Source organism: Photinus pyralis, unplaced genomic scaffold (genome assembly GCF_008802855.1).
Source record: "Photinus pyralis isolate 1611_PpyrPB1 unplaced genomic scaffold, Ppyr1.3 Ppyr1.4_LG1, whole genome shotgun sequence".
Taxonomy (NCBI): Eukaryota; Metazoa; Arthropoda; class Insecta; order Coleoptera; family Lampyridae; genus Photinus; species Photinus pyralis.
The window spans coordinates 34,762,799-34,829,691 of NW_022170249.1; the positions used below are offsets into that span (position 1 = coordinate 34,762,799).

At 37.9% G+C, this 66,893-nt stretch overlaps 5 protein-coding genes and 1 long non-coding RNA gene across 6 annotated transcripts; 4 read left to right on the plus strand and 2 right to left on the minus strand.

The window, feature by feature from the left end:
- The first annotated feature begins 6,423 nt into the window (after positions 1-6,423).
- Positions 6,424-8,392, plus strand: LOC116166695. The gene is made up of 2 exons (XM_031481768.1): positions 6,424-6,789; positions 7,753-8,392. Exons 1-2 carry the CDS (start codon positions 6,589-6,591, stop codon positions 8,311-8,313), a joined length of 762 nt encoding a protein of 253 aa, XP_031337628.1. The 5' UTR covers positions 6,424-6,588; the 3' UTR covers positions 8,314-8,392.
- On the minus strand, positions 6,800-8,799 carry LOC116166701. Its single transcript, XM_031481781.1, has 2 exons — positions 8,386-8,799; positions 6,800-7,718 (listed from the first exon to the last, which is right to left on the minus strand). Exons 1-2 carry the CDS (start codon positions 8,776-8,778, stop codon positions 7,416-7,418), a joined length of 696 nt encoding a protein of 231 aa, XP_031337641.1. The 5' UTR covers positions 8,779-8,799; the 3' UTR covers positions 6,800-7,415.
- Positions 8,800-12,469: 3,670 nt separating this feature from the next.
- LOC116174429 lies at positions 12,470-13,702 on the plus strand. Its single transcript, XM_031492347.1, has 2 exons — positions 12,470-13,010; positions 13,254-13,702. Exons 1-2 carry the CDS (start codon positions 12,470-12,472, stop codon positions 13,700-13,702), a joined length of 990 nt encoding a protein of 329 aa, XP_031348207.1.
- A 917-nt stretch (positions 13,703-14,619) lies between these two features.
- Positions 14,620-15,158, plus strand: LOC116160931. The gene is made up of 2 exons (XR_004143359.1): positions 14,620-14,977; positions 15,029-15,158. It is a non-coding gene; the product is annotated as an uncharacterized LOC116160931 (long non-coding RNA).
- A 35,541-nt stretch (positions 15,159-50,699) lies between these two features.
- Positions 50,700-51,131, minus strand: LOC116160025. The gene has a single exon (XM_031473142.1). It carries the CDS (start codon positions 51,129-51,131, stop codon positions 50,700-50,702), a length of 432 nt encoding a protein of 143 aa, XP_031329002.1.
- Positions 51,132-63,024: 11,893 nt separating this feature from the next.
- On the plus strand, positions 63,025-63,759 carry LOC116168438. The gene is made up of 2 exons (XM_031484273.1): positions 63,025-63,411; positions 63,457-63,759. Exons 1-2 carry the CDS (start codon positions 63,186-63,188, stop codon positions 63,678-63,680), a joined length of 450 nt encoding a protein of 149 aa, XP_031340133.1. The 5' UTR covers positions 63,025-63,185; the 3' UTR covers positions 63,681-63,759.
- Positions 63,760-66,893: the final 3,134 nt, after the last annotated feature.

A 66,893-nucleotide genomic window follows, 5' to 3' on the forward strand; every position in this document is an offset into this window, starting at 1 on the left:
GAAAAAAATAAGGATATGTTAACAGAAGATGATATACAAAGTTTTAAACATAAATGCTTGGCATTTTATACAGAGCTGTGCACTCAAATTAAAAATCTTTTTCCTTTTGAGAACACATTAGAAAATTTAATACCTTGACATTCTCAATGAAACTGACTAGTATGATCGTATGCTGTATATTTGTTTTAACCATACTGTCGGTACCTACGTTATATTTACGTAAATATATTATATATTTATAAAACCAGTTATGTTTTTGTTTACTTTTTAGAATTTTAATTTTTATTTCATGTACGTTATTTTTTATTTTTATTTTGTTACTATTAAAATATTCGTATTATTTTAGAATTATATTTTAGTTTTTGAGTTACAATAAAAAGAAAATATTGCCAACGCCTTTTTTTAAACAACAAACATTTTTTAAAAATCTGCTACATTTTTGTCTGATCTACTACAATTTCAAGAGTCAATTACTACATTAGTTTTACAAAAACTGGCAACGCTGGTCCCACCGCTGATTGCGAACAATAAAATGCAACTGAAATTAATCGAGTTGTGTAGTATTTATGCCGACCACATTATGTCAAGACAAATGAGAACAACGAGGCGAGCACCCTCTCACTTCCCGCGTCCAGACTGTTGTCGAACATGTTTGAAGGGTCATTAACACCGATCGGGGGCTAACGCCTAATGAAATGATAAACCATGGTTCTTCATGATATTCCATGTAAATGTTCCTTAACCTATGTCAATTATATTAGTATGCAGGAAATGCTGATACGTCAACCTTGCCAACGATGTACTCAATATAGTTTTACTACCGTTGCAGCTACTTCCTGCTAGTAATGTAGTATACGCATTTCCTTATTATTCTGCATTTCCTTGTTATTCTTGGAGATTATATTTCCTTAATTCTGGCGGTCACTTTAAATCTGTTCTACATGAACATGTTGGCCCGCCAGCAGTAAAGAAAGTTCTGCCACAACCATATAAAATTTACAAGCAGTGCTGATAGTTATGGCAACACTGCGGCGAGGGCCGATTTCCTAATTCAACTTGGCAGATTTCAAGTGTATTTTACATGTGTTCTGGGTGTAATATTCCTATTTACCTGTTTTAACAGAGTGAGATTGCGACCATTTGCGTTACTCCGTATTGAATCAACAGAAATTATTATTCAGGTAAGTTGCTGAACGAAATTATATCGATTTGTTGTCATAACCGCTAAATAAAGCAGGTACTTGTATTTGTTCAAGTTTCGCCGAAAAAAAAATCCAAGTACAAGTTAGTTCCCATGGAAATTGATAGCAAAACTGGAGCGACAGCAGCATTTGTAGTGCCGAGCAGTGGCAACCTTCTAATGAAAACAAAAAAAATGTAGAGGGCGAAAGTGCTGGGTATCTCCTCATTAAACGAACGGTAAGTATTATCTTGAAAGAATACAATTATTATTTTATTAGTTTGTATTTCAGGTATTCTAGCACGGACATGTCAAGTCGATTTTCTGAAGGAACCTTCTGGCTTATTCCCACGAGCACACGGTATGGGAATTTAAAGTCTGGGGCTTCGCTCTGCAAAAGCTTCGTACCTAGACCCACTGGAGTAGCAACCGGCTTACAGTTTGCCATTCCTCGCACCAGCAAGTCGTAGATAAAACCTCGCTGATGCATAGCTACTTTACCGTCCATTTACCGAAATTCAGCAGTGTTGACATCCCCCAGGTGCTTCACATCGAACTCTTTCGACAGAAGTTCATCGACTTCGGAGATCTATATGAAAAACACATTACGATGCAATTATCAATAAACAGCGGTTCCGAATTTTAAAGTCAAGTACAATTTTATTGTCCAGTTTTGTAAATGAATAAAATATATGTATATTTGTAAGCTACCGAGAATACTTTTTTACGATGCCACAAAAATATTGCGTACCAGGTTGTAAAAGGAACTACCTCTCTTCGAAAGAAACCTAGGTCAGTACGCTTTCTTTCCCAAAAGATGAAATCAGGCGTATTCAGTGGCTTCGTGCTATACCTTGTAAAGACTGGACACCTTCATCTGGGGCTTGTGTGTGTATAAAAATCGACTTTGAACAATTCAATTTGCCTGATGGTGCAATTAATAATATGCAACTGCGATGTCCAAGATTATAAGAAAATCCTGTGGCCCATTTTTTTAACGAAGGTAAGCTGCCTAAGTATCTGTCTTCGGTATTAAAACACCAAGGGGAAACACAGAAGAGGAAAAATGCCATTTTTCAAGAAGCAACAAGACGCCATTAAAACTTTGATCGGCCCTCCGATTGACTTTGGACAACGTTGCCAAACTTCTCAGCATGGCTTGTAATCATAGACGGCTGTGGTTCTCCGTAGTCCAGTCCCGCTGTATTCGACTGCAGTCATTAGATGGCTTGTTGAATCGTTTCAAAATTGGCGAATCTTGTGAGTATTGTTTTTTTTAAAATTCATACTATATTAATATCTAGTTCAAGCTCTTTGTATGCAAACAGGCGAAAAAGAAAAGCGGGACAGGATAAACGTTTAATGGGGCACATTAGCCATCTCCAAAACAAATCTCTCTTTTCTTAGTGTTTAGCTTAAGTTGTCCTTCTCGGTAGCAGACAATTGTCGCCAAGGAGCTGATGTTTGCTTCTGATCAAGGCGTCACATGCTCGGTACTCGGTAGATCACCTGCCTCGCGACAGCCACAGACAACACATTATACATTTTAATTTTATAGAAGTATATCAGTTATACCATTTTATTTTAAAATAGCAATTGTTAGTGATGTACATCCAATTTTTATGTCCGAATTTAATTTATAATTACGTATATTACATGCAGAAATAACGGGCGATCAAAAATGAGTCGCTTTTTAAGTACGATTTCTCATTGTAAAAAAAAATTCCAAAGATGATTCGACAGCAACTCATTTTTGATCGCATGGTATATGACAACTATGGGTTATAATAATTTTTATGTTTAGAGGGCAACTTTACAATAAATTCATTTATAACACAAAAGTATTCAGCATGCTTTTTTCACACACTTTTGATATTGATTTGTTATATCATTGTTGTTATTGTTTTGGTCCTTAGCATTTGTCATAGGTAAAAAATACAAAAAGGTTCGAGTTTGGTATATCAAGTAGTTACCGTCGATTTCTGTAATGTAAGTTTAAATAATCATTGTAATTAAATACTGTGTCACTTTTGTCAGATTTGGTATAAATTTAGTTATTTTTATAAAATTAATACTATTATTAATAAAGAATATTTACCGTTTAAGTAAATTGTTAAATTACGTACTAACAGGTCGCTGTTAACTTTGCTTTTTAGTTTATCTATTTCACTTATAACACTTCTCGTTTATTTAAACATTTCAACTTACCATTTAGTACTGATCCCGTGGATGAATATTATAAAACCTTGTAAAACATATCAAAGTCAAAGTTTTATTTAGCCACTAATCACTACAGATAATATAGGTGACCTAAAATAATTCATACGCACAGTTTCTATATCTATAACCTGTAGTTTCTTATACGTTTCCACAATTTATTTATAACGAAAATTGGCTCGAATTATATCCATCATATCCAAAAGCACAAAAGATATCAACTGTAATACAGAATTTACGATATTCCAAGACCCCGGCAAGCTATTAAAATAGTTGTTTTTTTTACGTTTATTTATTAGACAATGTAATGTAGAATTTCTACGGAATTTATTTGAATGCTTTTTTCTTTAATATATTTTCTCTATAGTTAAGACCATGCGATTTTTAATAACCATAGAAAAAGGGAAAAAGGGCCTTTATAGCTGTTACCAGCTATACAGGGAACATTGCAAAAAATGGCAAACAACAGTGGAGACCTGCTGGACCACTATTAAGTTCGTGGTGGCTGTGGGTCACCAAAACAAACATAGATAAATTACAGTCACATACAACAACCCGGTGGAGACCTAATAGTATAGGGTGGACACTTCTCATTAGCAGGTTTACCTTGGGATTTCGGGAATATTACTATTATTATTAAATGAATAATCGCCTCCAAATCAAATATGGAAGAAAAGAACCATACTATTCAGTCATCGCTATTTAAACATTATTCGAGTGTCCTATCCAAATAAAGAACGTTCGTATTAAAATTTACTTAAAAAAAGTTGTGACTACTTAACCATGCAATCTAAATTAGTATTTACGAAGAGAAAAAAGGCCGAAATTTTGAGTTTCGGTTGCACCTAATGGATTTAGCACTTTATTCGCGAAATGTAGGTATGCATTATTTCATATGCTTTTGAGGACGCGCTTTTATAATATTACATATTTAGTAGTAAGACTTGATTGGCTTACTGATGCTCTCGCCAGTACTATATGACTTTATCAAAGAGCTTTGTACAGAACCACATAATAGCGATTACTCGTGCAATCTACAAGATAATATCTAGATAATATAATGGTAGTACAAGGGTTTTAGCGAACTAAACGGATTCAATGAGCGAAATGAAAAATATATTAACAAACATATATTCGTAAAATTGATATTTCCTTTTACTTATTTATTATGTATTTAACCCAGGATTTAAATTTATATCTTGTTGAAATGAGCAATTGTATTTATTGCTCGATGTATTTACCTTAAACCTTTAAGTAATTTCTAAAGCAGATTAAAGCACCTTTATTTTATAGCATATATTAAATTGACAATTGAATTACGATATAAAATGACGTTCAGGACATATGGCAATGCTGTTTCCATCTGTTGCGTATCCGCGTATCGTATCATGTCACCATATCGTTTCATATCTGCAACGGCTTAACTTAGCGCAAGATTATAGATATCCGTATCAAAAGCCCGAACGGGGTGCTTACTGTGATACGAAGTAATGCAATAGTCCACATCATGCAACGATCGCAATTTATCCCGTCCAAATATGAAAAAATCCGTATCGTATCATCTCTTTGATTTTTCGGCAAAAAACGACATGTTGCGTATCTTTGTATCATATTTTGGAATTCAACGCTGCAACATTTCTACGTATCCACTGATACGCAACGAAGATACGATACGCGGATACGCAACAAATGGATACCCACCTTAAGATTGCTATTTTTTACGTCTACATTAAATTCAAAATAGTTTTGTATTATACACGACGATTAATCCTTAATATCGAACTCTACGTTGATATTCACCTGTTTTGCGATTATAATGAGCGATGTTTCTAGCGATAATTCAATTCATGAACTTTAAGTGATTTCCAAGAGTATACCAGATCTTTCTACGTCCTCGAAGGCCATTACACCAATCTTTGGCTATATGATAGGCCATTCACACCCTCTCTCCTATATCCATGCTATAGTAAAGCAATAAGAATAACGAGCCAGGCTTTCAGGCTTCATTTGAAGTTTAGTCCATACCGTGGGTGAGATCGTCTATGTGACATTCAGCAGTTCCGGTACAGGCTGGAATTATCTTGGAAAGAAGGGAGATAGATGTCGGGAATCATGACCATGACCAAGATCATGGAAAGAGGCCCAGCCGAATTGCAGATATACTCTAGATATGGCGTGGACCTGTACTCAATTGGGGACTTTTGAGTCACCCAAAATACGAAATGTGTGGGGCAAAGCATTCCATAATATTATATTGGAAGGCACGATCATTGCCGCACCGTTAATAGCAAAATACCAAGATTGGAGCAAATCTGCTATGATTGTGGAAATTCATCTTTACAAACAACTATTATATACCTGTCGTGATACATTTTTAATGAATGAGACTCCCCACAAACTGGCGTTGGAATCGATTTTAAAAGTTTCGATTCATGTCCGCAACCGTGCTTAATCCACGTGTAGTATGACATAACAAAAGATAATGTCGATGATCTAGGGAGAGATGCCCTTGAATACTCTTTGTAAATACCACGGTAATAATACCAGATGCTCAAATGTGGTTGAAGAGTCTCGGAATCCCATTCAGCAGCTACTTTACACAACTTGTTGGTAGCATGATCAACCACATCTTAATCACAACACGCTACGATTCAGCTTGTGGAATCCCAGTAGAATTTGGCGCTCCTGATCTTAGTAGTGTGACCTCGCCAAAGATTTGGTTTTACAATCTACTCGAATAGGTACCTTTACACCAGCCCGCTTTCATGCGAGTTTGGCATGTGCCGTCCCAATCGCAAAGGAAAGAACGTCAGTGTAGATGCGATGTAAGCGCGCAAGTTTGGAGCGTGTTTGTTACTGTAGGTTTATCGCGCGGTAAAAGAGTGTCAGTTTCGTTTACACTAAAAGTTCTCTCGCGTACGATTCTCATTCAGAGTTGTTCAAACTGTGCACTGTGCAATATGACGCAAGACTCAAGATACTGGTCGAAAGAGTTGGTAACCAGTTTCATTGAGATGTACCAATCTTATCCATTCTTATGGAAAATAAAGTCTAAAGATTACACCAATAAAAACCTAAAAAATGCTGGATATGACCAATTACTTGAACTTTGCAAAGGGGTGAATCCCCAAGCTAATCGGGATTATGTGATTAAAAAAATTCAAAGCTTCCGCGGGTCTTTTCGAAAGGAAATGAAAAAAGTTTTGGATTCTAAAAGGAGTGGAGCAGGAGAGGATGATGTTTATGTACCCACGCTGTGGTACTACGATTTATTATTGTTCACTGTGGATCAAGAAATGCCAACCCAGAGTATCAGCAATACTGATGAGGAAGAAGCGCTTACTGAGGAAATGACAGTGGGTGATACAGATAAAGAAAACGATCCATCTCAGGTAATTATAATGCAAATCATATACATATATTTTTCAGTATTTATTAAGCTTTTCCCTTTGCTAACATAGCATCTTGCCAATGAACTTTGCCTTCTGAATTGAAGTATTTCGTATACTTGTCACGGTTAGTTTTAGCGGCCACTGTGGAATTTTTTTGTCCAGCACTTTGTAAATTGGGAAGTTTTTCACCATCATTCCTCCAGTCACCCATGTGTACTTCATGATTTACCAAATCTTCTTGATCAAATGATGTGGGCGTTACATAAGAAGTTCCGCTTTTACTCAAGTAATTGTGTAGGGCACAAATAGCCAGAACAACGTAGTTTATGCGTTGTGGATCCGTGATATGTATAGCCGTATGCAAAATGCGGAAACGTGCAGCTAACAAGCCGAAAGCGTTCTCAGACACATTTCGCGCCCGGGATAATCTATAATTGTAAATTCACTTTTCATATGAAAGATCTCTTTGTGGGAACGGTTTCAAAAAATTTTCATGTAACGAACACGGTTCATCGCCTAGAAAAACAAAATTAAGCTTTCCCTTTGTTTCATCTTGATCCGGCAAATTTAGTTGTCCTGCATTAAATAACATGTATGTAATACATAAGTAATGTTTTAATATTGCTTTATAACAAATCTTTTTTACCTTCTATTAGTTTCCTATGAAATTCAGTATATTCCAGAACACCACCATCTGAAATTCTCCCATTTTTTCCAACATCTACGTAAATGAATTGGTAATCTGAGTTTACTAGAGCCATTAAAACAATACTATAAAAATTCTTATAATTATAATATTTGGCCCCTGTGTGAGGAGGAGGTACAATCCGTATATGCTTTCCATCGAAAGCTCCCCCGCAGTTTATAAATTGCCATTTACTTTCAAATCCTTGCGCAATGTTACACCATTCTTGTTTTGTTGTGGGAAACTGTAAAAAATAATACGGTTACCTTACCTTACAGGAATCAGCGGAATCAGCCCGATCTTCCACCACTAATGCAACATTACAAGCAAACTTAAGACAGTCAAAACCATGCGCACCCAAGCAAACCGGGAAGGCAAGTGCTAAGAAAAGGCATACTGACTTCATGGATTATTGCATGAAACAGTTAGAATCCAGTAATGATGTAGATGAATACGATGCAGTAGGGATTGCGTGGGGAAAGAAATTAAAGAGAATGGATCCAAGACAAGCAATTTACGCAGAAAGTTTAATAAATAAAATAATAATGGATGGAATGTTGAAAAAGTTGACGGAAACAACAAACATTTACGATGAAAGCAGATCATCTACATCGACACCATTTCCCGAATTTTCACCTTACACTGTATCATCAGACAACTCCTCTCCACAGTTAACAGTATCGAATATCGAATCTACATCTACACGATTTCCGCAATTTTCATCCTTCACTACTGTGTCATCAGAGAACTCTGCTCAACACTGTACATTATCTAATGTCGAAGAGACGGACCCATGCACAAGAACCTATTATCAGAACGTTGCAAACTTTTTGAAGTAATTCATAGATACTATGTACGAGTATTTAAGCATTTTATTAAGTTCAGAAATATTATATCTTTCATATACTTACCTTAAGATGTGTTTTTTTGAGAACTTGCCATATAGCTTTGCAAGTTTCGGGAATGATTTGACATAATGATGATGGCGAAATTCCAGTTGTAAATTTTAAGTCTTCAAACGAACGACCTGTAGCTAAATAGCGCAAAGTTGCTGTGAGCCTTTCTTCAGCACTTATACTTTCGCGCATAATTGTGTTCTCTTTCGATATTATAGGTGAAACTAACTCTAACAAGGCACTAAAGGTTGCCGAATCCATACGCAAGTAATTTTTGAAATCGTCAGGATAATTTTCGCGCAATTCTTTAATTAGCGGCATATGACCATGTATATTCCGATCTACCATCCATTTTTTGACCCAAATTTTTTTTTTATTTCCTGGATGCGACAAATACGCCACTGCCATGCAGAGCGCCACTTTCAATTTACGTTCTCTGTTATGTCTATACATCTTCTGTAGATCAAAATAACACTAAAACGACTAAAACCGTTTAGAAAGATTTTAGAAATTCTGAAACTCCACCCGACATGTTAATCCCGCGTGAAAGTTGACGTTTTTCGATTTACACTAACAGGTTTATCCCTTCACGTTCCGGAATGCGGGAAAGCATGTCGAACTGGAACGTTTAAATTTTAAGCTATAAACTCTTGGAACGCTACACTCTTGGAGCGCCACTGGCGTGCGAGATGTAAAGGTACCTAATAAGGTGGTCGTTGGACCAAACAAAATGGAATTCCTTGGACACATTGCATGAGGATTACGCCTACACTGTGACGAAGCGAAGATGCTTAGATTAGCACTATTCCCAGTATATCCCGTTAACAGCACGAAATTGTTCATTTCTAGAATGAAAGGCGGCCAATGAGTTGTTTCAGCTTTGAACTGGCCCATCTCATAAATTTCACTGACTACATGATTGTCAAGTACAAGTCCCAAGGTGGACGATACTTCATGCATGATGATAGAAATTAGTTACGCCATAAAACTTCAGATGAAGTTTATACAGTTAAAGTGTGTACTTGAACTTAGCTTTGTTTATTTAATTCGTTCAATATTCAATTGTTATTTAGGCATTATAGTATAGATTTTGGTCATTGTCACATGATTTGAAAATGACACGTGTGGAAATTATGTGCTAGTGAAAAATTGGGTTTCATTGAAGCATCCGTTTGGTTTGGTTTGCGGAAAATAATTGGAAGACTTCCTTGATGGCGCTTGGCGGGATGTAATCGATTGCTATTTCATCAATATCTGTGGATTGGAACCACGCGGCACGGTTGGTCGGAGAGATTACACATTATTCGTTTTCATCTACTTTCATTTGACTAATCCGCTTGTCCGCGAGTCCCTTTTAGATATGGCTGTTGTTTGTATCTTGGGGTGTATTTTACCGGAAGAACCGGTGGGACGAAAAAACCGTTGGGAGCTAGTTCAAGTTCCCGGAGGCGCATGAACTCCTCTTGGGGGTCGCCTGTGTCTGTGTAAGTTGCATTTGGGGGCCGTAACTTCAAGTTCAAGGATTACAGCCATTTCATTTTGCTCGCCAAACGTAGGGCATTGCAGTTATTTTTTGTGTATGCTCCTTTTTTGCCGGGATCATTACACACAGCATTTTATTTTGGCGCCCAGCGAGGGGGGGGGGGGGCTGCTGTTATTTTTTTTCTGTATGGTCCTTTTTGTCCAGGTTCATTACACATAGCAACATATTTATTGTTCGTGCAACCACATTTTCTTTTGGTATTTTTCGTTTACTTAGGTATAGTAGGTTCCGCCCAACGTGGAACCAGACTCGTGCCCACTGAGCGAAAAGGCGAGAAGAACGGGTGCGCTGTTGAAACATTCTAGGCGAAGGCCACACGGAGAAAAAGTGAGGTAGCATGGTAGCGCCAGGTATCTTCGTATTTGCTTATTATTATTCTGCATCGGCTATTAGACAAGTTAGCGTTGCACCGTGTCAACTCAAAAATTTTCGGATGATTGTAGTTGTAGCCCACTAATGCAATAGTAAGGTCACAATCAACGACTAAAGTGCAATTGGTCTCACTACTCACCTTCGGTTTTATATAGCAATCCAAACGGCCGAATCCATTAAAATTAAAATACGGAAATGCAATTGCCAACATTAAACAACTGATAAATGACTATTGATAAAAGTGAAAATATTGTAAATTGGATTGACACAACAGACCTAAAACGCCTGTTTTCATTACTTTATTGGAATTACATTAACAGTACACCATCACTTAAAACTTGCGGAACCAGAATCTAACTATGGTCTTTCAATGAAAAATATTAACTCTTCGTCAGGAACAGGACTAAAGGTTTAAGAAACATAATTCATGTAGGATATATAAGTAAAGAAACCCTCTATCCATGAATGTCTGAACCAGTGTTGCCAGGTCTACCGATTTTTCGGTAGATCTACCGACTTCAGCAGTAATCTACCGATCTACCGATTCTGCATACATTTCTACCGAATTTTAAGACTTCACGGTGAAAAACAAAAATAACATTAATTTTCATATCCATATCGTATCTTAGTGGCGGCTTGTCCTAAAGGGCACAAGGGCACGTGCCCACTTAATCACCTAGATAAACGGCGGAAATAAATTAGCACGTCAGTCAACGATTTAATTTTATTTTTACGTACATTTTCATTTATAACTGATAGTATCAAACTTTCCTTCCGCAGGCAAGTTAGACGTGTCATTCCTCCTTTCTGGCATTCCGCTCTTATCATCAAGTTCGTAATTGTATTACCTTACCGTCACATCCTTTGCTAAATTGCTATTAATACCCTGATATACGTTTGCATTTGCACTTTTGCAGTTTTACACTTGCATTCATACATATAACATAGGTACAAAAAATTGCCTTCAAAAATCAAAATTGAAACGAAAGCGAAACGGAAGCAAGAACTTCATCTCATCTTCCAAATCTTGCCGATTTTACAACTGCTTGTACCTACTTGAGTTTATTTATACGTTATAACTATTTAAACTTTAAAGTTTTCCTTGGGTACTTCACATAAAATAGTGACCGAATGTGAATACGGATCGGGTCTTCGGGTGCTGCAAATAAACTCGCTAATAACCCTATCGTTAATTACTTTACTAATTAGTGTCATCCGTGTCTGATCCGGTATCGTATTCGTATACACAGACATTTCGTCAAGCTGCATTTCTATTTGGTTTTACTTCTAATTCTGATTTTAAAAAAATGAGCAGTTCCGGAAGCGATTACGATTCCAGTGAAGATCGTGGTCATACCAGTGCCAGTGTTGGTAAAAAGCGGAAATACCAGCAAACATACAAAGAAGAATGGGAAAAAATTCCCGGCTTACAAGGATGGCTCAGTGTGAGCACAAAGGGAAATCTTTTTGGTTTCTGCAAATGTTGCTTCAAAGATATTAATATAAAAAGTGGGAAAGAGGCTCTACATAAACACAGCGTATCTAAATCTCATCAACAGAGCGCCAAAGGTTTAAAAAAGCAGCCTACGATCAATACATTTTTGGTTGCTGGCAAAAGTAGGAAGAAATTTGAAGATAGTGTTAAAGAAGGTAAATATATTGTCATTAAAATTATATACCAAATACAAATTAAATAAATTGTTGTCGTTTTTGTGCATAATTACTTATTTTTGATCTTGGGTTGTAGGCGAAATTCGACTGGCTGCTTTTGCAGCGGAACACAACATACCATTCAATTCAATGGATCACCTGATTAAGACAATTTCATCGGTTTGTCCCGATTCAGAGATCGCTAAGCAGATTTCCTGCGGCAGAACAAAATCAACTGCCATAGTCAAGAACGTTTTGGGCCGTGAAAGTTTCGACAGATTGTGTGCGTGTCTAAGGGTAACTAAATTTTCCCTCATCATTGATGAGTCAACAGACCACAGTTGTACAAAACATCTTGCGATGATAGCAAGGTTTTTTGACAACAATAAAATTGTTGATAAATTTTTGGCTCTAATCGAAGTTTCGGCAGCGGATGCAACTTCCCTATATAACCATATTACGAACTTTTTTGAATTAAATAATATTAGTTATAAAGACAATATGATAGGATTTGCTGCAGATGGCGCAAACGTTATGATGGGGGGAAATCACTCCGTAATGAAATTACTAAAAAATGACATCCCCAATTTATTTGTGATGAAGTGTATTTGTCATTCATTTCATTTGTGTGCTTCAAAGGCCTGTGAAAAAATACCTAGATTTGTAGAGGATCTCACTCGAGATGTATATAATTACTTTGGTTCAAGTCCAAAACGCTCTGCCGAATTAAAACAATTTCAAATGTTTTGTAACGTCAAAATGCACAAAATTCTACATCCTTCTCAGACGCGATGGCTGTCAGTTCATTTTGTGATAGTTCGAATTTTAGAACAATATGGCGCTTTGCAATTGTTTTTCACAGATGCGGTAAATCAAAATGATGTTATAGCTGCAGAAAACATTTTACAAAAATTAAGAGATCCGACAACAAAATTATTTTTGCAATTTTTAGAATTTGTCTTACCTTATTTTAATAATTTGAACAGAGAAATGCAATCAGAAAATCCCAAACTGCATCTTTTATACAAAAATATCACAACTATACTGAGAACCCTTTTTGATTGCTTTATAAAAAGAAACTATTTATTAGTTACTCCCCTGGAAGATGTAGATTTCAGAAATCCTAGAAACTATTTACCGATTGAGGAAGTTTATTTTGGTAGTAATGTGCATAAAACAATTCGCGAAATGGACTTTACTGATAACCAGTTGCAATTATTCCGTCTTCGTTGTTTAGAGTTTTATGTTGAAGGCTGTGGTCAAATTTGTCAAAGATTTAAATTAAAAGACAATCCGTTAAAAATGTTTAACTTTTTAGACCCTGTTGTAGTAAAATCTGGATCTCTTGCTTCCATTAATGACATACTTATGTTGTTTCCGAATATCGTAAATCCTGAGGACTTACAACGTATAGATAGTGAATGGAGGCTATTGAGAAACACAGAAGAAATTTCAAATTTTTCTAACGATGTCATGACCTTTTGGCTAGAAGTACAAACGCTAAAAAGAGGTGATGATACTTTAGTTTTTAAAAATCTGGTTAATTTTGTTTTTCAAATGTTGACCCTCCCACATTCGTCGGCTAATGTGGAACGTGTTTTTTCACTAATCCATATATTGAAAACTAAGCAACGAAATAAATTGTCCACGGAAACGATTTCTGGATTATTGCTTACAAAGGCGCTGATAGGTCGCGACGAATGTTATAGTTTTAATATAGACGGTAAGCTAATTTCTGGTATGACGAACTCAAACCTATACCAATAGGTACCTGTTTTCCATTTATCTATTATACTTACCTTATTACCTATTAAATACAGTTTTCTTGATTTTATAAAATGTGTGGATTTTTTACGTTTAGAAAGTTTGTTTTATTTCATTTTTTAGCAATTTTAAGTTATGTTTTGTTCTGTTTTTAAATAAAATTGATAAATTGGATATTTCCACCTTTTAATTAGTAATTGTGCATTATGTATTCCCGTTAAAACCAAATCTACTGAAATTCTTCGAAATCTACCGAAAAATGACGAAGCAGTCTACCGATATTAATTAGTCGGACCTGGCAACACTGGTCTGAACAAAGAAAAGCAACATATTTGTGAAACAGTATTAAAAAAGATTAGAAAAACAATTTCCCGTGTGACTTGTTGATCATATCCATTTGTGGCGTGCTTACTGCTGCAATCACGCAGGATATCAAAAATTGAATTGCAAATTAATATTTTACGTATGAATGCCATTAATGTAGGCGATGTAATCATTTTACAATAAAAACAGTTGGAATTAAATCGATTTTGTAAATGTACCGTAATTACTACTACATCCGGTTGAACGGAGAGGGAATACTTTCATTAGCGAGAACTACACAAAAATTTGTGTACAATGAATTGCAAGAAATGCTTGCAAGTATATTCTTTGCAATTGCTTTTTGCAAGTTCTGGTAGAAGTATCTCTGCACTTAGTAAAATGACACCACCAGTTTTTAATATCAAGTCACGATTGCTCGTCGTTACTGTTCAAGTTGGATACATCACCGTCTACGGCGCGACTGTAGCTGGAAATAATTCATTTTCCAAAAGTAATAGCGCACGACTTTATTTACAATAAAAGTTACTGTCTACACAAATATAACAATTCGAAATGACGATAAATACGTTTCGATTAATACGACTATAAAAATAACGCAATAATACTTGTAACTTTAATGTCTAAACAGAAATGTTCTCCTCATTCGAACTCGACTGACATATTTCACACACATAAAAGTTGGAAAAATTGTCAATTCAGGCAATAAAACCGAAAAGTTTTATAAGTTTCTTCTTTAACCGAAGATCGAGAATAACAACTACTGGCGCCGTGAAGCTGTAAACAAAGTGATCAATATCAGATACCTGCAATCCATAACTGGACGAAAACATAAAAGTTAGTTTGAAATTGTTCTCTTTCGTACTTACATTTCCATATTAGCTTGATAGATATGTTCAGATCGAATCAGAGGATTAAGTTGATTAATTTCTTACACTGGCAGACAGTTTTCGACACGTAATTTTACAAGAAGTATTGTTCGCACTTATTCATTATAATATATTTCAGATACCATAAACTATTCGTTCAAAAGAAGTTTATATCAATTAAGCACCACTTGATGACTGGAATATACGTAGCCGTATTATTATTATATGTTCACTGATGGATGTATGTACTATATAAATAATAAAATAAACCATACATTGTTTTGATGGATACTTTTAACGACGTGGATGTACATAATTTTTAAAACAAACATCTTAAATGCACACTTTCAATAATTTCTACAAAAATGAGATAAAAAATTACTGGAAACAAACATAGTGTAACCCACTACATTTAGCATACGCCCACTTTCCGCAAACAGTAGTTTTGGGGTACCTAATTTTTCCCTCACTGATGCCCCTTATTGACTAAGAGTAACGACCATCACCACTAATCAATCAACCAGCCAGCCGACATATGTACAAACAAATATTAAACCATATCATTTTAAAACAGGAGCCTCGCCCGTTCAGAACGACAAGGGAAAGAACAACGGGTTACCCGAATTATTTTAAGTAAAGGCTCAGTTCACATCCAAATCCTACGCAGTTCTCAGAACCACCATTGCCCACCCGAGGTGAAAGAACTACGTTATTAATTACGTAAGTATCTTTAGTGGTAAATAGGTATATTTTATCCAAAGGCCTATTCGGTATTCTCGAATATAACTTTTCCAAAATGTGGGGCCTCTGGAGCGTCCCCCTTTTAATTCTCTTGTAAGCGGTGTAGCTATGTATATCTGCTGAAGTCAAAATCTTCACCGAGCCAGTGGCGGCTCGTGACATTTGAAACTGCCGGTTCTGTTGTAACCAATATTGCGCATAATGATAATTGTAGGTATGTTTGCGTCCACTTCGTATCTCCCCCAAACAATACGCATGGAAAGCAAAAGAACGCATTTTTGACGGTACAACCGCAAATCCACTTAGTTCTTGAATAAATCTCCCGATTAAATTTTCGAACGTACTCTTTTCCTCTACTTTTTCCTTTGAATTCAATCGTCATATCCGGCAAAGGGTTTTATTCTCAGTTTTTCCTCCAGCGATAAACGCGAAAAATTTGCGAACTTCCTGGTAATGTCCTCCACATCCATTATTTATAAAAAGTAACGCTCACAGAAACAACAATAATCCCGAAAATAACCGCCAACGCAACATAGCAACCTGTTTCGGTACTGTCTTCGCTGCAGCTCCGTTATCCCCTTAAGCACGTGGTTAATTGACGTCATCTGCTAATCGTTGATTGGCCGAGAGGCCATAAAACTGAAAATTTCGGTACGCAGTCCCGTCTGGATGATTGGTTGCATAAAATAAGGCGCGTAGGGGAATAAATAGATAGGATAGCTACAGATATACTGTGGTGTGGGTACTGGGTTGTAAATTGAGTAAATTCACACGTATTTACTTCTTTCTTGTTCTTAAATTTTGCCGGTTCTGCAGCACTGCAGCTCTTTAATACAAACCGCCACTGCACTGAGCAGTAGTCGATTATAGACTAGTTCAAGGTCGCTGGCTACCTGGTGATGACCTTATAAAGTTTGACAGTGAAGCTCAAACGTTTCCCACCCCGCCTCGGGATCACTGGTCCCTCAGGGGGGACGTTGAGAAGTACGTCGCGTCGAGGTGAAGATCAAAGGTTGCTTACTAACGGCCCTCCTCTTGGTGGTGTGACCTTGGGAATTAGGTGAAAGTGAAGTTCAAAGGTTGTGCGCCAAGGTTACCTTTCTTCTGTAATGACGAACAAGTAGATCAATGTGAAGTTCAAAGGTCACATTACGTTTCCAAATTACACATTATGAATATATAAAGCGCATTTATTTATCAAAAAACAAAGACATTGGTCAAATACAACCAGTGAAAGTCCGCTGAATCCGAAAATGATAGTCTCCCTGGTCGGAAACTCCCGGAACTTATTGTTATAAAAAAAAGGGATAATATCGTTTTTTTCCTATTTGGCTTCAATTATTTCCTAACTATTGCTCTGTGGAAAAAATGAACGGATCATTTATTTTCAAATGCTATTGTTTTGTATGAAAAAAATATAAAAAATGTCATCCCGAAAATTAACAGAAACAAGTAAAATTCATCAAATCCTTTTGAAAATCCGTATCCCAAAGGGGTCTCGTACTTCAATATTTCCTCGTCAGTAATGTGTCCTTTTCCTTTTATTTAAATAATTATTCCAAGTTTACTGAAAATGCAGAAACCTTTGTCACTCCGAAATGTTTGATAAATTATCCCAAAAGTTGAAGCACAAAGCATCGCTACTGAGCGCAAGTTAAAAATTCAAAACATAAAGCCAGTCAATTTAAAATATAGGCGGCAGTTAGAAAGGGATAGCATATTGAACTTGATCTTGCACAAATCTGGCTGTGAAGGCGATGCTCACGATGCAATTTTTTTAGTCTAAAATGTCCGACTCAATCAGAGAAAAAAATTCTTTGGCATTTTATTATAGTCTCCATTGGCTAGTTTTTACGAAATCGATTTATTTTTCCTGCTTTTCTACCAAGACAATGGATTTTGGCGAGACGGAATTTTCCCTGGCATCGACGCTAAATTTACACGGCAACTTCAACTAAAAGTCAAAAGTATGGAAGCTATCGATAAACAGTGTGTTTTAGCTTTTGATGAAGTGGATATTAAGGAAAATCTTGGATGTTCGAAACCTGTCGATTTTATTGAAGGATTTGAAGACATGAAGACGAAGACTCGAGTAATTGCGAGAGGCGTTCGTATTTATAATATAAGATTTTTTCTCCTAATAGAAACTGCCATTATGATAATTAAAACAGATGTCATAATCTAAAAAGAAACGTTGTTAACCAAATAAGAAATCCTATGAAAATAACTTTACCTTGGAAAGATATCGACAATCCCCATCACGTAAATACGTTTAGATAAATAATATATAATTTTAGCTTGATGCCTCTGGAATTTTCCACTTCAGGTTTCAACATCTTTCGCAAAGTAGGTACCTTTCATTTTAACGGCAACGGCAAACATTATATCCCCAATCTCCATTTCTCCCAACTTACACTCCTCTAACACACTTAAAGCGCATTACTGAGGGTATATTCAACACAGTAACGGAATCTGAAGGAATCAAAAGTATAAGGAAAGTGATTTATTAACAAAACCGTTCTTATTCTTTGAACCGCCCCCTTGGAAGGGAAAGAGCAGTTAGTAAATGAGAATGAAATGGATAAATAAGACACATTCGTTCATCCTCAAAATAAATTCAGTAACTTGTCCGTTGAAAATCTAATAAAATATGAAAACTAAAACCACACCCACACACACACCGCCACCTGTCAGCAATCCAAAGACAAGCTCAGATGCGCCAAGTGCCGGAGAGCAATAGGCAAACACGCAGTGATTACGACGTGCGGCCACGTCCTTTGCAAAAAAATGCATTACAGAGGCACTGCGATCAACTAAAAGGTGCCCCGTTTATGGAAAAAACTTCTAAACTGCAACATTTACAACGCCAACTTTCTTTTTATCCTTTCGTCAACATGCAATGTCTTTTATAGGTGGCAGAGGGGTGAGGTTATGAAATCTTCCCTTTAGAAAGTATTCAGAGGGAACCCGTTTTTGAACGAGATGTAGATCTTGCACAGACATTTGCTTTATCCTGTTTGATATGTCAAAAATGCAAAGTGAATATTCCTTTTTTCTTCTGTGTTACGTTGAATCGACCACGACAATTTCAAATTCGAAGGAGCTGCTGAGGTACCTCTATTTTACGTCCATGCGTTGATCTGAAAACTAGTATGCGCCCAGTGGTATCTTGGTGAAATAGTAATAACGTGAATTGCGAAAGACAACAATCACTTTGTGTGAACCACTATTATATCAAAAAGTTTGAACATTTCTATAGAAAAGCGCCCTACATTAAACCCGGCCTAATTTTTCACGCATAATAAACCATTATCTATTTTCAAATTAATATTTCGTGAATGTAAATGACGGATACGCATAATTTGGGTTTTTTGTTGGATTATATATTACTTTAGAATGAAATTATTAAACGTTAACTAAATTTATATTTCCAAAGAATTACACGGATCGTTAGCAGCGATATAATTACAAATCCGCACAATTTCAATTCGCTGCGTTTTTATGTAGGTCGCACAAATTTTCAACCGGAGTTAATTACGTGGTTTAGCTTACACCATAATTGCTGCATTTCGTGTAATTATGTGATCGTTGCGAACTACCATATTGAATTCAACGTGCAGTTTGGTTTTGATTGTGTAGTTATACTGCAAGTTTGCGCCTTTGCTGTTGTCCTCGTATAATAGAAACAAACGATGCGTGACGCTAGTCCAGTATAAAGTTTTGGAATTGTACGAAATTGTGCATAAATCGATACAAAAATTCAACTGAATTTATTCCTTATTTAAATACAGTCTCATTAGCTTGGTCGAATGAATCTTGTTGAATCACCCAATAAAATTTTCACAACTTGCTTGTAAACGCCGCGGAAATTTGCTTAGAAAAATGTTAAACGCGTTTTCTCTTTTTCGGTTTAGATATAAATTTTTTTGTTTTATTTCGCGACAATGGTCCGTGAGAAGCGGTCGTTCACAGGAACACGACCTTGAACATCTACGAACGGAGTGGCTGGTCCTTAAAAAAATTGATTCAAACTAGCAAACGAAGAAGTTATTCGCGCCGATTTCCCCAGTTTGTATTGTGTGTTGCTTATCGGCGAGTTTGGCGATAGCGCGTATATTATTTGATTGGTGACACTTTTTCATTAAAATCATGACTTTTCTGGAATCACCACACTGCAACCAATCTTCCACGCAGCTTCCAATTCAATGTTTGCGTTGTTTTCACTTTCACTCATTATTTATGCGAAGGAATAATTAGTTTTCTTGAAGCAAATAAAGACAAAACCAGCAAAAATTTAATATGGCGATACTTGTTTAACAACAAAATTGTATATCCATAGCAACGAATGTATCAAAGGCAACTTTTTAAAAACTATAGTGCAATTATTTTATTTCACTAATTTTATTATTTAAAACAATGCAAATTAATGTCCTTGTGCAAAAAACGTCATACGCACTACGAGTGTTAGTTGCGTCCGATTTCAGACAAAATGAGAAGGTCGGGTTGCGCCCTCGGTTCGGTCACATTTGCCCTCCATCGGTAAAACGCAACCACCGCTCTTAATACTTAAATAATTATTATGCTTTAATAACCGTTAAAAAAATCAATAGTTTTTCTTCAAGTGATAAGACAATACATGCAGGACATGCAATGTTTGGAAGCGATAATTGTCAGTGGGCTCCAAAATGGCGGACGAATCAGCTGTGGTATATATAATAATAATAATAATAATGTTTGAAATGTTTATTTATCAATTTCAAATGTTAAGAGGTCAACCAAGTTTAGGATAAACTTATCGGTTGGTTCCTTATAGTAAAGGTAAGTATACATTTTTGCATTATTGAATGTTACACAAAAATGTTGATCACAAGATAAATACTCTCACGCTTTAACATTTCGTGCAATCAAAGCAATGAATAGGTGATATTTGATTTCAGCTCCCTTGTATGAGCCATTTTTTAACGCCTTTTTTGAAGGTTCCAATTTGTTGAACGTTAAGATATCCCTAGGTAAGGGATTATACAGTGTTTGTATGGTAAATTCTAATGTCCTTTTTCCATATTTGTTGTAGCAATAGGGCACTGCGTACATGGTTCTTCTGGTTCCATAGGAATGCGGTAAGGGTATTTTGAATTCGTTGACATCAAAGTGCTTCAGTAAATTAAGGTACTTGTAAAATGATGTTAACGTATTTGTACATTGCAGCAAATCAGGTGTTTGCAGGTGATTATTACCAGGAATCAGCTTAAGCAGTCGTAATTGGAGCGAGTTGAGTTTTTTACGTATGATAGATCTGCACATCCCCATACGCATATTGCGTATCTGAGAAGTGACTCAATTAGTGCTTTGTAAACTATTTCTATGGTTTTTTTATTGGCAAATCTGCTCAATAAATAAAAGCTTCCTGATATTTTCTTTATCTTTGAGTGTAGATATTGTATATGCTTATCGTATGTAAGTGATGAGTCGATTATTAGTCCCAAATATTTAATATCGTTCACGATTTCTATGGTACTGCAACAGCATACCTTGCTCTGACCGAAATTGCAATGACAAGTATGCATTATAATTCTTGGTTTGCTTACTTTTTGCATATGTGAAGTGTGGAATAACATCGCTTTAGTTTTTTCTGGATTGGTGAAGAGTTTATAATTATGCATCCATTTGCAGACTTTATTTAATTCTTCCTGAATCACACGTTGGCAGGTATTAACGTCGCGATGCGAGTACATTAATATGGCATCGTCAGCATACATAAACAGTTCAGTTAATTTAACGTTTTTGAAAATGCCATTGACGTAGATTAAAAATAATATAGGGCCAAGGTTGCTTCCTTGTGGTACTCCACACTTGACGGTATGTTCTTCACTAAAAGCGTTGCCAACTTTCACTAAACACTTTCGATTGTTTAAATAACTTTTAAACCAATCCAACTGCCTGTTTATAATGCCGATTTTTTCCAAGCATTCGATCAAGATTGTTTGATTTACAGTATCAAATGCCTTTGATAGATCTATAAATATCGCGAGGGTGTAGTGATTTTTATTCATCTGGTTATTTATATAATTGGTCACTTTAATTAAGGCTTGTTCAGTGCTTTTGTTTTTTTGGAACCCAAATTGTCTTTCTTGTATTAGATTATTTTGTTTTAAATAACTGTTTAAGTGTTTCACTACATAAGTTTCAAGGATTTTATCTATAACCGGTAATAGACTAATGGGTCGATAGTTTTTGAAATCTGAGGGGTCACCTTTTTTAAACACTGGTCGGATTATAGCAGTTTTTAGCGCATTAGGAAAAATTCCTTGCTTTAATGAGTAATTTATAAGTTTAGAAAGTATTCCTTTAAATATGTGAATATTGTTTTTAATGTCAATCACTCGAATGTTATCCAACCCTGGAGATTTTTCTATTTTCAGTTTTTGAACGATGCCCTCTATTAGTTTATCGTCGCACATTGGAACATAAAAGTTTTGCGCGGCACTGGGTTCTTCATCGTCGTGAGGAATCTTGACCGGATGTTGACATTTGTGCAGTAGAGTTTCTATTTGTTGATCGAAAGTGTCAACAAATTTTGTTGCTATTTAATAATAATAATAATAATAATAATAACTTTATTCCCTATAAAGACAAGTCTAACACGTCACAGGATCGTCAAAATAACATCAAAGCAAAAGAAAAACATGTTTGGAAAATTAAAATGTGTCTTCAAAAAATTCAAGTAAGCTGTAGTAAGGTTTTAACATTAGTATATTCATGACCTTCTTCTTAAAAAGATTGACGTGATGGATCTTCAATGTGGCGGGGAGGTGATTATATACTTTAATCGGCATGCAACGCGTGCTGTTCGCAGTGAGAGCAAGTCTATGTTGAGGGGGTCTTACATTGTTACATCTTGTATCATATTTATGTGCTGCGTTGTTTTCAAGAATCAAATTTCTTTTGCGTTTGTGTACATATGTGGCGGCTTCTAGGATATACAGAGAGATAACAGTCAGAACGCCTAGATCGACAAACAGATCCCTGCATGAGGTACGACTTGCCACTTTGAAGATCGCTCTGATCGCACGTTTTTGGTAAAGTAGTGCCCGATTAACATGAGGACTGGGATATTTCGCTTTTGCGTATAGTTGCCTGGCGGCGACTTCAGAATTTTTTCCTCCACGTTCTACTTTTTTTTAATAATAATAATAATTACATAAGAGTGCCTTTTTGCAGTAAAGAGTCTTTGTGATACAAAAAAATGATGTAGAGGCGAAGTTCAGCGAATGCTGCTCTTCCACTTACCCTCAGCTTTTAGGTAAATTTCATCTAATCACATAATGTCGTATATCTTCATACTAATGAGTAGGTTTTTATAGGTGATAAAACTTTCCGGCCCCCAGCGAATGTATTTCTTCCAAACCCAAGCCTCTTCGACCTCTTTAGTTTAATCAGTCATCCTTATATACTCAACACGAGGTTTGAGGTAGGATACTCCACCAATGTAAAAATGAATCGTTCTGAAAGATTCATTTCCTTTTGCCGATGGCAAAATTTTAAGAGCGATTTATCTCGAAAACGATAGGCGGAGGGAAGGTTCTGAAAGGAATGATTATTCTTGCATTATATTACGTAGATTTTGAATGTTGCAGTCGGCTTTTAAATGTTTATTTAAATATAGCGTGCTACATCTTATAACCCATTTTATTTTACTAAACTATTTTGGTTTAAAAACGTGCACTTTAATCTTCTGCACAATTAATACATGTTAAAATGATACTCCCCAACTTCATACTGTATAATTCTATTTCGATTTTGTGCAAATTGCGTGCTATTTTCCCCATATAATACAAATTTATGCTCTTGTGGTTTCGGTCGTGCAACTCCATTTTCCCACACTTTCTCAGGAAAAGGCACCTAGGTCTAGTCTATTGCATTTGGATATTCCGGCATAGTTCAACGCTATTGGAGACTCTCGAGGAGTTCTTCAGATTTTATTCAAGGATTAGAACATGTCAATACAATTGCTAACTTCTGCTAGCGAAATATTCTTAACCACTATCACGAGATGTGGCGGGGAGATTGTATAATTTAATTTAAACAGAAATTCTCGGCAGTTTTAATAATTAGATTTACTTTAATTATGTCGCAAAACGCTTTGATTTATCGTCTCCGTCATTTCATGCTTTTAGAGGTCTTGCGCATATGCGAACGCGATATATACCACTGTCATTCCCAGACAATAGGGTAGATGACAAATTTTTTAAAACCAGTTATAACTGTTCGTTTACCTCTACTATAACTTTAAAATATGATATTTCAGCAAAATAAATCGTATTATTGCAAATTTATGTAATTTAAATTGTAGATTTTTATTCTAGCGCCAAAACGCTGTTTTGTGTCATGGCGGTGTCTGTGACGTCACAGTCCTGACAATTATAAACACATAACCCCAGCGTAAATAGTTTAAAAGGTTTCGTGATGAATTATAACTACCGTAAGTGGTGCCCTACCATGGAGTACACTTGGTCGTGGTGTAGGGCTCAGTAGTCACATTTTCTGTGGCACAGCTAAGTATCCCAGGCGGGTAAATCTGGTTCTAAGGATGCTGTATCATTCAAATGCTTCATGGAGTAGAGAAATCCAAAAGGATTTTCGATGATTGCTCATTACACGTAACATAGAAAACTATATTGACATGAGTAGCACATTTTTCACGTACGTTAACTCCTGAGGCGTGCGGTAGACGACAATTTGGACAACTTCCGAATCCGATTGAGCCATTTGCCGATAGAGTTTCCAATAATCGGACTAGATTATGACTTGTTGAACATGATAAAGGACTTTTATCGACACTAGTACTCCTTTGGACTCTGAGGGGTTGTAAAACTAGCTTGATGGTAGGGCAAAGAAAGTAATTATTTTCTTCGTCGACAACTAAGGAAACTGCATACAGCTTTACGTGAACCGTATATTGCGGGAAAATTTTGACTTTAACTGTGAATAAGTTGAGTCTTCTGTTCGACTGCACTTGATGTAAGGTTCCATAAGAGTGCCCGCCATAAAAACTGTTTTTTCCAAAAAAATTAAGAACTACTTTATAAATTTAGACCTTTATCTACAAAATGTTCGTAACAGAAAACTCTTAAAGTGGCCATAGCTTACTGAATCATCTCGATATGATAGCTTCGATGACTTAAAACCAAAGCATCGTAAGTACACATTCCTCTTAAATAACTACATTTCTTGTAAAAAATCTAAGCTTAACTTAAAAACCTGAAAACCTAAAAATCTGTGTTTGATGCAAGAAATATTCCCAACATCATTTCATCACTGTTTGGCAGATTTACTGCTATCAACATTCGTATACCCATCTTCCATTCTTATCTGGTTTTATAAGCTAAACTTTAGGATAAAATGTAACAAGAACTAAATTAAAAAAACGTAGACAAACTCTACAAACGCACAGAGGATTAGGATAATGACGTCACGCGTTCTGATTGGCGTTTGATATCACGTGACAAATGTCGTTATTTTTTAATTTTAGTTTTACTAAAATATAATATTTTCACGCGTACATTATCAAAGAAAGTTATTTTGCGATACCCTGACACCTTACTCTATCTTATGAAACAAAAATTTATTTATTCTTTTTCCACTGTCATGTACCCTATTCACATGTAATTGCTAAATACAGAGAATATTGCAGCAAGGTGTTCTGTCTGACGCAAAAGCAATGCTACTTCTTGAGATTTGCGCAGTTCTACTCACAAGTAGTTATTTCTTTCGTCAACGCTGAAATTTTCTTTGCGAAGTGGCCTAACGACGATCAACTCTGGGTGGAAAGAAAATTGAGTGTAAATGTCGCTGAACTATTGCCATATTTTCAGCTTGTATTGCATATTACCTACCCTAAATTTTCTGTATCACAAAGTAAAGGCAAACATTGTGAATTACTTTTAGTAAAACTTGGGCGATGGCCAAAACCTTGTTAGACTGCCGTGAGTTAGGGATGATTCATGGGGAACTGTAAGCACACATAATCATTCCACTAAGCGACTTGAAAACGCTTTACAAACCCCTTTCTACGAACACTGCTGCGATAGCAAAGCAAAACTGTGAATAGGTGGATTGATACACACTTCAAAGATTCTTTATACTTATCCAGCTAATTATGGCTACATGTACGTAGGAAGGTTTCGTCGCGAATAATTTTCCAACCGTAAAGGTACACGTCCCTAATGCGTATAGTAAATCACTTATCCGTTTTCCAAGGGAATCTGCTTAGAAGGGCACTTTATGTAATTAAAATAGTTAATTTACCGTTAATATTCTTTACTTCGCCGGTAGGTAATTATTTTAAAAGTAGAAAAATACGATATACAGCAAATTAGGGTTGGCAATGTTGGGTTAATCCGCAAACCGTGAACACCTGGTTATACTAGTTTGAGAAAATTTAATAGCACCCGGGGTGTATTTTAAATGAAGTATTGAACCTGCTGTTTATATTACAGAGAAGAGTGCTAGATTTGCTTCGCATTTAATTACATTTACATCTCTTTCACCGACCTGCTGTTTAATCTCGCAATGGCATTAGCTATAAATGTCTCGCACTCAATTTCTGTAAGGAAGAGACTTCAACTTTCCATTTATTTCTCTAGATCATGATTATAATGTGTTGCATGCAATTGGATTAACATTTCTACTATCCTGAAGCTTAAGTTACGTTGATGATACGAGTGGGGTTCAATTATAAACGAGATTTTTGTTCCTGAAGATCAACAGTTGGTGGGACTCCGCTACCTTGGCACCTCACCATCTTTATCTCATAAAAAATTATCCATATTTCATATAAATATTCAGTCAATTATTAACAAATTGAACCAATTGGAAGCATTTGTTGCCGACAAGGAATTGGATTGTATATGTGTAAGTGAACATTGGATTACTGATACTGACCAAATTACCGCTCTTAAATTTGGTCAATGGTCAGTAGGATCTTTCTACTGTAGACCTTCGCGTAAACATGGTGGAGTGTTAATTTTTACAAAGGAAAGTGCGTGTGTGAAACCACTTAAATTCATTAATGACCTCTCTGAAGAAACGCATGCGGAAATTTGTTGTGTGCAAGTTAATTCTAATACTGTAGTTATATGTGTATATAGATCGCCCAATGGGGATTTTAAGAAATTTTATGACATTTTAGAGTTAGTACTCGAAAAGATTGTTAATTTTAATGTTGTTTTAGCGGGTGACTTTAATGTGCACTTTTCTGTCGATAAGAGAGCAACCATTATCGGTGATTTATTAGAAAGTAATGGTTTTATACGAACAATCTTCTCGGCTACTCGCGGAGTAAATTGCATAGACAATATTTTTTCAAATTTTAGTGTTTTTGATTTCAGTAGTACTACAATAAACACCGGCCTTGCTGACCATCTAGGGCAGCTGCTTGTACTGAATCATTTTGAAAAAGATCTTAGGAACTATTACGCAACTAAACTGCATCGACCAATCACCCAAGTTGGTATGTACATGTTGTTCGATAAACTTTACAATTGTGATTGGAAAGACATTATTAGTGATACAGGTGATTGTAACCAATGTTTTTCTGATTTCGTTAAGTTTTTTCATGAATGTTATTTGACTTGCTTTCCGCTTGTAAGAGACAAACGAAACAAATATTCGGGTAGATATAGATTCAACTGGTTTAATGACAATCTTAGAAGATTAAGAGACAATGTTCAGTTAATTAGTGGTCTCTATGCGAAATATCGCACGCAGAGTTTACTTGAAATTAAGAAGTCTTGGACTGCAACTTATCGAAATCAAATAAAATTGGCTAAAATAGCAGCTAACGATCAGCACATTGCTGTATCTGGAAATTCCACAAAAGCAATGTGGTCCATTATAAATTCTGAAAGAATTTCTAATACGAACCCACAATGCAATTTAACTGCCGATGATTTTAATTATTTCTTTTCAAGCGTCACAGACCAAATTCTATCTAGTCTTCCTAGTAGCAAAAAAGACCCCATAGATCATTGTAAGATTACTAATGTTCCATTAGGTATAAAATTTGAGTTTAATTGTGTTTCGCAAACGGAAGTACGTGATACCATCTCCAGCTTGCGGAACAGCAACACGAAAGATTTTTTTGGTCTCAATACTCAAGTGATTAAGCGTAACATTGATGTGCTTGTAAGACCACTAACCAGATTAGTGAATCTTGCTATATCGACCGGAATTTTTCCGGACTGTTTTAAAATAGCAGTAGTCTTGCCCCTGTTTAAAAAAGGTGACGACACCAACAATTTGAACAACTACCGACCAATTTCGATTCTTCCTGTGTTCAGCAAAGTATTAGAGAGAGTCCTATACAAGCAAATGAACCACTTTTTCGAAAATAGTGCTCTATTTTACCGCAAACAGTTTGGATTTAGGAAAGGACGTGGAACTTCTGATGCAATTATTACCTTCGTTAATAATGCCTACGAATGTTTTGAAAGAGGTCAGCATTTGGTAGCGGCATTTATCAATTTATCTAAGGCATTCGATTGTGTCGACCACAATCTATTAGTTCGTAAATTACAATACGTGTACCACTTTAATGATTCAAGCTTAGCACTAATTAAATCATATTTAATCAATAGGTTCCAGTGTGTGCGCGTGAATCAGACTATTTCTCCGACATTACCTGTAACACGGGGAGTTCCACAGGGGTCTATACTCGGCCCCCTGTTATTTTTAATATATATAAACGATATGCCCACGGTGTTGCCTAAACACATGGATTGCATTCTTTATGCTGATGACGCAACCTTGCTATCATGTAACGATGACTTCAGTATTGCTGTCATATACTCAAAGTGCCATCGAAATCGTTACAAATTGGTGTATAGACAATAAGCTACTACTGAATGAATCTAAAACAGTTATAATGCCCCTATCATTAAGAACGACCGACCCCTATCTTGCAACAAGGGAAATGTCCCTCTTGGGTTGTGTAATAGATCCACAGCTTAATTTTCATGTGCAGTGTACTAACATTATTAAAAAAATGAATAAATCACTTTTTTTATTAAGGAAATTGCAAAACAATGTATCCTTAAAGGTAATGAAAACTGCTTATTACGCACTTATACAAAGTACGTTATCATATGCAATTTTGGCATGGGGACACAGTTCCCACTGGTCCAGTGTATTCCGTTTGCAACGGAAAGCCGTACGAGTGCTCTCTGGTTTAAACTATAGAGACGACTGCCGTGTCTCATTTATCACTTTAAAAATTATGACATTCCCTTGCTTATATATTTTGCAAGTAGTATGTCTAGTCAAAAGTAATATGGTCTCAACTGTCCTTCAATCAGATGTACACTCGTATAACACCAGGCAAAAAGACAACATAAGGCTACCTTTTTGTAGACTAACAAAAACTCGAAATGGTTTGACTTATCAATCACAGGTATTGTATAATTGTATTCCCGCACATATAAAAATACTTCCTTTAAAGTTATTTAAAACTTCTATCAAAAAGGTACTTATAGAAAATGCTTTCTATTCATTTGACGAGTTTATAAGTCACTGTCGCAGAATTGAGTAAGGAATATGCATGTCTCTTTGTTGTACTTGTATGTACTTTTTATATACCTTTGTGTCTGTTAATTACATATGTATGAGACTTGACTAGAGTAAGTGTACCCACACAATAACTCAATAAATATATTATTATTATTATTATTAGATACTCCGGCGGGTGGAGTGCGCCTAGGTATGTAACTTTCGATAATAAATAAATACAGTTAGCGTTTGTAGTTAATTGTTTTATTTACAGCACATATGCTTAAAAACCCTTAGGCATCAACGTCGGATACAACCTCGTATAATTCAAATTTTCATACCTAATAGCAAACAGTTCGTTCCTTTATTAGACTGGTTCACTTTTCGAAGTTTCTCTGTCCTAGGAGCATTTCAGACAACATTTGGCCAACAAGGCTTTTTTTACTAATTGGCACCTGCTGAACACGAATATCGATGTTGGCACCTCGAAATCTGAACCGAAAGTCCAGAATTCAAGATGGCGCCCAATTTCCGAAAATGTTTATCTTTTCACTCATGCGACCGATTTTTTCGATCTAAAAACTAATTATAATGTTATTCCTGACGTACGTCACGATAATAATAGTTAACTATTGTTTTAACAATAATGTAATAGTTTTTTTTAGCGGCAGGATACGTAAAATTAAGAATTGCGGAATTCCTAGCTCTCCTTGCCAAAAGGAGGACTTGCAAAACGATTGTTTCTAGTAATCCACATATAAGTATTCCCGACATGCGTTTATATTGCATAATTCTCCTTGTAAAGTTTTGATAACTACAATCTTTCGAATTTTGCGTTAATTTTTGTTTGAAAAAATGAAGGAGTTCAACTAAACTGCGGTGTTTCGGAAGATTCTTATTTTGCTAGGTATTAATTACCGTTACTCAGGATATATTATTATTATTCAAGTATGAAAGCATAGCTATGTAGATGACATCCTTGTGATATTTGAAGGCAATGACTCCGATTTAAACAATTGTTTTAACATCTTAAATACCTTACATAAAAACTTAAAATTTACCCTCGAATTAGAGTCCCACAAAACCCTCAATTTTTTAGATCTCTCAATTGAACATCTAGGCCAAAAACTCGATATTGGAATTTATAGAAAACCCACCACCACCAGTAATATAATCCACTTCACCTCCTTTCACCCTCTCCAACATAAACTTGCAGCGTTCAGATTCTATTTCCAGAGACTTTTCAATTTACCCTTAAACCAAACCAAATACAACGCAGAACTCCAGATTATTTACCAACTAGCCGCCCAAAATGATTACCCGTTAAAATTGATCCAAAATCTCCAATTCAAACTCCTTCATAAATCCGAGATCCGCAATACCACCAGTTTTATCCCTCTTACAAGAAGATACTCCAACCACATATCAAGTATTGCCTTATATCGGAGAATTTTCTTATTGTTTTCAAAACACCTTCCAAAAATACAACATCCGCATAATCTTTACAGCCAACAGCAATCTAAAGTCAGTTCTTTCACACACAAAAGACCAAATCCCTCTAATAGACAAATCTGGCATTTACAAACTTAATTGCCCCACCTGTAAATCTTCCTACATTGGCCAAACAGGGACGAAATTTTCTACTAGGTTTCAAGCACACTTTCAATGCATTAAAAACAATAATTCCTCTTCAATAAAATCCTCTTTCGCTTCACACATCCTAGAAACGGGTCACTCCTTCAATCCGAATACCGATTTCGAAATTCTGCATATATGCAATAAAGGTATAAGATTGAACTTTCTGGAATTGAAAGAAATTCACCACCAAGTTAAAAAGAACCCGCACCTCTCTCTTAACGAAATTCTCGGCTTCAATAACAATCTTCTGTTTTTACAATAATTTCAATTCTATATATCTTTTCAAAATTTATAAATTTATCGATATGTCAGTTTCCTCTTATACCGGATTGTCAATCATTTCTAGACATGCCGTCTGCATGATCTCGAATTTAAACTTAACTTAAATAATTTAAATATGTAGTCATCTCAATAGTTTCAAAACTTTTATAAGTTTATTTTTTCCCCCCGGTTCTTTTGAAATGTGTAAGTACCCTTTAGATAATTTATTTTTTAAATCTAAAACTTTGTCTATTTATAGGTTAAATTCAACTTTCAACTTTTAATGTAATAATTCAACCCTCCGGTTGGTTGTCTTAACAAGGCTTGATAATAATTCGTTTTGAAACTTAGGACAACCTTTCCGGTTTAACCACCCTTCAGGTTTTTTCACTTGGCTTCGGCCAGTTAATAATTAAAAAACAACATGTTCGTCTTATTCGTCTTCAACGTTTGTAACTTATTACCGTTTTCCTGTTAAATTTCACATCGCCTGATGATGGCAGTACGCCGAAGCTATAGTCGCTTTTATTTTTAAAAACTTCAACGAATAAAAACTATATGGGGAAGGTTTAGAGAGTTTTGATCACACAATATATTTCAACCCCCATTTCGAGGAACGATGGATCCAACCCAAAAAAAAATAAAATTAGTACAAATCAATTGAACCTTGCAACATTAACAAAGTTTTGACGAGCAATCCTATTTACAACGCCAAAAGACGATATCTAGAGCAGCCTTGGAATTAATGTCACGTTGTGAGAATGGGAATGTAGCCATTTCCAATTCTTTCCCCAGGAAATCAAGGATAGATATGCTAGTCTGAGCGACATTTCAGAAATCATTGTTAAAACATTTGTTCACTATTATTATCGTGCCATACCTCCGTCAGGAATAACATTATAATCCGTTTTTAGCTCGAAAAAATCGGTCGCATGAGTGAAAAGATCAACATTTTCGGAAATTGGCCGCCATCTTGAATTCTGAACTTCCTGTTCAGATTTCGAGATGCCAACATCGATATTCGTGTTCTCAGCAGGTCCAAATTAGTAAAAAACGCCTATTTGACCAAATGTTGTCTGAAATGCCCCTAGAACCTGTTAAAACGCTGCTTTTTATATATAATTGATAATATTTTACAATGTATTATGTTGTTATCATTGAGGTGTACCGTACCTACTTCAACGAAATTTATTGCTACATGTTTCATTTCTCTGACACCCTTGACAAACAAACCAGAATGTCTTCAGCCAGACAAAGGGAATTTAAGGACGGGTCAAGTTTAGAAATGGATCAGAAGGAATTGAGGATGCTGAGAGGAAGAGTACTGCTCATTTGAAAACTGCAGAGAAAACAAACTCCAGCGGGATTCGAACCGACAACCTTCTGAATAGCACTCGTAAACGTTACTAGCCTCGGTCCATGTATATATATTGTTTTTCTATTTTACATTACCGTTTATATCAATATTAATAGCAGTTTATTTGTTCGTTTTACTACTACTAATTGTATGAAACGCTGAAAATGAATGTTGGGATCAGCAGTATTACGTACCTTCCCCATTTCCGGACGGGAATATGAGAGGACGATGTATATTAATACAATTTCAAACTCTTTTTCTTTTCATCTGAATTTAAGCGGCAATTAGACTTTACACAGAGGTAGTAATAGACACGATGACGAAACTCTTTCATAGCGGAGTTCTGAACAGAAATATGGAGTTGTAATCGGGTTTCCGCCTAACAGGCACAAATGATGCGAACTATGGCTAATCTTTTCTTTCCACCGAATATTCGTTACGTTATTGAATCCTAATCTACTTCTTACCCAATCGTTGTGCCTTCAGGAATCTACCATTCCGAGGTAAATTTGATGAAATATTAATAACTCTCTTGTTTAGTTAATTAAGCTGTAGTATATTCCTAATTTTAGTGCTAGTTTGATATCTTTGCAGATTTCTGTCGTTCTGATGATACATATTAATTAGTAAGTCGCTGATTTTGAGTTAGGGCATAATCTTTCGTCGTATTTCGCAATGAAATTGTTAGAAGAAATGTTCCACCCTCTTGTCAGTCATACATTTTTTTTTCAATTATTATTAAAACTGTTAATCATTAAGTCATTAATAATTATCTCCAAATTCTTAATAAAGTTCAGTACATATGGTTATCTTCTCAATAGATCACAAGGGTATGTACCCTTCCATTGGCGACGGCAGATGTGTTAAACATTATTTCAATTATGCACTTACACGAATTTTTCCCGGGAAACATCGGACGGTATCAACACATTGACGTGTATTTATTATTCTTTGTGTTTTGCGGCGAATCGTTAGATCTTTTCTGTTATAAACGGTATCTTTAGATCTCTATGGAGGTTGGGATTCGTCACATACCACCTCCATAGCATATGAAGCGATTTGATGATGGCCCCATCTATTGATGGAATTTAACCACGCAATTTTTTGGCGTAAAAATGCCGCATTTGAATTTTTCCTTCTTTTCTGTTAACCTATTCATTCGGCACGTTGGTCGAAAGGTAATGTAGTGTTAATTCCCTTAACGTGGATTGAACTCTTAAATAAGAAGCCGATTCACCTTTCATAGGTATTTCGAAATTCGAGTTTGACGCTTTGTGACCTTGGTGCATTTTCTTTTAGATATCCGATATCTGACGGTTGAGCAGACGTAACTTAATAATTGTTACCATCTTTATTCGTATGAATTGGTTTCTACGCCCTCTCATTATCTTAAGAGGTATTTGCATTTGGGATTTTAATACGGCGGTTTTATGGACGATCTTTAGAGAGGGGGTTTTCCTTTCTCCGGATATTTCCTGCTGAACACCATCGACTCCCCTATAAAGCTTTCAACGCCATGTTCTGCCGCTCAATAATTGCAAAAGCTAAAAAAAATAAGAAGAGAAAAATTCGTTAATCTAAAAGGACCAAATAGTTAAATTTACATCTAGAAATACCTTTGAAAAGTGAATAACTGACATGCCAAAGTTATATGGTTACTGTTTCCTTTTCCTCGTGCATATATTGACGTTACATTAATAAATCAAGCTGGGGATCTGGATACACAAACATTCTAGTCTAGGGCAATCTCTATTAGTTTACATATCAAGCTATTTGTGTAACTGCGTAGCATGGCTGTCACATTTAAAGCTGCCTCATAATTATTTATAGTGAACACAATGGCAAACTTGCAATTTTATTGTTAAAGATAGTGTTATTAGACGAAACGCGAGAGCGTGTCTTATCGAAATATTCCAAGTTGAAACTTGAATGAGTGCCGTAAATAAAACACTTCCTTTTTAATCTCAAAACGATCATATTTATCTAGTTTTATTCGACTCTCAAGGGGGCTGTCTATGTAAAAGAATTGTGCTCGGAGCTGACAGTATGCAATAATGATAAAACGCTATGAAAATTTGACACGGTAAACCATCGCGACATAGGAAGAAGGTAGTGCACACAAAACGCTTTGCAAATAGAAATAAGGTATTGATCAAAATCTCTTGCGAGAATCAAAGCCGCTTTTCAGGCTAGCTTGTCGACATAAATAATATACAGAAAACATTCCCCAGGTATGCGCAGTAAAATTCCTTACATGTTTACAATCGTTCTGAAACGGTAAAGTTTTTACAGATGGAAGACAGTTTCAGCTGCATAGTGTAGCAGAAAGACATCGTGGCAAATTGAAACCCAAGGGAGACGTACGGCGGATTCAAGTTTTAAGTCTTATATTCATCTTGTTTACATTTTACCCCAGAGGCACAATATTAGTTTCAAACTTACATGTTCCGCGGACTACAAAACTTACGATTATTATTGTTTGATATGTCTACAGTTGGAATGTTATTATATATGCACAAAACTACTATTTTAATTATGGCAAAAAGCAACCCCTTAAACCGTTAAAACATTTTCTTTACTGCGATTATAATTTTTAACTCTCGCCAATTATTTAGAATTTTTTTGGCTCTAGAAACTATTCATAAACAATTAAAGTAGACTTAGATAGGTGGCAGGTATGTTAGTTACTTTCAGAAGATTTCCGCATTATCGCCTTGTCTATTATGTAGGTATATTGGTAGTCCCTTCATATACCTGTATATCCCTTCGAATGTAATCAAATATTTGTAAATATAGCTTATGTATTAGCTATCTTCCCAGGAAGAAAATTAAAAATCAAATATTGAAAAAGTAAAGAGATGAACGCTCATTATTTTTAAAATTATATACAGCATGCATTCATGTGGATCTAGTTTACGCATTTTCAGGATTGGTTCTTGGTACGGTACGCGTCAACTCGCCAAGGGCGACTCGCCACCGACTAACTCGCCAACGGACGACTCGTCACTGTGACAACTCGCCAACGAAATATTTTTCCCTGTTTAATGTGTCGTTCAAATAACAATGTGATTGTCAAATTTTCTGTTCAAATAAATCGAAAGAGTGAGTAACAATTTCTTGTTCCAATATTCATTCCCCATTGTCGACATTGTATAACGTGAGGTTAGTTCGGCGCTGTAAAACTCAAACCCCGCCGCATAAACGGCCAGCTAGCTCAGATTCTTAATTAAAAGAAGGGCTCGAGATGAGAATCTTCCACAGCGGTTTGTTCGTTTGGGCATATAACATAAGTTTTTGATCTTTGGTAGTCACTAGAAATGATTAGTTGAGCGCCACCCAATTTTGCACAAATTCTGACCTCTCCTGTATAGAAATTGGGAAAACACAAGAGAGCCAAATAATAAATTCACTACGAGCAATTCTGATTTATTAATCCTGACAAAACGGTGCAGGATCGGCAAATAAAATGTATCTTCAATACGACAATAACAAATACTTTAAATGACAAAAATAATCCCCAAATAAATTCATGAACACTTCCTTAATAATTACGTTACCAGCCCCCTACAACAATGATCGAGCAAAAATGTAGTTAAGATTTCAATGGATTTCAAGATTGAATTAAGTTAACCCGAATAACAACTCATATAGGCAACACTGGGTACAAGTAAATTAAAAATCTTACCTTGAATAACACATACGCTGTCTTCTCCGAAAAAGAGCTCTCCTTCGAAGTTCCAGTTCTGTAACACAAAAACAAACCCCAAGCTACAACGCTCGGGACGATTATATGAGCCGGAAGGGCCAAAAATAGCTTACTCGTAGCCGGCTCGTTTACCCATACGTTAAATACAGGTGCGTTGCTCTTGAAGAGAGTCACGACCTCAAACACTTGATGCGAACAAAATACAAAGCTCCGATCATAAATCGTCGGAAGGTTACACTAGATTAACGGTATTGAAGCAAATAAAAAAAAGGTTGTGTAAAAGATCGTATCTTCCGAAAATTCCACAATCAGCTGGTCGCTCCCGGTATCGTTTAGGTGTTAGCGCTTATCTACTCGGTGGTACGCCGGATAGCTGCCGGCAATCAACAGGTGTTCGTACTCCGGGAATATTCGCAAGATGCAAATTCATTTACCTACAAGGATTCGTCTGTACAAGGATTGACCTACTACATGGATTGACCGGTACAAGAATTCGTCTACTACCTGGATTGATCGGTACAAGAATTCATCTACTACATGGATTGATCGGTACAAGAATCCATCTACTACATGGACCCCCTGAAATCGTCAGGAGGGTAATGAAAAATACTTAAATCAATGAAATATGGAAATTATCCAAGAGGTTGTGAATCTGAAAGAATTTTAGATAACATAACGTAAAAGAAAACCAACGCCATTTCACTTACATGTAGGTAGGGCGATGAACTTCCACCAGATATAGCCTCACAACGGAGAAAACGGCTTCTGAGTTACTCTACTCGACAACGCCAATAAAACAGGTAAAATTGCCAGAGATTTTACGTGAATGATGGCAAATATTACCCACTGGTTTAAGAAGAATTCACAATGCCACGCTCTACAAGTACAACCTCGTTGGCTTTAAAAACGGAAATGAAGTGAAAAAATTACGCGATTCTGCGCGAGGAAAGAAGCACGCGTACAAGTGACGCCATCTCACCTATATCCTGCCTAACGTAGCAAGCGGTAATTTTGAAATTTGAATATAAATAAACTAAACTGTTACAATTGACATATGAGAATAAGAATGTCTATGATTGTAGACCGTACCTAGGTACTGTTTTCGCCATGAGGGAAGTGCTGTTGTGGTTAGTTTATATAGTTTGTTTAGCGATTAAATTAAAAATTATATTATATGGTGGTGACGATGGCAAACAATAAACGAATGAATTTGGTTTAAACACCATCGGCCATTCCCGGAATGATTGCTATAAGAAATACATGATAACTTTGATAACTAATCCACATTTGAAAAAACAAAAATGCATTCTCGTCCTATGACAAGCCAAAATCTACCGTATGTCCCGGATCGATTTTACAAAATGCCGAAAATTTTTGTTATTTACTTTTTGAGAAAACTGCATTCCTCATAAAAGTTTTTGCTTGTTCTAAAATGGTGATTCCCGTTTCTTTCCGTTTCAGATGCAAAAATGGGAAAATATGGTTGAATTCAAAACGCGTTTCTGAAAATCCAGGGTCGTTATAACAAGAATCTCACCAAAAGTAGGTCCTATTAATAATTAAAAAGAATTGGATATACTGTAGCCGCGTTTTGACTTTTTGGACCATATTTTCATATTTTTAGCGCATTTTTAACGAAGTTGGGTGCGCTATTGCAGCCACTTTTTTGTCCCTCCGTCTGTCCGAAGCCTTAACTACGATGTTTCCTCCATCTGACTAGTAGTCTTGGGCTCACGGACTGTGAATTCGGTTCTCCTGTGGATTGGGGGCTACTTCCATGTGCCCCAGCCACAGCTTACTTACTATTAAGCTATGCCCCCCGCTTCAAGTATTCTTGCATGAACGCTTTGTACTCTTTCTCCAACTTGGTATTGGTGATGAACTTCCTTTCCAATTGTACTAATCTTGCAACCGCTACTGGCTTGGCGTTTCCCAATATCGAATGGTCTTCTTTGAACGGAATTCTTACTGTATAAGATCCATCATCGTTTCTTACGGTGGTTTGCTGGTAGTGCTGCTCACACTTTGTATCTCGCTTAGACGGCTCTGCTGGACCTAGCTCTCAGAACGTTTCTAACTGTGTGTCCTTGGTTACTCGTGACACCATGCTCATGAGTGTCACATTATATCCCTTTGGGGTGTGTATTTGACCTAATAGGATCCATCCCAATTCTGAATTCTGATCTAAGTATTTGTCACATTTCGCTACGCCATCCAATATGATGTTGGCGTAATCTTCTGCCCCCAGAAGAACGTCTATGGGACCTGGTTTGTTGAGAGTGGGATCAGCCAACACTTGGTTGATCCATCCACTGGTGTCGAATTGGAAGGGTTTGCTCGGAAGCTCCGCCGTGATGCTCTTCAAAACTACTATGCTCGTCGTTAATGCGAACGTGCATGAGTGACGTGGTCGTAGCTGGATGGTGATGATGTTGCCTTCGTTGGATCTGACCTCCCTAAGCCGCTGATTTCTGCCCGTACTGTCTGCCTGGGAGTTTTAGTTGAACCTTCTTATGGCAGGCCTCCGCGTAATTGTTGGTGCGGTCTTGTCCGTTGAGAGTGCGCTGGTAAACGCTCCAAACTGCGTTGGGGAACAGTGGCGCTGCTCTTGTTCCGCAGCCTTCCAATATACGTCGTGATGAACCAATTCAATAGGGGCTCGAATTCATCGGGGAGGATTTCTTCTATAGTCCGTTTTTAAACTAAGAGGAGCGATTTAAATAGCGCCCGCGAAAAATCTGAATTGTGATTGGCTTATACGGCGGCGTTTTTACACAGACGCAATTTGAGGATCTTGACAATTTCAGTTGACGTCTTTATTCGCTGTGTCATTTGCATTGTGTTGTACGTATTGTATTTAATTTTGCCTTTTTCGTGTGTTTTAAGTCTTGTTCAAATTTCAATTATACAAATCAGTTCTTATTAGAACTAAACCGGGTACCTGTACTTGATTTTGTTGGTGCAAATACTTCGAAATATGGATTCCACGCAAAGTACAAGTAAAGCGAACATTTCACCTGTAAAAAAAGCGTACGCGTATTAATTTGGGGCATTTATCGATCTCAGAAAAGCAGTGCATACTCAACTTATATAAACAGATATTAACTGATGACCCTGGCACAAAGATGGTTACCATTGTTGCAAAAATTGCTGAAGCCGCAGGTAAGAAAGGAAATACACATTAAATGTTAATTTAACACACACACTTTTTTATATAGGAATTACAAAATCCACGGTTTACCGAACAATAAAGGAGTATAAGAAAACGGGAGCTGTAACTCCTTCTAAACGTTCGGGGGGTATCGCAATTTGACGAAAGCACAAAAACGTCAATTCGTCAAATTATTCACAATTTTTTCTACTTCAATGAACTTCCCACTTTGGACAAAATCTTAAAAGAAATTAATAGTCGTGAGGATTTACCACAAATGTGTCGTTCATCTTTATATAAATTAATGAAGCAAATTAATTTTAAGTAAGTTGTCTTTTATTTATTTTTGAATGTGGTATTAACATGTACATGCATTCTTTACAGATATTTAAAGCGCAGTTGTAAAAGTGTTCTAATTGAACGTGACGACATAATAAGATGGAGACGAAAGTATTTAAAAGCTATTAAACAATATAGGAACGAAGGACGAGCCATATATTACTTAGATGAAACATGGTTAAATGAAGGCCATACAAAACAGAAAGTGTGTGTGTGGACTGATGATAACATTCGTACTCGACGGCAAGCGTTTGTGGAAGGATTGTCTACCGGTTTAAAAAATTATCAAAGTCCTCGTGTGAGATCGAAGGGACTTCAGCGCATTTTTGTGTGGCAGATCAGTGTTTTATTAGCCAATATTGACTCCACCATCAATAAGATCTTGCCGAAAGCTACCACGTTCACTTTGTCGGTACTATTTTCTCACTTACCGTGCACTCGCAATTCGCGTTTGAAGTTTTGACCACCATCAGTAAGATCTCGTCGGGGGTTACCACATTCCCTTTGTCGATACACAGTTCCGACGTCCCGTTCATTCGTAATTCCCATTTTGGTAGATTTCGCTAAAATCCCGGCATAAAATCGTATTCAACTTTTGGGTACTTCACATAGCTCGACCTTCTATTAGTGACACGAGAAAGAGAGACCGCGATTCGCGCTGTAAGAAACTTTTGGGGTTTCCAAAGTCAACTACCCCTCGAAGCGCGCCGCGCAAAAGGTGGTTTATTTCGCCCCTAGGAAACAAAAACAAAATTCCGCCACGCAGGAGTTGTGCGCGTTGACAAGATCTTCCCGACGACACCAATTTGAAAACAATCGGAGAAAAACTGTAGAAGAAGATAGATAAAAACTGAAAAATCTCCAGGTTAGTATAATACGCTCGGGGATGGCGTCCAGATGTCGTCGACTCCAAATCTTGTAGCCCCATCCCTAACGTTCTTAATTACACGGCCCCGATAGTTACATGTACACTCCTTGTCTTTTTACAAGCGTTTTTCTACGGGTGCGCATTTACTGCCAGCCAGCCAGCCAAAGTGAGATTAAAAGCTACTTTTTACAAAAAAAAATTTTTGCAAAAATGCGCTAAAAATCCTTCTGGAAAAGGGAAACGTCTCATTATTTTACATGTTGGCTCTGAGAACGGTTTTGTAAACGAGGGTCTACAACTTTTTGAAGGAAGAAAAACGTTCGATTATCACGAAGAAATGAATGTGGAAGTGTTTGAAGAATGGTTTGCATCTTTCTTAGTGAAAATTCCTGAAAATGCTGTAATTGTTATGGACAATGCACCATACCATAGCCGAAAGCTAGAAAAGATTCCCACATCGTCATCTCGTAAAAGCCAAATGCAAGAGTGGGTATTAATCAGGGTATTAATCCATTAAAGGCTGTTATAAATTCATTGTTAATTAATTGTAAATAAATAAATCACGTAATTAAATTTACTTTACAATATATTGTATATGTTTACATAATAATTAAAATTTCTTTTAAGTCAAATGTGTATCAGTAAAGTGTATTAAAACACCCTAAAAATGATCAAACACCCCATTTATAATGTATGCCTTATGTAGTAGGCAACCCATAATGCACATGTGTACGGATATATCAATATACTTAAAACAATTGCCCAAAAGTTACTAAATTTAGTAACTTTTTTCGGATGTAAATCAGACTTTTCAATTTACTCCTCTTAGTTTAAAAACAGAGTATAGTGCCGTAACCGCACCTACGATATCCTCCTCACGAACAAACGCTACAGAAATAATCATTTTCGCGAGTAGGGCGAATTGCGCATTCTCGCTGTACCTCCGCAGTACATTTTCGGCCACCAAACGCTTTCTCAGGTTCTGCATAAGGTAAAAGAGGCAACCGTGTAACCGTGGGCCAGAGGAAATATATCGTTCATCGCCTGGTGGATTCCAATTTCGTAATCAACCGAAATTGTCTCTGGATTGAAGTCTGGCCACATATCCCGTAGCATGCGGAAAAGTCGGAGGTATGTTTCACCTCTCTTATTAGTTAGGAGACAATAATAGGAAAGACTCAGGTCTCATTCTTTCTCGCCATAATAACAAAAATTTGGCTGAATAGCGATGGTGACAGAAGGAACGTACCATCCATGTGTATATGCCGCATAGTATTACTCCATCGTTGGTGGGACTCCCTGCCGAACACCAAAATCCGATCGGCATCATTTTCGCCAGAGTCCGCCAAGAGGAAGTTCTCGTATTCTCCCGGGTTGAACTCGTACCTCCTCATCTCCTCGGGTAGTCTTATGTCCTCTCGTGTTTCTGGATTGGCTGGAGCTGCTAGCCGTTTCCTTCTTTCGCGCCCAATTCTACTGCGTGATGCATCACGGCTGGGAAGAATTCCGTGCACGGCAACTTCAACCCCTTCTATTGCTCTTGCACGAATTTGAGAAGGATGCGTAGACCGAAAAGAATGAATGGTGCGATCTTCTACGTAGATCCAAAGACGAGCCTGCATCCTTGCGAGTGGTCCGGTGGCAAGTCGACCGTGTCCCTTCTTGGTATTGGTCAAATGCCCAGGAAGATAAACGGTTGACCTGAACGTGGGCGGTAACCACCGTGGTCTCTTCGTCTGATCCCAGATCAGCCTGTCTGCTCTCGAATGTGGCTTGGGTAATGCCGAGAACATAGACGGCACTGTCATCCAGTTAATAGACGACGCGGGTGTACTCAACCCCTTTTCTAACATGAACGTTCCTCAGTTCCAGAATGCAGAGTCCTCCGCCCTCACGCCCACTGACGAGGTGGAGCAGTTCAATATAGACGGGCCAGCCAGCCAACGATAGTGCTGCCTTTCACCTGCTCCCAGTATTGTTGCCCAACAGGTCTTACGAAATCTGCCTTAGCATTTGACTCACATGTGCTTTGGCTACGACAATATCGGTCTATATGCCGAGCGGTGGTGGTGCTCAGAGTTATTGGACGTGTATGCAGATAAACCGCCCGATCCTTGAGCCATTTCCAGGCGGTAACAACCCTCGTTTCGTGAACTTGGATAATCCTAATCTAGAATGGCATAATCGGGTATGTTGCTCTGGGGGCTGGCGCCACCCTCCAGGCCAATGAAATATGATACATATGCACTTAGAATAAAAGAAAATATATCACCAGTTCCAAAATTTGGTATTGCGCATGCGCAGCGCCAACTTTCTTATTTATGAAAGCATTTGGTATTCAGACGGTCGACCCAATGAATATAAGACTTGTTTGTGTTTTACATATTATGGCGTTATACTGTTATCATTTCTAAAGTCGTTGATAGTTGCATGAATTGTCAAATCTGTGAATTTTGTGTTACTTTCATATTCATCCTATTTTTAATGTCATACAAAATCTTGTTCATTATATTATGTAATAGTGTGTTCGTTTTCAACACCTTCCGATAGTTGCAAGAATGCTGCGATGCATTAGAGAGAAAAAAACCAGCGCCGTAGGATACTTACGATCTTGTAAAGAGGCCCTGCCAACATGGATATATACTCCACATATGGCATGGAGCCCGCACACAACTTAGGATTGCCATACCGTTCATTTCAAGTTACCAAGCTTGGAGCCAGTCACCAATGATAGTTGGGAATTGTCAATGATTGAGACAGTCCACAAATAGTAAGAACTTTAAAAGTTTGGATTCTTGTTCGCAACCATGGTTGATCTATGAAGTGTTCGACATACTGAAACAGCATATCAATATTGTGTTGATTATCAGGACAGATGCGCCCTAGATTATTCAATTCGATACTTCATTAATACACCAGTGATTATGCCTGACGGTCACTTGTGGTTGACACGCCTCAGGATACCATCCGAGATATACGTCACACAGTTGATTGGTAGCATTATCAACCACATTATTATCACTTACATCCAGCTGAAGGCCCCAAACTGCTCGTTTACGACGCGTATTCTGGGTGATGACAAAAAATTACTTATAGCTAAGGTCTAATGATGGATATAACTATCAGAAATCGATAACCTACAGAAAACGGAATTTAATTATAAGGTTTCAACGCAACCAGCCTTTCAAGGATGTAAACATTTACCTCAGCTAAAGTTAATCTAAATTTTACTTGTGTATTTGTATTTTTTCGTAGATGTTCACATTTCACATTTATAGAAATTTTTATAATTTTAGAATTACTATTTTGTATAGTTTTTGAGATATTATATACCTACCCTCCCATTTATTAGTTCAATTCGTAAAGTAATGTATGTAGTTATTTTTTTTTTGAATTTTTGACACTGTATTACATCATTAAATAAATAAATATAATACTCGCCAGGAGAGAATACCGGCCACAGAACATCTGATGTCAGTCAACAATCGTATGGTTTAATATGAAATATTATGATTGTAGATCGGTATCAGGTGATCTGTGACCTGCATTCTCTCCTGGTGAGCATAATATGTTTACTATACTGTTACGATAAGCTGAATCCAACATTTCACCTGTTGACGCACTATCCAAACATAATTAGACAATCAGGACCACTAAGGAAACTGCGGTGCTTCAGATTCGAAATCTATACCTCAGAGTAAGAAATAAAGATAGAGATGCCTTGATGCCTGCTATTATCTCGTCGTGTTGACAAACAATGCAGTAAGCGAACTTGTCACATTTCACGAGATCATTTTTAAGGGAATATTAATAAATAATAACGCACTTGGAAGGATCTAATAGCTATTTCTAATTTTGACATTTAAACTAAAGTAATACTTTTCATCGCCAGTTGCGAAATGTTTTACTTTTCACAACTGGCCAACTAAAAAAGTTGATATTTACTTTTCAGTTATTCAGGGATTATTTTCACGATTGAAGCCAGCACCTCCCGAAGGTAAACAAGTCTTTTTATGGGACTTTTAGATTCTGGCGCTTCAAGCTCTTTTATAAATTTAGACATCTCAATTAAATTATAAAATCTTATTTTAAATTTATTAAACAAACGACTTCTTGTATGGTAGCAAACAGCTCCGATGCATATTCTATTGGTTACATGGTTACATTACTGCGCCAATCTGCGATCGTACTATTCTTTTGGATTTACTGGTGATTCCTAATTTAGTAACTAAATTCTGGGAGTAGATTTTTGGGATAGGATGGGAATTATTCCGAATATTACCGGTGACTGTTGTCACTCACTGTTGTAGGAGCTCATTGGTATGTGATTAATAATGGAGTTCAAACTACTAAGGACCCCACTCCACTCTCACCTTCGCCTATTGTCACATGGCAATTTAATCAAGTATCAGATCTAGCTAAATCAGGAATATATGATGAAGTAGAGCGATTAGGCCATGGATTAATGCAACCGTTCGAGCGAGAAGCTATTGGATCCTATATCTTCTTCCGCAGCACAATTACCTGTTTCTATAAATAAAAAGTATGATCAATGAGGACATAGTTGAGAACTTATCTGGCTCTATATATTATTATTATTATGTTACCCTTTTCCACTGGAACTCGATTTTCTCTCAGGCAGCTCTCAGTAGAATATTCACATATCCAGATTCTTTCCTGAAGAGAGACATCATAACATAAACACAGATCGTATTATGGTGTGCTACGGTGGCTATGATGGCCAATCTTTGTGATTGGAGTACCCGAAGGCCCTGGGTACAGGTTGCACAGGCCTTTAAAGAAATAAATATGGACATCCAATTCCAGCAGATGACTGTGGATGAATTTACACAGCTGACAAGAAATGATGAGAGGATTTGACAGTTTCTGGCCCGATGAGAAGATGATCTCAACTATGTCTTAGTCTATGTTTGTGTATATTCTTATCCTCCTACTAACCATGGGGAAAACGTGGACCGTATAGAAACCATGTTAGGGGTTTCTCTGGAGCGATAGAAGAAAATAATATTGTGAACTTTATGACCACAGTTCTTTACCCACATGTGCCACAGCCGCCCTCGACTCAGGATATGGACTGCATGCACGCGCGTTTCTTGTTACGTGGATCGCGCGAAGACACTTAAACGTCGTCGGCTCACCGGATCGCACCGCTGCAGGCGACTTACCGCAACTGAACAGTTCCTCAAATTGAACACATATGAGGTACTAAAACAAACCAGTTTTTAAACCACTTTTTTCAGCTGAAGTGGGCATCATATTTATATACAGTGCCAATCAGGCGGAAGAGATCATGATAACGGCAAATTTAATTCAATCACATTCAGTGGCGTATCGAAGCGAAATTTTTCACAATTAAGATTTGCGGTTAGGTGTTATTTTTAGCGCATTTTCATGTTGGAAGACGCTATTAGGGCCACTTTATCCGTTGTGTTAACTACTCCTACAGCTTTCAAGATATTTAGTTCGTTCTTTTTTTAAATAATAATAATAAAGGTCTTTATTGTGTTTTCCTGCCACGCAAGATATAAAAGATATTCGGTAGCTTATGCTCTGGCACCTTAACCAAGAAAAATCTTGTCAACTTTCTTATTTATAGATAGTTACTGAAATTTTAACCACAGATGCTTCTAATAAAGACAAGTATATTGTGAAATTGTACGCATGCGCAAATTATGCAATGTCAGCATTCTTATTTGGCGATTTTGAAGAATATTTATGCCAGAACTTTTTTCCTTGGTACACAAGGCTTTTACATCTAGCGTGTGGAAAATCTGATGGCCCATTCACATTCTTCGAAGAAAGTACCCACAACGGGAACCGTCATTTTCGACCGTTTAACATAGGGGAAATGAATTCGAAATTTGCCATTTTCAGTTTTTCGGTGATATTTTTAAAAATTTCAAATGCGTTTTTTTGGTCACAAGAAGGGACAACTTCACTTCCGTTTAATCTACACTGTATCTCTCACTGTTACAGAGATCCCAATGGCGAATTTGAACATAAACGTAAACTTGTCACAGGGGCTAGCCATCGGTCAATTTAAAATGTTCTACATAATTTGTGATTTTATTAGACGAAGAAAAAGAATTCGATAAAAAGTATAATGTTTATTTAATCTTAGAAACAAACAGTACGAGTAGGAGGACTAGGCGTGATACTTATCTGTAAAAATGCCTTTTAATGTCCGCTGTAACCCCAATATCACCTTCACGAAACCTTAATACAATTGAAGGCTGCTCGATGAGATTCAGTAATTTTTGCAAACACTCATTCAAACTCAGAACATGGTGGTAGTAGGCAGATGGATCAAAAGCAGTTGCGATGAGCCAGTTAGTGACCCCACAGATCCTTTTCTTCGACCGGTACACGCTCAATTACTCCTTCAGCTAACCCCTTGAACACCGATCATATCTTCCTTCATGTTTAAGCTTCTTTGTCGTAATTTGCAATCGTTTTAGAACCAAATTCTTGTTGTCGCTCAGAGGGGAGTGGTTTTCAATCCAAGGTAGTTGAAATTCGTATCGTCCCTCGCCGTTAATGGAAACAGTTTTTAAAAATTCCGTATACATTGCCTCTTCATGCTACAGCGTTTTATGAGCGATCGGATCCTTTATTCCCAATACATCTAGGAACCATAAATCCTTCACGTCACAGCTACTCACGTACAACGACATCGTTGCTACGGTCGCATCTACACGTACTTCTTGGCGAATTGAGCCCATAACTTTCCAACCTAATAATGTTTCAAATGTAATTAAACCATATTGAATACCTGACGGCGACCCATTAACAATTTCCCAACAACATCGGCACCAATAAGGATTGATATCGGGTCGTCACTATCCCACATATCGGTCAAAGTGATACTAAATTTCTGTAATTCATAGAACCATTACACGAAAAATCACTAAAACTTCGGACAGGTCTCCCCCGAAAAGCATATGCGTAAACCTATAGGTTCATAACATAATTTATTAGCCAATTTTTTTTAACACATAGCACTTCTGTGTACCACTGTGAATGAGGACGCGGTCAATCGACTCACCACTATCACTATAAACTGTAAAAGGAACAACTTAATTTCACACGACACGTCTTGAAACCATGTCCAAACTTAAGGCACTTAAAACATGCATGTCTCTCTTTTACACACTTTGATGGCTCGACAAGACATTTCTGGCTTTAACGCAGTTTTCACTAGTACGTGCTTTTGAATCACACTTTTCGCAGCCAACAGACCCATCGCTCTACGCACATTTTTCTTGGAATCACTTTTGGTTTTTGGCCACTGCGATTGCGACTGAAATTCTCATTTCCTCGTTAACTTCACCCTCAATAAATTCAATAAGATGGGCGAGTCGATCTTTCCTCGGAACCGACGCATCATCTTGGTCCGCGGGTCCATCTCGCCCTGTATCACTACGTTGCCACGAACATAACAAATCTTCTGGTAACTATGACTCGACTAACGGTAAAAGCATTGCTGTGGTAACTACTGAGGATTCTAGGCATCTCAAATGTGTCACTAGCGTATCATACAAAGTTGAAAGTGAAACACTGTTCATCGGGTTCATCGTTTTTTGTAACAAGAATTGAAGTTCACCCACGTACACTTCTATTAATATTTCCTCTTGACCAAATCGATTTTTTAAACCTTTGAGGGTTTTTTTCATAATTCGCGGCAATTAATGGATAACTCTTTACTAAATTGTCTGCTTCCGAGCCAGGCACCATAGCTTGATTTAAATACTGAAATTTGAATCTCACCTAACCTCTTATTCTCATTAACTGTCTTAAAACAATTCCAAAAGGATACCAATTATCGCCACTAAATTTCACGAACTTCATCGTAGCCAGCTTTAACTTTAGCGGGTCGCCAGTATTGGATACGGGCGGAATACCGCCTTGAACGGGGCTTGCACTTGACATACGCCTTATACCTTTGCCTTCATAAACTTATACTCGTCAGCGTCATACTCCTTTTCTAATTCAGCATCGGTTGCGCTCTCCAATATTGACTATTGCAGGTTCTTGAAACGCATCCAATGCAGATGACTTATTTTCTAACGTTAAAAATGTTACATTTGAGTCTGAGGTGGTCCTGCGTCATCAATATATTGAGTGCCTTCTGACGCCTATACGAAAAACTGTTATTCTTTCCGCTTGATCCATTTTTCGCTTTTTATAATACACAACACGAATAGCATAATGATTTTAAAACAAGTCCTGTTACGGTCGCCAAATGTTTTATTACAGGTCGAGTAAACATAAAAAAGGAATTTGATAAAAAGTATAATGTTTAAATCTTAGAAACAAACAGTAGAAGTATAATTATTAATACCCTACGAAAGCCGGTCGGTAATTAACTTACTAACTAACTTAAACTACTGTACTGGGTATCACCCATGTACCTGTGTAACAATAGAAGACTAATTCTAAATAGTAAAACGCCGCCGTCAACTTTAAGGGACACTGATTTATAAAATAAACACGAAGCGATGCAACGGCCTAAATTCTTAGTTACTTGCATGGAATACAACACCTTCTTTGCCTTGTTCAGCAGTGGGATAAATGCTCTAGAACTGGAGAATTTACCGCGGGTCGGAATTCATTTGACTCCGCCTAGTCAATAGTCATCAATGAAAAATCATTCTTCAAATTCGTGTAGACTGTTCATCGATCTAATAATATAAGAATTGATTCATAAAGTAAACGAATTACTTGTTCATTGTCCTGACGAACTCGTTCATCGGCCCAAAATTAATTCATTAAGTTTCTTATTCACGTTTAGTTCAGTGACAAATTTATTCAGACATGACCTTTATACAACTCTCGGTATGTAAAATAGGAGCAATTTTCCAATGTCAGTATTGACAACATGCAAGTTAGTCTTATTTGGTTTACCACATGGGAAAGAATTTACATCTCCCTATCTCTAATTTGACCATAAACATTTTATGCAGTAAATTAAAATACTTTTATGTATTCATAAATTTTACATTCCGAAATATGTACTTTGAAATAACCAAAAATAAATTGAGTTGGTTTTGAATATACTAACACAAGTTTATATAGGAAAAGTTGAGAATAACACAGAACTGTTATTCAACAAATTGTTACAATTTCAATTTCGAACATATAAAGCTTCCTCTACAAAAACAGCTCTTAAAATTCTTACAATTTATATTGGCTGTAATTTTGATTACAATTTTATGCCGCCTTTTACGTAACATTGACTAAGACGGACGAAATGGAATTATAAATTATTATATCTTTGTTACGGGAATTGTAAATTATGAGAAACATTACGTCCTCCCATAAACCATTCTCATTATTCGTCACCTTATAAAAGTAATATGTTTTGTTACATTTTAACTTCACTTTAGAAACTGCCGCGTTAGTATTCATACGAACAATACTAAATAAACTCGCATAATGTAGTTACTGTAAAATAGTACTATTAATGAAAACACTTTTCGACGTTCTACGTCCGTTTTTTGTGAATAAGTTTTCTTTTTTGAAATTCTGCTTCCTACGTGAATCGAAAACTGATAGTTTAATGTAAGAACATATAATGGTATTAAGATACGAGAGAGAATCTGAATGAGGACAATTTACAAATTGAAAATAAGATGATCATGTTTTTAACGTGGCTGCTGATGGGCTGATCAGAGTTTGGGATACTCCTCGAAAGTTTTTAGTTCTCTGATCACGCTTTGTTTGGGAGCTTATAATTAAAAAACCATGGCAGATGTTGGTTTTTGAAACTGAGAAATACAAACAAATTTCCTTGTGGAGAGGTAAGATTTAAGTTCTGTATAAAAGTATAGGATGTTACCTCAAAGGCAGTAAACATTTTTCGATGAAGTTTTTGAATTCTGGGTAGTTTACGGTCGGATGTTACGTAACCATGATAACATTGTGCTTTAAAATTATATTAAGGCTAGACAGTACATGATTTTTATATCAGAACGGCGTATGCAAAGTTGCCTATTCTTAAATCGACTCTATCCTCTCTAAGCTAGGTGACGTCGAGGGCCCGCCGAAGCATTCTCGCTCGAGAGGTAGCTCGAAGACAGGTGGTCGTCTCCGGTTGGTAGCCTTAGTGTATCTGTTGATTCGCCTTAATGGGCGTCGCGTCTCTGTCTCTCCCGGTCCTCGCTCTCCCTTCTGGAGACCACTTCCGTCACCAGCTTTTGCACGGCGTTCCAGCCTTCCGTGTGTTCAGCATAATTGGAACCACCGTTTCCGTTGTCAGGTGTTCGCCAACTTCTACTTCTGCTACTAATCTGCGCGCGTGCCATCTCACGCACTCCAGCACTACATGTCCTGGGTGGTCCAAGTTTACGCAGTCTGCGCAGGATGGGTTTGGCCGTTTTCCGAATCGGTGGAAGTAGCTTGCATTCTCACCGTGGCCAGACAGAAACTGGGTCAGATAGTAAACGACTTCGCCGTACACCCTGTTGGTCCATTCCCTGACGTCCCTTATCACTGTCCGTGTCCAGGATTCCCGCTTTTCCCATCGCTCATGCCATCCGTTCATCAGGCTGTCGACATCCCAGTTCTCCCCTCTCGCTTTCGCCGTGATCCCAACTGGCGGCAACCCGGCTATCACCATGGCGTCATCCCGGTGTACAGTACGGTATGAACAACATACTCTTAGCGCAAGCAGCCCCGTGATCTGGTCCGTTCTGGCTATCACCACACCCCACTTTGTGGTCTCGCTCCATACTTTCGCCCCATATGGTTAGTGCTGCCGATGCTACCACTCTCCGCTTAAGAGTCCCTAGCGCCGCCCGTGTTGGGCATTATTCGAATAAGTGCCGTATAGGCCCTCAAGGCTTTGTCGCACGCGTATTTGGCGTGCTTGATGTAACTCAAGTTTTTGTCGAGCATGATCTCTAGCACCTTGATGGTAGGCTCTGCGGTGATCGCCTGACCGAGCACCTCTATCGTGGCGTCCATAACTTGCCTCCTGCCGGTCATCATTGCCACCTTGGTTTTTTTTGGCACTAGCTAGATGGTTTCAATTGTCCGCCGGAGGTTGGCAATCGCCAAGTCTTTGCTTCTGTGTCTCACGATCACTGTAAGGTCATCCGCGAAACCTACCACTTTAACGCCTTCGCCGTAATCCAATCCAAGCACCCCGTCATACACCACGTTCCACAGCAGGGGCCCGAGGACCGACCCCTGTGGCACAACCCGCACTCGCGTCGAAAGTAAACAGTGTACCGGAAGGTTTGGTAGCTACCACCTGCCTCCCACTCGGGTAGTTTTCCACTAGACGCACTAGCTGTCACTCAACACCCAAGTGCTTCAAGGTGGCCACTATTGCTTCCCTACACGCGGAATTGAAAGCGTTTTGAACGTCCAATGACGCGACCAAGCATGCCTCTCTGGTCCTTCTCGTACGATTGCTGGCATCCCGCACTTCTTCTGGGATCTGGAGTACCGCGTCCTCGGTGGACCTCCCTCTCCGAAATCCGTATTGATACAGTGACAGCTTGTCCCCCACTTGTTCGATTATTCTTTCTTTGATGAACCTTTCTGCAATTTTGCCCCAGAAGTCCAGTAGGCATATTGGCCTGTACTTCCCAGTTGCCTTAGGTACCATGACCAGATTCGCCTTCTTCCACCGCCCGGGGTAAACCCCGGTCTCGAGAGCCTTGTTGATGATTTGGGTCCAAATCCAAGGATACGACTGTGCAACCCTCTTGACGATAACCGCAGGTACATTGTCGACCCCGGGGCCTTATTTACAGGTATCGCGGCTGCGCTTTGCCGGATTTCCTCATCGGTGACGGGAGCCATTTGAGTATCTCCCCTCTCGACCTCTAGCCGGATTCTAGGGTGTGTCGGAAACAGTCTCTTAACCGTATCCTCGTAGGCCTCGTCAGTGAGCCCTTGTGGAGTGCTTTGTTTTCCTATCCTTTTCAGAACGATTTGGTAGCCCCTTCCCCACACGTCGTGGTCCAATTCGTCGCACAACCGTCTCCACGCTGCTCTTTTGCTTTCACCAATTAACTTTCTTAGCCTAGTCCTTGAGATGGTCGTACTCGGCGACCGCTCCCCCACTCCTCCGGCGATGCTGGAGCTGCCTTCGTGCCCTGATGCACGCACGTCTTTGTTCCGATATCTCTTCATTCCACCAATAAACAGAACGTGGCCGGCTCGTCTTCTTCTTGGGAATGACCGCGTCGCAGATGGTCGTTAGAAATGCCTCCAAAATTCCCTCGTCCCAAACTCGTTGCGGTAGCGTTTTGCGCAGCCTCTCTTCTAGTAGCTCCGAGTTAAGCCTATTTGAGTTCCATCCCCTCGCTTGTACCCGCCTGGGTGCTGGGCTTCGAAAACGCCACCCACGTTATATACCGGTGATCGTTCAGGGTCTCCACCTCCTCGACCTTCCACTCGCCCACTACGTCCACCAGCGCGTTAGACACCAGAGTTAGGTCGATGAAAGGGTTTAGCCGTCCCCTTTCGAATGTATTGACCTTCCCATCGTCCAGCAGCACGAGATCCATCCCTTCTGCCCATTCTTGTATTATAGTGCCCCTGCGGTTGAAAGCTCTCGAACCCCACGCTGGGGACGCGCCGTTATAGTCTCCCGCGACTATAGTCCGTACAATCCCCCCTCGGCGAATGGCCTGCGAAAGATTGTCAAGCGTGGCAACGAGGTCTATTTCACTAGCGTTAGGCGACAGGTACACGCAGTACAATACTATATCCCCGAAGTCCGCCCACATAAATCCTTGTCCCTGACCAACTGCACGCACGTGTACCCGATTAGTCGTGAAGACAATTGCCGCCTTACCCGTGAGGTCCCGTAGTAAGGGGCCTACCGCCCTCCCCGACACCTCCGAAATCACTATCACCTCGCGCGCCCTTTGCACGGCTAGGTCGTGCGCATTTTTACTGTTATTAGTGTTTATCTGAAGCACTTTCACCATTGTTATTTGTCGCACCCGTCTCCGGCTCCCGTTGCATTCGCACTAGGTGCTCCGCCGTCTCTCTACACCGGTGATCTTAGCTGCCTCGATTTCCTTTCGCTTTGTTTCGTAGTTACACCTTCTAGTGTAGGCCCTATGTCCTACTCCGAGACCTGGGGCCAGCCCCTCGCATCTTTGACATGTGGCTTCCAGCTTACAGTCCCTCGCGTAGTGCCCGGAGTTCTCGCAGTTAAAACACTGAGCGCTGCGGTCCTCTCCCTTACATTGGGCCGAGATGTGTCCTGGCTCCCAGCATCTGCAGCGTATCTGGTCCACGTTAATTTTCACCCTGCATGAGGCCAAGCCCACTCGCAGGTATCCCTGCCTAGCTACTATAACGCGCAAGCAGCAAAATGCAAGGCACTACAAAAATACCATGTGCTTCATAAATAAAACACACGCCGCTGACCGGCCAGCTAGCTCTGTGGACCAAATAGCAAACAGCGGAGAGAGAAAGACTAATGTACAGGGTTGTGGGTAACAGAATTAACTCAATTGGTAATTGGCACTTATAACTCCTCGATCCAGCCTAGGTCGTCAGTACTTACTTTTGGTCGCTTCAATTAAAATCTCTTGGGCGCCACCTAATTCCAAGTTAAGTTTCGCTTGCCACTACCGGAACTAGGAAAGGTAGCTTTAGCTTTAAAGTAGGCAACTGATAACCCACCAAAATAAGTGTTTATTGGGTGCAAATGCACCTGCATACGTAACACCAACACAAAAGTTATGTTCCCCAAATGGGAATAAAAAAAAAATCAATAAAGTATAATAAACACGTTATGTAAACACTAAACAACCCCAAGTATAAGTGTTGAAATAATTATCCCAAATTCCAGGGTTTACATAAAATTCCCCCAATGAAATATTACATAAATTTAGTAGCTGAAACTAGTTCACACCAAAAATCTTGAAAGTAGGTCACCCACTACCGTTGCACAGTGATTGAGTTTAATGGGTTAAATTGACAGTGGATTGAATACCTTGATTGGTAGCTTGTAGGGTATCGAAGTTTAAATCATAGTATAGAGCTCTGTACTTCACAGGTGATTTACTTCACATGAGTAAATGCAGTTAATTAAAGCAAATTATTCCCTTTCAATTTCAAGCGTACTAATTAAGAGTAATATGGTTGGCTCTAGTGTGCGGCCAGTTAACATTTACCACATAAGTATGGGTTAAACGAAATGCAAATACACAAAGGCAATAGTTTAAACAATAATAAGATATCACCACTACGATAGGTAGGTCTCTGGTTCCTAAGATTCCTGGTGTACGTGTAAACGGCTAACGGTTTTCTATGTACCGCAACAGGTGTCAAAAGGGTTGGTGTCCGCAGTATCTGTTTGGCTGCGCCTTAGAGATAGTAACGTTTCAATGGCAGATTTTACAGTACACGGAACTCCTGCATGTTGTCGTTTAACGTAGATGTGTTTCGCTTAGAGAGTACGTAGAAGCTACGGAATCGTTGGACTTTGACTCCTTACAAGGACTCTCTTAAAGCAGAGAGTACACACAAAAAAAGAACTTCGTTAAAGTAAGGTAGCCTTCTTATACCATAAATACGATGGATTCCCCGATTAAGGTGGCTTGAAATTCCTCCAGTACAAAAAAAAATTCCTTACGGAAGTTTGTCCCCAAGCATTAAAACGAAACTGCTTGGTGCAAACATTAATTTGGGTTGATTTGGTTAAAAGATGCTTTCGCAAGGGTGTTCGATCCAAAATCAACCACTGGAAGATATAACAAGCACCCCCAATTCGGGATCACAAATCGACCGTCTTTCTAAAAGCAGGTGGCGAGAAAAAAAAACGCTAACTTTCTTGTTTCCGGTCACGATGCAACCGACGACGAATAATTCCAACCAACCACGAGAGCCGATGGATATGTCAATACCATAAATGGTAATATCTAATGCTTATCGATAAAGGAAACGAATTTAAAACCAATGACAGCAAGGTATCGAATTACAGTCAACTGACGTCATTGATCGGTAGATCGAGAAACTCAAACGGGCAGGCAACACAAAAATATAAAAGTAACTAGAGAATTGACATATTGGTTGCACTCAACGATGCGCGAACATGTAATACAGGGTAATGGAAATAGAAATATGACTACAAAGGTTAATACTATTTTGAACTGTTACACTACACTCTCGGCTGCCTCTCTGTTAAGGTGAACAAATGCCACCTTCTGCCCCTTTCCACCGTGATCATATTCTTTATTCTGCACCTGGCGTTGGGGTTGATTCGTAGCAAGGCCTCTAATACCTCGTCCCCGGTTGTTATCGCGTCCAGGTCCCTGACAGAGAGGGTGCAATTATCTTCTAAAAGCGCCACCTCTCGATCGCTGATGCTTGCCTTGATCTTGTTGAGTACTGCCTCAGCTTTTCCCACTCCCTTCTCTACCCGGAGGAGGATGTGGCCGTTCCTCGTCTTCGTTATGCTTTCAATCTTCCGCTAAGCTTCATTACCGCCTTAAGCTTAAACTACCGTATTTTCTATCGATAGCGTTATCACCGTTTTGCTGGCGTGAATTTAACACCCCCGTTAAGTAACAAAGATAAGGGCTTAACTTTCAATTACGTTGATTAAGGGGGGGGAAGTATATTCTGTTCTCCTTGCTTTTCCGCTTTTCTTTCCCCTAGACACCGCTAATTGATTTGTGCTTTGTTGCTTTATTCCCTTTAGGAAATTTACCGTCAGGGCCGTCGGCCATATTTTGTTTTAGGTAATCCGGAAGTGACCGCCGCCATTTTGTGGTGAACCCTTACCGATCCCTGGTACATTCCGTTCTCCACTTGAGAATACCCGGAGGCTTTCCACCCCGTTCCGAAGAGACCGCCCCTTTTCCCAAGACTTTGGGGGTGCAGATTTAAGTCTTGGTAATTGAGCTTTCATCATTTAAGATACCGGTTGTCTTAAATCGACCGTTCAAACGAAAATTGTGGGGTACTTCGACGCAAATCGTCAACTCACTATGAACCCAAACAAGTAACAAGGTTTTCGCCCTAAGGCGAGTAACCTCAGCGCATTGTCCGTAAATTGATTAGTACTTTCCAAAAGGCCACAGCTATGTGCGCTACGTTTTTCTTTACTAGAAGCAACTATGGTTAAAATTCAATGAAATACTAGTATCTTCATAAATAAGGAAGATGGCACTAATTGCGCTTACGCACACCTAATGTTTGCAATATCAGATGTTTGTCTTTAACGGAAGCATCTGTGATTAAAATTTCAAAGAGATATCTCGATAAATAAGACAGTTCATATAGCGCATCCTGCGCATGCGCACATTAGTCTGATGTTTACAATTTACAATAAGTTTACTTTTACTAAAAGCATTTTTGGTTGAGAAATATCTCCATAAATAAGAAAGTTGGCATTGCGCAGTTATGATTTTTGCTATATGCGATATGTTTGCCTTTACTAGAAGTACCTATGGTTAAAATTTGAACAAAATATATTAATTAAAAAAGTTGATATTACGCAGCCTGCGCATGCGCAGTTTACTCGCCAAGATTTTCCTTGGCTCAGGTGCCAGAGCTATATGCTACCGAATGCAAAAAGAACGAATGAAATGCCTTGAAAACTGTAGGAGTAGTTAAGGCCTCGGACAGACGGACAGAGAAAGTGGCTGCAGTAGCGCACCCAACTGAAAAATACGCTAAAAATACTACTCTTCCTATCTAAACGAAACTTGTAAATCGTATAATTAATTAATTATTAAAGAAATAGTTCCCGGAGATTTGAAGTATTGTGGACTGCCTATCATTAACACTTAATTTTCGCGTTCTCGAGGTAAACTTTTAAGTCTTATTTATAAATGAAGTTGAAACAATTTCCAAAACTGCTATAAGTTCGTAATGTTAATATCTAGGCAATAACACACAAAAATTTGTTTCCTTTTTTCCATTTCAAAATATATTGTGTAGCTAAAGTATTGATCGTTCACAGGAATGTTCGACCTCTTTTTCATCTTCACTCAGAATTTAGATATCGTGAAAAAGAATTCAAGGGCTTACGTAAAAACAGGTCAAGTTACAATGATTATCGTTTGTTTGTTTCGAATTTTTTTGAATTGGCAATTTTATTAGCAAATATAATAGGAATTAAGTGGAATTTGTTTAAAACTTGCTTAAATTACCCATTAAAATTGTCAGTATTCGTCGGTCTACGCCGAATATGAAGAAAACGCAAAGGCAAACTTCAGAAAATAAAGCGAGTCAAACTGAAATGCAAATGCCAAGAATCGGCGAGACGGAACAAATTATTAGTTGAATTTCCTCGTTGCTACATAATAGAAAGTAAATAGTGCCTACCACAAATGGACATAAACAAATATTTCAGTCTCATAAAAAAAACAACCGACATTGGTGTTCCCCAGGGATCGGTGCTGGGTCCCATATTATTTTTCTTTTATATAAACGACATTTCTCCACAATTTGACTAGCTGCGGACCATCGACCGTCGATCTGTACTGCCATTGTGCGGACGTGCTTGCGAACCGAACTATACAATAAGAAATCACCATGTAAGATCCAAAAAGCAAAAATGCCAAATTTAAAGTAAATTTTAAAGTAAGGCACTTTGCGTCACATTACGTCTCCCATTGAGCCAACTGCCCAAACTTGTAATAAAATTCTCTGCTTGCTCTCTGCTCTGAAGCTGAACGTGAAGATGTGCTATAATGACTGAGGCGCTGAAGATTGCTGAACAGTGAAAAACTCCATATTCCCAAGTCAACACCACTGCCAAATGAGGAAGTAGATTTTCCATTTTATTTTGTAGGAGACGAGGCATTCCCATTACAAAAATATCTGATGCTACCATACCCTCAAAGAGTGTTCGATAATGGAAAACGAATATTTAACTACAGATTATCAAGGGGGCGTAGAATGTGCATTTTCCTATCATCCTAACATCCAAATTTGAAATTTTTCAAAGGCCAATTTATTAGTATTACATGCATAATTTTCTCCTCCTAAATGTATTGTAACGGAAATGCTCCAGAATTCTCTGGAATTTTCTACGCGCGCGATAGTGGAATTTGTAGGAACATTCGAGAATGTACTGGACTTACATTGCTTGCGTGTATAAATGGTTGCGGACCGAACATCGCAGTTAGTCTACTATCGAACGAGATCGAGTGCGAACGAAACATAGAGCGCGAAAAGCTGATATAAATTTCGAAGTGTGTGATATAAATGATCGATATAAATTGCACGGATTTTATAGTGTTTTAGTTTTTGTTTAATAAATATTGATATAAATCGAACCAGAATTTTCTAAATAACGTTACAGTATTCTTGAGTCGTGCACTTACCTAAAAGAAACAGTAAAAGCACTTTTCAAGTAATCGTCGAATCATTAACAGGCTTAATGAAGCATACATATACGGTACGCTCCTAGTATAATAATTAATACATATAGGTAACCAATAATTCAATATCTTGAAAGAAAATTAACACAATAATTAAAAAAACGAGGCAAATGAGGGTAAGAGGAATACAATACACCTGTGCACGACTGCCGTGGTACAAACGTCAAGCGTAGAGAAACGTCAGAAACTCTACGACAGGCTAGAGTACGTCACAAGCGGTAAGTACCCCTCTCGCTCCGCTCCCACAAACTGCTGCGACTGAGGTAACGGTTTAGTATACGGGCCGTGAGTATGAACGGCGCCTAATCATAATAATTATAATATTAATTAATACATCTGGCGAACGAAACTTGTAAAAAGATGCATTTATACCAATTCATTAAATACCTTTAGATTTACTTGCAATGATGGCAATTGGATATGACATCTGACTGATAAAATCAAACATGATGAAATACGAGGGCTATCCACAAAGTCGATAACGTTTTGCTCTGTAGCCACTAAGAGCGCAGCTATCGCGTGTCAGAGCGCTCCTCAGCTCAGGCTCAGTGGCTGACCACATACAGAAAGTCGAACTCTACAAGTCTGACGCTTTCAAGTGGAAAGTGTTCTCTTAGCCACCATACAGTACGGTTTTTGTCCCTCATGCGTTTCCAACAATGAAACCTGACTTGCGACGCAGCGATTTGAAGACAGTATGAAACTGCGAGTGAGCGTGACAACCTGGTTGGTGGCAGAATTCTATGACGCTGGAATTTCAAAGCTAATTTACCGCTAAAGTGTGGCGACTATGTCGAAAAGTAGTATTATAGTGTCCTTAAGTACCTTCAAAGGTACAGAATAAAATTGTTTCTTGTACTTTGTTCTTTTTTTCTATTTGAAAACATAGTAAAAGAAATTACCTTGCGTGTGTTCAAAAATAAGTATTATACATTATCTTTTAGGTAAAATGATCAGGAGAATATACATACTAATATTGAAATAAACATCGTGTGCAAAATAATCAGACATTCAAACGTATGACAAACACACTAATAACATGGCTATAATTTCCAATAAGTAGAATATTCGAAAGCAACGCGGAACATTGATTTGAGATGAAATTTATTCAATTACATACAAGTGATAAATCATAAAAGTAGGTATTTGTCAAATCATTCAATTCACTTGAGCGACGTGTAGTCGTTGTCGTTATTGTCGCTAGTGAGCGTGGGAGTAGAAGCAGGCGCTCGTATTTACCGCACCCGAGCAAACAAAGCCTGATGAGCCCTCATATACTACCAGTTCAATAATTTGTAGACGAATTACCTTTACTCGGAAATTGTGTTTTATCATCGTTACAGTTTTCCGCTTCATATACTATCGATACCGTTCTTTTAAAATTCTTAAATGCGGCCCAATTTAATTTCTTCCATTAGGAAATAAAATTAGTAATCGAATTGTATTCATTAAGAGGGATGGAGTTGGAGGAAAAATAAAATGAGAAAATAAAAAGTCGTATTAGTTCTTGTCGGATCATCAGGCGATGCCCGCGGGTATAATCCGGATACTTTTTCTAACAAGGTGGATGCAAGTTTCAGGACGATTGTGGGGAATCATGACCGTACTTTATTTGTTTCCATTAGAATATATTGCGGAAAATAGGAAATATGTGGAAAAAGCTTTTCACTGTCTTGCAGTACGAGCGAGGTACCAAAAGAACGATAAATCAACAATGTTATTACTCGATTAAAAGAATGGCGAAACTTTACTTTCGAGCCTTTTGTCCTCTTTTGAGATAAAAAATAATTAAGAAACCATTTATTGAGTTTGGTGTGTTTACGCCGTATCAATCTCCCTTAAGTGAAAATTGTCACGCTATTAGAAAATTGCAAATATGAGCAGACATTATTTTAAAAATACTTTCTACACTTTTACACAAATATAGCTGGTAATGTTGCTACCGCAATGTGAATTGTTTCATCGTACAACATACACAATATCTTCGTAATGATCGTGTTATTCAATCCTTGCCGGATCTAGACTTTTTTAGAGGTTTATATCGGTAATCAGTTGTAGGTTGGAACCACTTAACCAAAACCCCAAGTGATGACGTGATCATTAAACGCGTTAGAGCTCTTTCACACTATCCGTTTTTTTAACGGACCGGTGAAATCACCGGACGCAAAACGGATAACCATTCACACGTTTCCGGTGAATTTGTTTTTAGGTCTCTAGACTCTAGTTGAATAGTTGTAGTAAGCAGTTGTCAATTATACTATGGACGAAGAACGGAAGAAATTAATGATCATGTATTTGGTTTACCGTCCACAAAGGCGCAAGAGTCGCCACAGAAGATTTTGAGTGCAAATAAAAAGCTTGCAATTCGGTTCATAAATGGTCGAGATGCGAAAAGAGCACTGTGAATGTTGAATCGAGTAGACTCAACTTTTGAAATTGCGTATTATATGGCTAAACCTATGCCCATATTGTTTTTCATGCAATTCTGTTCATAACTAATGGAGATATATTGAAAGGACCTTCTTTATTTTTTGGCCGACAGTAGCTGCGAAAAGTTTCGGATACAGGGTTGTCGTAGAATACCAGGTCGCTGAAGAAGTTAACTGACTGATTAATACCCTACCTGTAGCCGTTGGAATTACCCTGCGGAACTTCTCTGGCCGTGGTTATTTCAGGGTATATGTGATTTTTTGATATAGTCCCAGTTGATGTTTGCAAATTCGCGAATCTGACGATTACGCCTGGATTTCCCTTAAGAGTGTCGACTAGGGCGCTGTTGCTCCTGGCGAAATTCCGTTTGGACCCATTTAGCGTTACAAGAGACATCCGGTCACTTTAGTGACGAATAACATTCCAAGCCCAATCCTGGTGATTTCAGGAACATGTGTTGAGTTTACAGTGGTACATTAGAAGTGAATACTCCATTTGTATAGGATTTTTTGTTGTGAGGTGCAAGTAGGGATCAATAACGCTAACGCATACATCATACTCTCTCGATGACTACCGATGATTTGGGCAGCATGCTAATAGACTTGGTGGTTCCCTCCAAGTTTGATAACATGTTGAACCTACTAGCTGTTAGGTTACGTATTAAGTCTCGCGCACCTAAACCACGAATTAGACAAGGCGCACATTGAGACACACGCAACACAATCTACGGCACCACACACCTGGTGTTCTGCGGAAACACCTATAAATTGAGCACAAATCTTTTGCAGATAAAGCGCATTTTTTAAACCGAAATACCTTAATAAACAGTTGGGCTGGCGTTTATAATATTTTGAAATTACCAATGGATATATGTTTTTTCCAGACCTCCTAATTTTTCTTTGTGAGTACCCTCCTCCGACAATCCGCTCTTATATCAGGGATTATAATCCTTTAACGATAAAGAGTCGAGGAGAAGGACTATGGTTGGTAGAAGTTGATTCCTTTCATCACAGTACCACGAAGGATATAATCAGCCCCCTCCCCCCTATTTTGATAAGGGATAAGAAAGAAGGGCGGTAGTTTGTAGAAAATAGTTCCATATGTTGGGATGTTTAAAATAAAATCAAAGATAAAATACTCCCCCCAACCACTCATACCATGAACGGTAGAAAGTGTACCCCCCCCCTCAAAAGTTTTGCTAGGAAACATTAAAGGCATGCGTTGCAAAATCTGAGTTCAATTGGTTGTCGCATGTAAAAGTTATGCACGTTTAACTTGGAAAAACAGTAACTCAGGACCTCATTCATAGATTTTTTCAATAGTTTTTTATCCGGGGGGTAACACCAATTTCAACCAAATTTCACAGGGGTCAAGGGGTGGGTGGGTCCCAAGATACTAAAAACCCCGCCGCAATTATTTATAATAAATAATAGCTAACAACAAATTTTATACAATGTCCCGTTACAAAAATGAAGATGGCGATGTGTGTAAATAAATCAATAATCTGATTAATCATGTGCGCAGGTGCAATTCTACCCAGTGGCCACCACGTTACGGTAGACAACATTTCACTTTGCACCTGCTGAAAAAAACAGACACTTCACCTTCGCTTCGTCGAGAAGACACCCGACTTCGTTTTAGATGCCAGCGTCAGGTGAGAGTATCGAAAACGAGGAAGACTATAAAGTGTTCGTTCTCTATTACAGCAAAGAAGGGGACCTTCTTCGAGGGATCTCACCTGGACGTCCCAATCGTGTGTCGATTCGTTGCGTGCTGGCTCATGGTTCACCATCCGAAGAAGAGGTTTATCATGGAAGAGCTGCAAGTTTCGTCCAGGACCTTCGTCGACTGGAGCAGTTTCTGTCGAGGTATGTATGGATTATTTAACACGTCGTTCTGTTCTTTTAGGTGGAGAAGGAGTAACCGTCGAGACCGACGAAGCGAAGATCGGCAAGAGGAAGTACAACCGTGGGAGAAGAATCGAGGACCAGTGGATCTTCGGAGATTACGAGCGAGGCTCGGGCAACGTTTTCATCCTTCCAGTTCCGGATCGAACCACGGATACCTTGCTTGAGCTTATACGAGAGCACATACGACCTGGTACGTAGCAGACTGCGATGCTTATTTTAACGTTTACATTTTTAGGCACCACAATCATTTCCGATTGTTGGTGCTCTTACCAGTGTTTAGGTACCGAAGGCTTTCGTCACCTCACTGTTAACCACAGCTTGACCTTCATGGATCCCGACACAGGCGCGCACACCCAAAATATCGAGAGGCTGTGGAGAGACGTGCGAGGAGGAATTCCAGGGAGGCGCATATGTCAGGGTATCTTGCGGAATTCTTCCTCGAACTCGCCTTATTCATGAATTCATGCGAGCTGCTGCCGACCTCTATCCACCTTCCCCTGTTCCTATCGGAGAAGATCCCGAGGAACCAGTGGCAGGACCGAGCAGTGCACCGTGATTTCATATTATCGTCAAATTGTAAATTAATACGCTTCAATTTAATCGCCTATTAATTAACAATCATTCTTTACAGGTTCCTTTTTCCGTTTTCACTTGCCAAAGGAAACCCATTTCTTTAATGACATGTACCTTTATCATGTATTGTTATTTAATAAAATAATTGTGGTACATACATATAGTATATTTATTGTACACTTAACCTAGCCAAATTAGCAGTGTACAGAATAAGTTAAAGAAGTCTTCTCAAGAACATTCTCTAGGTTAAAGGTTTTTTAAGAACCTCGTCTAAAATTTGCATTATGAGCAAGTACACATTCACCTTTAAAATCCTAGCCCTACTTGTGTTAAACAGATGTGCTTAAGAAGTTGCCTACTTGCTTGGGTTAAGTTTTATTAAGAAATCATCTATATCGCCATTAATTACAATTAGTCAAACAAAAGTAGCGATATTAAGCTTATAAAGATATTTCACTTTGATCTGTGCCTAGGTCGGGAAGAGGATTTCCATAATTAAACAGTACATTAAAATTATTGAAAAATGAACACATACGCCACAATTCTATCATTTTCTTCAAAAACAGCCCATTTTCTGCACTTTTTGAAAATTTTTTTCGAAAAATACGCTACCCCCCGGATACGAAACCGGTACCTCGATTATTTTTTCCACCTGGTGTTGTTGGTTAGTACATGGCAAAAAATCTTTCTGGCAGAATTCAATCGTGACGAGGGATGGCTAATCCCTCCTCACGGTTGAAATTGTTTAGGTGTTTTCAAAATCTCGATGCCCTTGCGAAATTTTCTTTGGCAGAAAGGGGATGGGATGGGATGAGAATGCTCAGCAACCGGGGATTTAGAGCTATGATGACCTCGAAAATGTCGTTCGTGCTCGGAAACACACTGTAGCCAAACAATCGTTTGAGATAATTTCAATCCCGATAACAAAAATGAAGTGCACGAGTGACTTCCAGAGTTTACAATCAAATAGAGAAACTGTAATTTAAAATCTAGTTACAAATACGCATTTGTGTATTATTCAAATTGTTACATAATTATGATTGATACTGAGGGTAGCGCCAGATGCGCGTTACACATGATTGCAATTTTCCATGCCCTAGTAAGCATATTTATTCACTAATTTTATAATATGCGAGTGAATGAGCGAAATTCAATTTTAATTATAAATCTTGCCCCTTGCTATTTTCAAAACAACAGTAAAACGTAAACGACGTTATATGTACACGCACAAAAAATGAACGAAATCCTTTTAAGAAATTGCTTTGCCACTTTTTCACTTCTACAGATGCTTTTTCAAAGGAGATATACATCAACAACTCTTTAGTGCAGATAATGTATGCGTATTAGGGCACACGTGGTAGATCCACAAAAGATAGGACGCACTTTACTAGATTGTTTCACGATGGATCAATGCGATTAGATTCTATTCTAAGTCAATAAAACTGTGTGTTGTTTTGCACTTCGATTTAAATCCATTTTAAGTGATCGAATACTTCCAAGCGCTACCATCAAAGAGTAACGCCACTGTTACCCCAATATTCTATCAAATGAGAAAGTCGAATTAGTACGACGTCCATATTATTTCACGATCGGTGAAGTGTAATGTTAGGTTCTATTAAAACTTTTGGATCTTGAACATTAAAACATTCGGTATTGTGCTGGATTGTGTTTATCTACGACTATAGTGTATTATTTTATGTGTAACACACACGCACATAAGAGCATTTTTAGGAGCGTGTATCTTTTCACAAGACCTCTACAATTCCACTGTATAGTGCAGTTCTACATCTCGAATTTATAGACGTTTATAATGTTTAAGTTACAGTTAAAATGCTCTTAAATATAAATACATAAACATTATATAAACTAATAGACAAATACAAGCGACAGAAATATCACAGATTACAAGAAACAAACAAATCATAGATCATAAAATATTTCACATATGGTATTTTCTTCTTTGGTGAAGAAATTTTTTTCTCTCCTATCTAGGGCTTTTTCGTCTAATATTGGCGAAGATGGATGTTTCGTCCCATTGTAATTTTAATTGTTCCTTAGTATTTCGTTTGTCCTATTTTCCACTTTACTTCGTTACCCTCCGTTTTCCCTTCCAACTTACTTAAAAGCAAGCCTGCGCGGAAAAGGAGGGAATCGAGAAGGGTGGATTGTAGGGACACCGCGTTAGAAAACCATAGAGTTCGTTCAAAATTAAAAGAAAGCACAAGCCACCAAACATTTTTTTAAAAGAAAAGTGCGCGAAAAATGGCAACAAGAATGGAACCAATCCAATTCAAAACTTAGAGAAGTCAAAGCTACAGTGGAACCATGGAACGACACACCTATAAAACGACGCCAACAAATGATAATGTCGCGACTACGAATTGGGCATACGGCGATGACGCACAATTATTTATTAAATCATAGCGCACCACCCCTCTGCGACAGGTGCACGGTATGCTAAACATCGTGAACACCGACAAAAACATAACATAAACAATAACTTAAATACACTATTAAAAGGTTCAAAAAACGTTATTCAAATTATGAACTACTTAAAAGACATTAAGGTTACCTCACAGATCTAAGGATATCTACATGTACCAAATTGTACCTAAATTTCCGCTGCTAATAACCGAAAGGTGGATGCAGGTTTAAATTAAAAAAAAAAAAAAATTGATGTTCGCATACAATATTCGTCGTCGTTCAACGCTGAACAATTTACCCCCTTCGTTTCGTCCCCTGTCCAGCCACCGCAGTGGACAATTGAACAACCACCAGCACTCGTCTTTGTATATACACAAGTAAGTTCCCTTTTATTAATTCGTCCTGTCAACCTCAATTTTGCAGTGGGCCGCCCTTACCGGTCCGCAAAAAATACAATAGTTCATACTACACATTAATTTTTGTCATTAAATCAAGCCATAAATAGTTTGTACGTACATTTCTTTTCAATTTCCCTTTTAGACAAGGCACGAGAAAGATTTCCCTTCATACATACAGTCCACTTAATCGTTTGTTATTAACCCTTTGTACCAGCGCGGAATAATGGAGTTGCACAATTCTCATCTCGCTTCCTCTTATCAACAAGTTCAATGTTTG

What these genes read in the sequence shown, in the direction of transcription:
- LOC116166695 (XM_031481768.1), top strand. Translation starts at nt 6,589, where the DNA reads ATGAAAAAAGTTTTGGATTCTAAAAGGAGTGGAGCAGGAGAGGATGAT. An exon ending in AAGAAAACGATCCATCTCAG is followed by an intron (nt 6,790 to 7,752) that starts GTAATTATAATG and finishes CTTACCTTACAG; the next exon opens with GAATCAGCGGAATCAGCCCG.
- LOC116166701 (XM_031481781.1), bottom strand. Translation starts at nt 8,778, where the DNA reads ATGGCAGTGGCGTATTTGTCGCATCCAGGAAATAAAAAAAAAATTTGG. An exon ending in TCAAAAAAACACATCTTAAG is followed by an intron (nt 7,719 to 8,385) that starts GTAAGTATATGA and finishes TATTTTTTACAG; the next exon opens with TTTCCCACAACAAAACAAGA.
- LOC116174429 (XM_031492347.1), top strand. Translation starts at nt 12,470, where the DNA reads ATGATGGGGGGAAATCACTCCGTAATGAAATTACTAAAAAATGACATC. An exon ending in TTTTGATTGCTTTATAAAAA is followed by an intron (nt 13,011 to 13,253) that starts GAAACTATTTAT and finishes TTAACTTTTTAG; the next exon opens with ACCCTGTTGTAGTAAAATCT.
- LOC116160025 (XM_031473142.1), bottom strand. Translation starts at nt 51,131, where the DNA reads ATGGTGATAGCCGGGTTGCCGCCAGTTGGGATCACGGCGAAAGCGAGA.
- LOC116168438 (XM_031484273.1), top strand. Translation starts at nt 63,186, where the DNA reads ATGGATTATTTAACACGTCGTTCTGTTCTTTTAGGTGGAGAAGGAGTA. An exon ending in ACGAGAGCACATACGACCTG is followed by an intron (nt 63,412 to 63,456) that starts GTACGTAGCAGA and finishes TTACATTTTTAG; the next exon opens with GCACCACAATCATTTCCGAT.